Raw genomic sequence first — 72,089 nt, 5'->3', positions numbered from 1 at the left:
ACTTTTTACAATTTCTTTATTTTAAGTGCTACGACAGTGCAACCTACATTCAATTTAAAGCTTGTGACTTGGACTTTCACTTTTTACACATACAATTTCTTTATTTTAAGTCCTCAACAAATAAGGGCTATAAGTTTGGGTACACCGATAACATGCGGGTATAGCCGTATTTGTGTACAAATATATAGCCTTCTAGTTCTCCTTCTCCTCCTTCTTCTATCAAACACATCATTCTGTCAAGGCTAGCGCTAAAACTACAAGGGCCCCAGGGCCCATATGTAATACACTTATGGGTACTACCCCGCAGATGTGCCTTTTGCCCATCTCGGCCCCAGAGGTCAAGGTCACGGGCCCCAGGGGCCCAAATGTAAAAAACACAAACCATACCGTTTCTCATCAGATGAAGCAGCCTCAGGGCCCTGAGTTGGTACACTGATAGCCCCAGGGGTACTCTATATATACAAGTTTACATGAGCCCCATATGTCATATATTATGGGCCCCAGGGCCCCAAATGTTAAAATAAGGGCAACAGATTGACAAGGCTAGCTCTAAAACTATAAGGGCACTAGGGCTCATATGTGGTACATGTACGAGCTCTAAGTTTTCAATGTGCCTTTTGCCCATTTTGGGCCCAGATGTTAAAGGCTAGGGGCCCCAGAGGCCCAAATGTTAAAACAAAGGGCCGGCCATTTCTCAGCAAATAAAATAGTTACAGTGTTCAGATTTGGTACACTAATAGGTCTTAAGCAGTATACTACTATATGTATATATGAGCCCCATGTGTCACATAATATGGGCCCCAGGGCCCCAAACGCTAAAACATAGGGCCGGCCGTTACTCTGTAAATAAAGCAGCTACAATGCCCAGCTTGAGTCTACTGATAGAACTAGAGAATCATTATACTTCAACATATGTACATGAGTCTCATAAGTCAAATATTATGGGCCCCAGGGCCCCAAATGTTAAAACAAAGGGCCGACCGTTTCTCATCAAATAAAGCAGCGTTAGGGCTCAGAGTTTGTACACAGATTGCACCTGAAAATTATATTGTTATATGTACATGTGAGCCCCATATATCACATTATATGGGCCCCAGGGCCCCAAACGCTAAATCATAGGGCCGGCCGTTACTCAGTAAATAAAGCAGCTACAGGGTTCAGATTTGGTACACTAAACGGTCTTTAGCATTATATTGTTATATGTGTATCTGAGCCCCATGTGTCACACAATATGGGCCTCAGGGCCCCAAACCCTAAAACATAGGGCCGGCCGTTACTCAGTAAATAAAGGAGCTACAATACCCAGCTTTAGTCTACTGATAGAACTAGAGAATTATACTTCAACATATGTACATGAGCCTCATAAGTCAAATACAATGGGCCCCAGGGCCCCAAATGTTAAAACAAAGGGCCAGCCGTTTGTCATCATATAAAGCAGCTTTAGGGCTCATAGTTTGTACACAGATTGCACCTGAGAATTACATTGTTATATATTCATATGAGCCCCATATATCACACAATATGGGCCCCAGGGCCCAAACGTTAAAACATAGGGCCAGCCATTACTCGGTAAATAAAGCAGCTACAGTACCCAGCTTGAGTCGCCTGATAGCACTAGAGAATTATACTTCAACATATGTACATGGACCTCATAAGTCCAATATAATGGGCCCCAGGGCCCCAAATGTTAAAACAAAGGGCCAACCGTTTCTCATCAAATAAAGCAGCTTCCGTATTATAATATAATAATTGGAAATACCAGCGTGAAGCGTTAAGGCTGTTCCAGTTCAATTACATACCCATTGGCTGTTCCATTTAATTTACATACTCCCTCTGAAATGGCCCCCAAAAAGGCTGTTCCGTTTAATTTACATACTCCCTCTGAAATGGCTGTTCCATTTAATTTACATACTACCTGAGTAAGAGAGACTGACAACAAGATGGACAGTAAGAGAGACGACTCCTCTGGGAGGGGACTTTTTACAATTTCTTTATTTTAAATGCTACGACAGTGCAACCTACATTCAATTAAAGCTTGTGACTTGGACTTTCACTTTTTACACATACAATTTCTTTATTTTAAGTCCTCAGCAAAAAAGGACTATAAGTTTGGGTACACCGATAACATGCGGGTATAGCCGTATTTGTGTACAAATATATAGCCTTCTAGATATACCCGCATGCAATAGCATGCAGGGTATCTTCCCATCCTGTGGTTTCTTCTCCTCCTCCTCCTTTTCCTCCTCCATCAAACACATCATTCTGTCAAGGCTAGCGCTAAAACTACAAAGGCCCTGGGGCCCATATGTGGTACACTTATGGGCCTTACACCGTCAGAAGTGCCTTTTGCCCATCTTGGCCCCAGAGGTCAAAGGTCACGGGCCCCAGGGGCCCAAATGTGAAAAATACAAAGCACGCCATTTCTCATCAAATGAAGCAGCCTCAGGGCCCTGAGTTGGTACACTGATAGCCCTAGGGGTACTCTATATTTACAAATATACAAGAGCCCCATATGTTAAATATTATGGGCCCCAGGGGCCCAAATGTTAAAATATGGTGCAACAGATTGACAAGCCTAGCTCTAAAAGTACAAGATCACTAGGGCTCATATGTGGCATATGTATGGGCCCTAAGTTGTAGAAGTGCCTTTTGCCCATTTTGGCCCCAGATGTACAAGGCTGGGGGCCCCAGGGGCCCAAATTTTAAAACAAAGGCCCGGCCGTTTCTCAACAAATAAAGTAGCTACAGGGTTCAGATTTGGTACACAGATAGGTCTTTAGTATTATATTGTCATATGTATATATAATCCCCATATGTCACATAATATGGGCCCCAGGGCCCCAAACGCTAAAACATAGGGCCGGTCGTTACTCAGTAATTAAAGCAGCTACAATGCCCAGCTTGAGTCTACTGACAGCACTTGAGCGCTCAGAGTTTGTACACAGATTACACCTGGGAATTACACTGTTATATGTACATATGAGCCCCATATATCACATAATATTGGCCCCAGGCCCCAAACGCTAAAACATAGGGCCGGCCGTTACTCAGTAAATAAAGTAGCTACAGTGGCCAGGTTGAGTCTACTGATAGCACTAGAGAATTATACTTCAGCATAATTATGTACATGGGCCTCATAAGTCAAATATGATGGGCCACAGGGCCCCAAATGTTAAAACAAAGGGCGGGCCGTTTCTCATCAAAGAAAGCAGCTTCCGGGCTCAGAATTTGTACACAGATAGCACCTGAGAATTATATTGTTACTAACACCCACACACCCATCCACCCCACACACGTAGGACTAAAGAGGCAGATCGTATTATATCATAATATACAAATACAACATGTTTTGAGGGGAAGTAGTCAAAACTACTGGTCCCTCGGTGTTGGATGATTTGACTACTTCCCGACGCGTCAGCGGAGGGAAGTAGTCAAATCATCCAACACCGAGGGACCAGTAGTTTTGAATACTTTCCCGAAATGGAACATGTTGTATTTGTTTTACTATACCTCATAAATATTTTCACTATCACGCCCGGTAAAATCGTCCAAACAAAAGTCAACACACACCAGTCAACGTGCCGGCCAGCATGGTAAATAAGCTTAAGATTTTGCTTACCTGATTTTATTGGAGGATTTCTGTTCAATCAATTTACATTTTGACGTATATTATTCTAATTTTCTTATTAACATTCTATAAATAGCATTTTGTTTTATAAAAATATCAAATTCGCGTGTTATTATCCATCGGTAATCTCGGCAAAATCTCGGCAGCAGACGCCATTTTCACGATAAACGCGTCTGCAGAATCGCCGTTGTGTAGCATATGCTATGTCTGAAGGAACGGTGACGCGCGGGGTCGAGACACCGTGTGGTAGTAGGGTGCGGAAGTTTTTACTACTTCCCCGCGTGCGCGTAATTGCACAGGCGCGGGAAGTAGTCAAAATACCGTACTCGGACGCTGGCGTTATTAACCAATAAGATGTCTGGATTACCTAATAAATATTTATGAGGTATAGTAATTGGAAATACCAGCGTGAATCGTTAAGGCTGTTCCAGTTAAATTACATACCCATTGGCTGTTCCATTTAATTTACATACTCCCTCTGAAATGTCCCCCCAAAAGGCTGTTCCGTTTAATTTACATACTCCCTCTGAAATGGCTGTTCCATTTAATGTACATACTCCCTCTGGAATAGTTTCCCCCTAATCATATTGCATAGCCTCACTGTGAGTATGAGAGACTGACAACAGCAACCTATGGAGAGTAAGAGAGACGACTCCCCTGTGAGTGGACTTTTTACAATTTCTTTATTTTATTAGTGCTACGACAGTGCAACCTACATTCAATTAAAGCTTGTGACTTGGACTTTTACACATTTTCTGCACAATTGGGCGACTTTTTACAATTTCTTTATTTTAAGTCCTCATCAAATAAGGACTATAAGTTTGGGTACACCGATAACATGCGGGTATTGCCGTATTTGTGTACAAATATATAGCCTTCTAGTTATACCCGCATGCGAAGCATGGACGGGTATATTGTTATCCTTTGGTTTCTTCTCCTTCTTCTTCTCCTTCTCCTTCTCCTCCATCAAACACATCATTCTGTCAAGGCTAGCGCTAAAACTACAAAGGCCCTGGGGCCCATATGTGGTACACTTATGGGCCCTACCCCGTAGAAGTGCCTTTTGCCCATCTTGGCCCCAGAGGTCAAAGGTCACGGGCCCCAGGGGCCCAAATGTGAAAATACAAAGCACGCCGTTTCTCATCAAATGAAGCAGCCTCAGGGCTCTCAGTTGGTACACTGATAGCCCTAGGGGCACTCTATATTTACAAATATACAAGAGCCCCATATGTTATATATTATGGGCGCCAGGGGCCCAAATGTTACAATATGGTGCAACAGATTGACAAGCCTAGCTCTAAAAGTACAAGATCACTAGGGCTCATACATGGCATATGTATGGGCCCTAAGTTGTAGATGTGCCTTTTGCCCGTTTTGGCCCCAGATTTACAAGGCTAGGGGCCCCAGGGGCCAAAATGTTAAAACAAAGGGCCGGCCGTTTCTCAGCAAATAAAGTAGCTACAGGGTTCAGATTTGGTACACAGGTAGGTCTTTAGTATTGTATTGTCAAATGTATGTATAACCCCCATATGTCACATAATATGGGCCCCAAGGCCCCAAACGCTAAAACATAGGGCCGGTCGTTACTCAGTAAATAAAGCAGCTACAATGCCCAGCTTGAGTTTACTGATAGCACTTGAGAATTATACTTCAACATATGTACATGAGCCTCATAAGTAAAAAAATATGGGCCCCAGGGCCCCACATGTTAAAACAAAGGGCCGGCCGTTTCTCATCAGTTAAAAGCAGCTTTAGGGCTCAGAGTTTGTACACAGATTGCACCTGAGAATTTCATTGTTATATGTACATATGAGCCCCATATACCACATAATATGGGCCCCAGGGCCCCAAATGCTAAAACATAGGGCCAGCCATTACTCAGTAAATAAAGCAGCTACAGGGTTCAGATTTGGTACACAGATAGGTCTTTAGTATTATATTGTCATATGTATATATAATCCCCATATGTCACATAATATGGGCCCCAGGGCCCCAAACGCTAAAACATAGGGCCGGCCGTTACTCAGTATATAAAGCAGCTACAATGCCCAGCTTGAGTCTACTGATAGCACTTGAGAATCATACTTTAACATATGTACATGAGCCCCATAAGTCATATATATTGGGCCCCAGGGCCCCAAATGTTAAAACAAAGGGCCGGCCGTTTCTCATCAAAGAAAGCAGCTTCCGGGCTCAGAATATGTACACAGATAGCACCTGAGAAGTATATTGTTACTAACACCCACACGCCCATCCACCCCACACACGTAGGACTAAACAGACAGATCGTATTATCATAATTGGAAATACCAGCGTGAAGCGTTAAGGCTGTTCCAGTTAAATTACATACCCATTGGCTGTTCCATTTAATTTACATACTCCCTCTGAAATGGCCCCCAAAAGGCTGTTCCGTATAATTTACATACTCCCTCTGAAATGGCTGTTCCATTTAATTTACATACTCCCTCTGGAATAGTTTCCCCTGAATCATATTACATAGCCTCACTGTGAGTAAGAGAGACTGACAACAGCACCCTATGGAGAATAAGAGAGACGACTCCCCTGTGAGGGGACTTTTTACAATTTCTTTATTTTAAGTGCTACGACAGTGCAACCTACATTCAATTAAAGCTTGTGACTTGGACTTTCACTTTTTACACGTTTTCTGCCCAATTGGGCGACTTTTTACAATTTCTTTATTTTAAGTCCTCAGCAAATAAGGACTGTAAGTTTGGGTACATGCGGGTATAGCCGTATTTGTGTACAAATATATAGCCTTCTAGTTCTCCTTCTCCTCCTTCTCCTATCAAACACATCATTCTGTCAAGGCTAGCGCTAAAACTACAAAGGCCCCAGGGCCCATATGTGGTACACTTATGGGCCCTACCCCCTGTAGAAGTGCCTTTTGCCCATCTTGGCCCCAGAGGTCAAAGGTCACGGGCCCCAGGGGCCCAAATGTAAAAACACAAACTATGCCGTTTCTCATCAAATGAAGCAGCCTCAGGGCTGTGTGTTGGTACACTGATAGCCCCAGGGGTACTCTATATTTACAAGTATACATGAGCCCCATATGTTATATATTATGGGCCCCAGGGCCCCAAATGTTAAAAATAAGGGGCAACAAATTGACAAGGCTAGCTCTAAAAGTACAAGATCACTAGGGCTCATATGTGGCATATGTATGGGCCCTAAGTTGTAGATGTGCCTTTTGCCCATTTTGGCCCCAGATGTGCAAGGCTGGGGGCCCCAGGGGCCCTAATGTTAAAACAAAGGGCCGGCCGTTTCTCAGCAAATAAAGTAACTACAGGGTTCAGATTTGGTACACAGATAGGTCTTTTAGTATTATATTGTCATATGTATACATGAGTCCCATATGTCACATAATATGGGCCCCAGGGCCCCAAACGCTAAAACATAGGGCCGGCCGTTACTCAGTAAATAAAGCAGCTACAATGCCCAGCTTGAGTCTACTGATAGCACTTGAGAATCATACTTTAACATATGTACATGAGCCCCATAAGTCATATATATTGGGCCCCAGGGCCCCAAATGTTAAAACAAAGGGCCGGCCGTTTCTCATCATATAAAGCAGCTTTATGGCCCAGTGTTTGTACACAGATTGCACCTGAGAATTGCATTGTTATATGTACATATGAGCCCCATATATCACATAATATTGGCCCCAGGGCCCCAAACGCTAAAATATAGGGCCGGCCGTTACTCAGTAAATAAAGTAGCTACAGTGGCCAGCTTGAGTCTACTGATAGCACTAGAGAATTATATTTCAACATAATTATGTACATGGGCCTCATAAGTCAAATATTATGGGCCCCAGGGCCCCAAATGTTAAAACAAAGGGCGGGCCGTTTCTCATCAAAGAAAGCAGCTTCGGGCTCAAAATATGTACACAGATAGCACCTGTGAATTATATTGTTACTAACACCCACACACCCATCCACCCCCACACACACGTAGGACTAAACAGACAGATCGTATTATATCACAATTGGAAATACCAGCGTGAAGCGTTAAGGCTGTTCCAGTTAAATTACATACCCATTAGCTGTTCCATTTAATTTACATACTCCCTCTGAAATGGTCCCAAAAAAGGCTGTTCCATTTAATTTACATACTCCCTCTGAAATGGCTGTTCCATTTAATTTACATAAGTTTTCCCCTAATCATATTGCATAGCCTCACTGTGAGTAAGAGATACTGACAACAGCAACCTATGGAGAGTAAGAGAGACGACTCCCCTGGGAGGGGACTTTTTACAATTTCTTTATTTTAAGTGCTACGACAGTGCAACCTACATTCAACTAAAGCTTGTGACTTGGACTTTCACTTTTTACACATTTTCTGCCCAATTGGGCGACTTTTTACAATTTCTTTACAAGTCCTCAGCAAATAAGGACTGTAAGTTTGGGTACACCGATAACATGCGGGTATAGCCGTATTTGTGTACAAATATATAGCCTTCTAGTTCTCCTCCTTCTCCTTCTCCTATCAAACACATCATTCTGTCAAGGCTAGCGCTAAAACTACAATGGCCCCAGGGCCCATATGTAGTACACTTATGGGCCCTACCCCGTAGATGTGCCTTTTGCCCATCTCGGCCCCAGAGGTCAAAGGTCACGGGCCCCAGGGGCCCAAATGTAAAAACACAAACCATGTCGTTTCTCATCAGATGAAGCCGCCTCAGGGCCCTGAGTTAGTACACTGATAGCCCCATGTGTACTCTATAAATACAAGTATATATGAGCCCCATATGTTATATATTATGGGCCCCAGGGCCCCAAATGTTAAAAATAAGGAGCAACATATTGACAAGGCTAGCTCTAAAGCTACAAAGGCACTAGGGCTCATATGTGGCACATGTATGAGCCCTAAATTGTAGATGTGACTTTTGCCCATTTTGGCCCCAGATGTACAAGCCCCAGGGGCCCATAGGTTAAAACAAAGGGCCGGCCGTTTCTCAGCAAATAAAGTAGCTACAGGGCTCAGATTTGGTACACAGATAGGTCTTCAATATTATATTGTCATATGTATATATGAACCCCATATGTCACATAATATGGGCCCCTGGGCCCCAAACGCTAAAACATAGGGCCGGCCGTTACTCTGTAAATAAAGCAGCTTTAGGGCTCAGAGTTAGTACAAATATTGCATCTTAAAATCACATTGTTATATGTATATGTGAGCCCCATATATTACATTATATGGGCCCCAGGGCCCCAAACGCTAAAACATAGGGCCGGCCGTTACTCAGTAAATAAAGCAGCTGCAGTGCCCAGCTTGAGTCTACTGATAGCACTAGAGAATTAAACTTCAACATAAAATTATGTCCATGGACCTCATAAGTCAAATATTATGGGCCCCAGGGCCCCAAATGTTAAAACAAAGGGCCGGCCGTTTCTCATCAAATAAAAGCAGCTTCCGGGCTCAGAATTTGTACACAGTAGCACCTGAGAATTATATTGTTACTAACACCCCAATACCCCCCCCTCCCCACACACGTAGGACTAAACGGACATATCCGTATTATAATTATTAATATAATAATTGGAAATACCAGCGTGAAGCCTTAAGGCTGTTCCAGTTAAATTACATACCCATTGGCTGTTCCATTTAATTTACATACTCCCTCTGAAATGGTCCCAAAATAGGCTGTTCCGTTTAATTTACATACTCCCTCTGAAATGGCTGTCCATTTAATTTACATACTCCCTCTGGAATAGTTTAGGATTTCTTTTAGAATACCCTACCACTATAGATTTTCAATTAGGGTCTTTTATGAACGACCCATACACATACACTGTGAATGTAAAAAATGGTAGGGTATTCTAAAAGATAGCCATAGTTTATAGCCTCACTGTGAATAAGAGAGACTGACAACGGCAATCTATGGAGAGACAACTCCGCTGGGAGGGGACTTTTCACAAGTTCTTTATTTGCACGAGAGTGCAGCAAATAAGGACTGTAAGTTTGGGTACACCGATAACATGCGGGTATAGCCGTATTTGTGTACAAATATATAGCCTTCTAGTTCAATGTCTGTGTTTGTTGTTGTGATGTTATATTTTATATTTGAATGAAATTAAGATGAAAGAATAATTTTTATCATACACTGCAACAACAGTGTGTAGAGATTGAACACTTATTGGCCTCAATTTTTAAACATGTTTAAAACTTAAACACCACTGTCAAATTTCAAAACATCATTTGTTTAATATCTAAAATCAAGCATTTGATCTTGTGTCATATACTGGGGTACCCAAAAAGGCGGTTTTGTTACATTTTGATGTGCAACTGTCTCTTGAGTATTCCTTCACTTAGAAGATTCAATTAGGTCTCCAATTGAGGCTAATTTATTCTATATTACCTATGTTTTTAACCTGTTTTAAAAATAATTTTTAATTATTTTCTTATGACGTTTGGCGTGAAATGTGCCAAGGGTGGTTGAGGATTAGGAGGAGGAGGATTAGGAGGAAGGATTCGCATCGTAAATTTGATCTAAAACCCCAATTAAAATTTGAATCTAGTAAAAAAATTTGTAAATGAACTCCCAGACATCTGAACCAAGTAAAATACAGAAGGTCATTTAAAAGACTAATACTTGCTCAGAATGATTGTAAATGTGGAAAAAAGAGGTGGGGTTAAATCCCACCTATTTTGTGATTGTTTTTGCCCGCAATCTCTCATTTTTAACCGATTTCCATTTAAAAAAAAAGGTGTCAAAATGCTCAGGAGGATGAACCACTTCAAATGAGACGTGTAGGTAAAATGTTTGAAACATTTTTTTTACTATGTAACGCAAAGGTACCCCAGGTTGTGACACAGGACCATTTAACATTTAAATATGTTTACAAATCGAACGTGGTTTAGAATAGTGTTTAGTCAATTATAGTGTTTAATCTATTAGACACTGTTTTCGCAATATGCGTCTTCAATTGCCTTGTGAATTCGGAAGGTAAATGAAAATAATTTACTGGGTGGGCAATTGCCGCAATTTGATTTACTTTTCCCCTCAAATCGGGAAATTATTTTCTGGGTGGGCAGCTTGCATGTAATTAATGGCATCAAGGTGTTTTCTGAAATGTTAGACATGTTTTATGGGAAGATTGGACTTTAATACATTCCTCCTAAATAGACCTTCGATGGTTCAAGGGAGTGGAACTTTTTGTGATTTTCCCAAATTTGGATTTTTGCAGGTAGTTTTTCTTCTTATTAACAATTACAAGACTAGTTCGGGCTAGTAAAAAGCAAAAATCGTACACTAAAAGACATTTCATGATTAATTTTATCACCAGCATTTTTTCTTCAAATTAGTAGCGATAATATGGTTTTATTTAACATTACTAAAAAAAGTACAAATATTGTTTTTATTCGACCAATAAAATGAATTTAAAGCAAAAAGGTATGTGTCTCAGAATCACTACTCACCGTGCCCGTGACTTCTCTCTAGTCCGAAGGGTCGCTAGTCCAAAGATTCTTTATGTCCGAAGGGTCACTATAGTCCGAAAACTAAATCAAGTTCGCTAATCAGAAGGTTCTCTAGTCCGAATATAGAATAAGGGTAATAGTGTTAGGGTTTGGGTTAGGTTTGGGTTAGGGTTAGCGAGCCTTATTCTATATTCGGACTAGAGAACCTTATTTATTATTCGGACTAGCGAACCTTCGGACTAGAGAACCCGATATTCGCGAACCTTTTTCATAATTCGGACTAGGGAATTGTAAATTACGTGTTCGGACTAGCGAACCTTTGGACTAAGGAGCCTTCGGACTAGGGAACCTTCGGACTTTAGAGTAGTCCAAACTAAATTTCCTTTTTTTAAAAATATATTGGGGAAAGGGGCTGGGCGAATTTATGCGTGGCGTAAGGAGGAGAATTGTGTTGATTTTAAAATGTACCCAGCAAACACAAAACGTTTTCAACATCATTCGCAAAAGGTTATAAAAGGTTGTCAGAAAACGTTTAAATGTCGGGATATATAAAGGGTATATTAAGAGTATAAAACGTTTTCATAACCTTAAAAAACATTTTTTGATAATCTACTGCTCAGCAAACAAAAATGTTTGATAGAAAACGTTTAAATGTCGGGTTATATAAAGGGTATAAAAACGTTTTAATAACATTCCAAGAACATTCTTGAAAACTTGGTACAAAACATTCTAAACAGAATGTTATTTTGGGGTTGAAAAATATTTTGCGAAAAATGTTTGCCCAAAATATTTTCAATAACGTTTTAAAAACGTTTTCATGACCTTTATATAACCCGACATATAAATGTTATTAAAAGGTTTTGAAACAAACATTTTAAGAACATTTCTGTGTTTCCTGGGTTCAAATATTTTAACATAATGTTATTTTTTAAGTATTGACACAATATTTGGCAAAAATGTTTGCAAAAATAGTTTACAATAACATTTTTTGAAAACATTTAAAAATATTGTTGTAGTGTGTTTTCATACAAAACGTTTTAAAACGTTATCATGACCTTTATATAACCCGACATTTTAATGTTATTAAAACGTTTTTACCTAAACCAAAAGCCAAAATATAACTTATTTAAAACGTTTTAAAAGGTTTTGTGTTTGCTGGGTATTTACACCAGCAGAATCGTGCTGCAAGGCGATCTTTTGAGGGTACGTATTTAAAGGTTATGAAATAGCTTCACTTAAATTCAATATACCAGTAAAACGGAAACATTTATAGTTATTCAGTAAGCAATTAATTTTAATCCCGAAAAAAGGGAATTAAATTTGGTCATGAGCTACATACAGCAATACCGCAAACAAAAATAAATATTTGAAAGCAATATGTTTGCATATTCCACAATGCCATGAAAAGCAATGAACCTTATCGGCTGGTACAGAAAAGTAATCTATTAAATATATATATACCTTTTTGATACGAATCATTATTGTGCATGTTGTACATTGCACTATTGCAAATAAAGGTGTTAAGGAAGGTATTTGCTTTGCAAACTTAGTTCCTTTTCAGGGCAGTGCGTTTAACTACAAGGTGCCCCCCCAAAAAACACAGAAATTATATTTTAGCAAAGTTGATCAAATATGTTTTGGTATGTAAAGAAACCTTGAATCGTTAGCTTTAATAAATCGGAAAAAAATTTCAATTGGCTCACAACTATTGAAGATATGCTCCCTTTAAGAAATGTACTCATTTTTCACTCTGTCCTTGGAGGAGGTTTGGCTACTTCCAAGATTGAAAAGGAGTACAAATACCATGCATGAATATATAATATTCCTCAATGATAACTTTATAAAATAACTTCATTTAGTGAATGGGGTTTACCGGTGGACTTATGGGCTATGGATTTTGTAAAGTGTCATTACTTTGTAGATGTGGAATGGGACTTCTTTTGCCATACTTGCAATTACCCATTTTTCTTGGTTATTTATTCCTTTTTGTCTTATTATATTTCTTACTTTCTTACTTGGTTGTTTCTTACTTTCTTATTATTTACAACATTCTTTTTGGGATAAATGGTAGAACTGAAATGGGCTGTTTGGTTTGTCTTTGGTTCTTTTGAAGTGAGTTTACTCTGTTGCTCTGCCCTCTACCTTGGCGAATACAAGTTTCAGCCTTGGTCTTCATTGCATCAACGCGCACTGTGCAATATATTCTTTTATAGGAAATACGCCAAAATTAATAATAATAAAATAATAATAAAACGGCATTTATCCATGCTTTCTGGATTATCATCCCTAAACCAAAAGCCAAAATATAACTTATTTAAAACGTTTTTAAAACGTTTTTGTGTTTGCTGGGTAACCCCCCTTAAATAATAGCCATTATTCAAAATGGGGTTATTGTATTACAAATCTGTCAAATGCGTTGGAAGTAGAATTTATTTCTGGTCATTTTGAATAATGGTCATTATTTAAGGGGGTTAGTTACATTTTTGGACATGCTTACATGCTGTGACACTAAGACGAATTTGCTCTATTACTTTTATGAAAAATCCATTTCTGCCGGCATTTGAAATGATGAAACTCACACACCGCAATAATTGTCTTCAAAACTGCCGCCAAAGAAAGAATAGTGTAATGTCACCCAAGCGTAGCAAATCCTTTATTCCATACAAGGATTGCTTCGTAACATCATAAATAATCGATAGATATCGACTATTTAGTAGAAGTAAGAACAGGACACAACACATATAATGCATAACATTTTCCAAATAACTTTGTGCTGAACGGTTAGTATATTTTTTTAATGTTTTTTTTCTAAAATCTAAAATTCCTAACAAAGGCAAATATATGTAAATTTTAGAATTTAAAACAATACTACCAATAGTAATGCCCTTCATATCTAAATATATATAAATCATTCTGGGACACCCTGTATGTGCAATTTTGCCCAAATTCTATTTGTGTGTGCCAATTTGAAGAAAATGTCCCAACACACCTTCTGGTGCTTCATTTTTAACTGTAAAGTGCATAAGTGTCTGTAAATAACCAAAAGAGCAACACCGTGTTCTATGTAAATCCTGTTAATTTTTAACCGTTTTTGCGTCTCACACAAAATGACAAAATCGTTACATATAAGGTTTTGTAATTGGGGCCAACTTTTTACATTTGACCTTTGGAATTACATAATAGAGGTTTTTCCCGCCCAGCGACGATATGGGGAAAATTAACATTAATAGGTGCTTGAGAAAGAACCGGGGCATACAAAGTAGACATAATAACATGTTCACGAGGTCAATGGATTTTAGTATTAAATACCATCATCACCTTTATAACACGTAAAAGGTCATCACAATATCTTGGAAGTATAGTATTGGAGTATGTAATAGTTTAAGTGACTATAAATTGAGTTTAGTAGTTTAGATATTTAGCCTTAGCTGCGTAGACTCCCTTAAAATGCTATCAAATTTGAATAATTAAATTAAAGACAAATTTAAGAAAGTTTAACATTTTATTGTATTTTATGTTTTCTCGGTTTGTAAACTCTATTCTACACTTTTTTATTATCATGCATTTTACAATTTGCAGAAGATTAGGGACCGTTTACAAACACTTGTTTGGGGGCCTGATGCAAAAAGGGGGGCATGAAAAATGTTGACCCTCCTAAGGGGGGGCTGAAATTTTCATGTCAAAAAGGGGGGCCCTGAAATTATTGAGGTCTGTAAAGGGGGGCCCCCGAAACAATTTTGCAATGTGTACATTGTCACAATATTTTCTTAGTATACAACTAGGTTATAATTTTAACCTAAACCGTTATGTGTTTTAAGTCTAGGCCAATATACCAACAATCTTCAAAAAATATACACGGAGGAGACATTGACATAATTACATAACAATATTGGTTATTCTCTTGAATCTACAATATCATTGACTTTAATTTGTTTAATATTTTTGTGATTTGCTTTCATATATCCGGTTAATGAATATTAAAAGCGTTGGAATGAAAATTACCACGTTGTTGTCTTTGTAAAATTCTTTAAATGTTTACGAGTATAAATGATCGAAAACTTTAAAAATCCAAAATGTAATATTTGGAAACACCACCCACTGTCAACCATTAGCTGTAGGCACATGTCAAGTCTATACAATTTAACTTATTTACTGGTACTTCTTCAGCGCACATGAAAGGTATTTTACCTAAAGGTTCGGCCTTATACCTTCAAACTTTGACTACTACTTCTTAAGCCCACATTAAAGTTACATTACCCAAGGTTCAGCATAAAAACTCTGACTTTTAAGCGCATATTATTAAAGGCGTTTTACTTAAGGTTCTGCTTTTCAAATTAAAACTTTGCTGGTTCTTCTTAAGCTCAGATTAAAGGCATTTTACCTAAGGTTCTGCCTTACGAATTAAAACTTTGACTAGTACTTCTTAAGCGCATATTAAAGCCATTTCCCCTAAGGTTCTGCCATACAACTTAAAATATGTACTTCTTAATCGCATATAAAAGGTATTTTAAAGGTTTTGCCTAACAACCTTTTCAAGTTTTAAAAACTTCTGACTGCTACTTCTCAAGCGCATATTTAAGGCATTTTAAACAAGGTTTTGTTCAACAACATGAAACTCTGACTTCTTAAGCGTATATTATTAAAGGTATTTTACTTAAGGTTTTACTTATAATCTTGACTGGTACTTCTAAGCGCATAATTAAAAGCTAAGGCAACCATACCTTTGCGTTCATAGAATTGATCCAATACGCATGATATGCATATTTGAACAACTCATTGGCAATGAATCTATCAAGTGCGTGTACTTCTTGTGTAATAAATAAAGGTCAAAACTCGATTATGTTGAAAACTAATAAAGAAGTAAAGTCACGGTTATAAAATACAAATAGCCAGGTCTTCGCAAATACAAGCTAGCATACAATAATTTAATTACGCTACTATACTTTGTATTTAAGGTTAGCAGCTATTTTAAACTGTTGCGATTTGGTAGTTCACAGCATCTTGCGAATGCTAGTGAGCTTTGGCAAAAATTGCATTGATCATTTCGTAGCGAGTGTGTAGAAGAATTCAAATATCACAGATATACCCTTGTAGGTCCTGTGGTTCTAGAGTTATGTTGTAAAGAGGACTGAAACAACAACACTTTTGTAAAACGTACATAACTTATTCCCAACAATAAATTAAGCAAGTTTTCAAAGTATATGATTTGTAGAATGAACTTTTGCAAAACATCAAAGTGTTATTTGTCAATAATATATTGATTTTGATAATTAAAATTGATTTTTCGGCTGCTTCGACCAAAAATAGATTGTGTAGCCTTGAAGTGCATTGTCTTGACAACTATTTTAAATACTGTAACCATGTGCAGGAAGAAATAATATTTTGTACTTTATACAATGTTATACAAAATAGCATGGAACTTAATACAAACACATCACATAAATTGCGTTGCACCCCCTTATTACGAGATAATATCTCAAAATCTATGCATCGAATTTTTAAAATAAGTTGACAAAAAGAAACCAAGTTTTGTTCTAAAAAGTGCTGCTACCTCATTTGTAACAATAGCCAACATTAATATTTTATCGCCATGGTGACTCTTTAAAGTAAAAGTTGCAATTCCAAAGTTGCACCTAACCCCACCGGTTAATGATGACTGCGGCGTCTAGTGACGACATTATTATTTGCGGAAAATTACCACGAAAAAATTTAAGACAAAAATGTAATATACTTTAAAGGTAATAAAATACAACTAAACTAAATCGGATTCCCAATACTTTAAGTGGCAGAAGTTTTTTCTGCTCAGTTTATGCAACCAAGCATGCCATCCAAGCCTAATATATTGTGTCTGAAAATGATTCGTTCTGTGTTGTTACATTATCAAACTATACTGTAACATCCCAATGTAACTCTTAATCTCCTCAATGTTAAACTCCTTGTGCGCCAATATCAGGATTTCTTGTTCAATTGCTTGATTTAGATGTCTGAAACATAAAATATTGATCATTAATGTTGTGTAACAAAATGAAAGATATAAACATGCAACTATAAGGACATAATAAGTCCTCCATTTAGTGATTCAATCATGTTTCACCGTTGTTCATCATCGATTAACAACAATGCATTTTTATTTTATTTTATTTTCAAATGGGATGCCTTTTGTCAACTCAAATCATGATTAATTAAATCTGGTCAACCAGAAAAACTCACTTTTGGTTAGATGGAATCACCAACGTTGCGGCCAAAACCTTTTGGCCTTCAGCTGGATTATTTAGGGTCATCCGAGGTCAATTAACCCAGCTGAAGGCCAAAGGTTTTGGTGATTCCATATGACCAAAGGTGAGTTTTTCTGGATGACCAGATTTAATTAATCATGATTTGAACAAATCCCAGATGACTGAAAGTATACATAGTGTCACCTCAAATGTTTTGTTAAATTTCAAAAATATATAATATTTTAAATATGGTTATTCGAACACTAGTTCATTTTTATATGATTTTTTTGTTTTCAATATTACCTTCTGATTCAAGCTGTCCATTATCATTTTGTCTGCCTCGGTGATATTCCTTTCATACATTGCTTTGTATATCGTTGCCACGTTATTGTGTAGCTCTGGGAAATAATAAAACAGAATTCATCAAAAGAATTGTGATTATGAAAAGAGGGACAATGTGAAAAGTGGTCGTATTTGGAGATATCAGCTTCAAGTGCACGGTAAATATAGACTTATAGTCGTTATTATCACAATATACATTCTTTGTTTAGTTCTGTTTCATTGTTTATAAAGCAGAGTAAAAATATTTCAATTCGATCACCTTTATATTCCTTCGGTTTACATTCATTGTAGCCGAAGTGTAGCCGAATGGTAATAATATTCGGGTACTATTATACGGGGTACTATACTAATTTCTGTACCCATTTAGTGTCCAGTAACGGTAAGTACCAAACAATAGACTGTTCAATCTGTGTAGTGTCACGAGCGGATCCAGCAAAGGGGTGGGGGTCTGTAAGTATTCTAGCCTTTGGGGATGTTTTCGAATCGAAGTGGATGCTCCTCCTGAATAGAGTCGGATTTCCCGTACCATTTGGACGCGCGAAGCACGGTAGAAAATGTTTCACGGGTGCCTCCTCCTTTTCACAAACCTGAATATGTCCTTGGGAGTATAATATTCATATTCAATTCATTTCCATCAAAATCACACAACAAATAAAAGGCACAGGGCCCCAGAAGCCACAACCGACAAAGAGCCCTAATTAGAAGTGGGGAAAACTTTCAAATATTGAAGTGCCAAAATAATAAAACAACAATTAAATAATATTTTGATATAAATTACATTTAAACTGGTATTGTTTTCCAGAGGAGTGATGAAATACTTTTTTTGAACAAATTTACACTAACAGCAGTTGTAACGAAGTCAGGGAAATTATTCCAAATCTTTTGGCCCTGTGGCGAGGACAGTTTTCATTTTGTGAATTGCAGGTCGGTAATTTGATTAGTATTGTAGCGGAAATGGATTCAGAAGAGAGATGGCGCCCTTCAGTTATTTCAGGTCACGTGATATCATGGTATATAAACCGATGCGCCGATCATTCTTGGCTCTTTCGTACCCTGCGACAGTCGAGGCAGGTTGGTTAAGACATACCTCTCTCTGCATCAATAACCACTACTACCGCTCCCAACCGATTACTTGGATCAGCCCAGAACCCTAATAAATGATGACAACAATGACATATATCCTACTCCTTCGTCTGACTCATTAGTGTGACTAGTACTATTAAGACTAGTACATAAGACTGTGCGGAATGGCCGCACGCCCACGTCATATCACAGATTGCCTAAGACGCTCGCTACCAGGTAGGTTCCGTCACATTGGTGGCAGCGGTGGGATTGATTTGTCATGATGAACTTTGCTGGATACATCATGAATCACGCCGAGAGATACAGGACATTGAAGAACTCAAAACGATCATGTGGTAACCAGTTTGAGAGAAGCGTCGTTCGCCCGCAGGGTACGGATATAAATTACATCGGATCAATAATTGATTACATCCGATAGCGCCAATAAGAGAACAAATGAAAAAATAATTCAAAAGCATAAGAAAATCACCGGAGTACATTAGTGAGAACTGTAGCAGATTGTGGGATAGGCTTTTACGACGGGAATTCATAACAATTAGTGGGTTTTTAGCGGGTTCGCCGTCGGACAAGTTTATAACTGTCAAGCTTTCGTCAGGAGTAGCTCTGACTTCTTCAGGACAAAGTGCCTAAGATTGAGACATGTAGACCGCCCCTTGTCTACTGATGACTCTGAAAAGAGTCGTTCACTGAAGACTGCCCCTTGTCAACAGAGAACAAGCAGATCTCGCCTATCTGCTAATATAAAGGTTTTGGTGGCTCTGAAAGGGCCGTTTGCTGAAGACTGCCCCTTGTCAACAGAAACAAGCAGATCTCGCCTATCTGCTGATTTTTTGTAAGTTTTGGTGGCTCTGAAAAGAGCCGTTTGCTGAAGACTGCCCCTTGTCAACAGAAACAAGCAGACCTCGCCTATCTGCTGATTTTGTAAGTTTTGGTGGCTCTGAAAAGAGCCGTTCACTGAAGACTGCCCTTGTCTACAGAAAACAAGCAGACCTCGCCTATCTGCTGAATTAAAGGTTTGTTGGCTCTGAGAAAGAGCTGTTCAATGAAGACTGCCCTTGTCAACAGAGAACTAGTAGACTGCATATACTGTAGTAGAAGTATACGGCTTACCAGGAACCATTTGGCCACTCATGGACCGATTGATTGATTGTATGCACGATGAGCGTTTATATCACTTAATTGCGGACGTAGTACAGATTAGCGGCTCTGTGATTGGTTGTTTGAAAATAGAGAGCGCCACATACGATGTGATAAAGATTAGCGGCTCTGTGATTGGTTGTTTGAAAATAGATAGCGCCACATACGATGTGATAAGGATTAGCGGCTCTGTGATTGGTTGTTTGAAAATAGAGAGCGCCACATACGACTGATGTCTTTGCCGTCATTTCTATTGATAGTAGAAGTTTCATTAACTCTGATTTCCAACGCTTCACGGGTCAACCTCATTCCCAGGTGAGAAACTTGTGCCAGTTTTGTTGTTTCGTCCCACAGAGGTTCATGACCTTCTTTGCAAGCATGTTCAGCTAATGCCGAGCCTTCTTCTTTCTTTTGTCTTGTGGCTCTTCGGTGTTCAGATATTCTGATCTTTAGTGGTCGTTTGGTTTGGCCTATGTATTGCTCACCACAACTGCAAGGTATAGAGTACACACATGGTGCACGATCCTTGGGCAGAGGATCTTTTGGGTGGCTTAGGATGTCTCTTAATTTGGCCGACCTAGAGTAGAATGTTTTGACCCCTGCACGGTTTAGAAACCGACAGATTTTGTCTGATACACCTTTGATATATGGCATGAAGGTAACAACGCGGGCGACAATTGATGCTCTCTGACGTAGGTGGCACACTTTCATGATACCTTATAATTACACCCGAGTTCTATATACGAGGCCTACATGTAGAAATCGTGTGCATATTGAGGGGTGAGGGGGGGGGTGTTTTGTTTAGTTGTCTGAAATATAAACGATGCATGATGATGTAGATGATTTGTTTATGAATTAGTTTATTCCCCAGAAAGCACAACCCATAACTCTTACCTATGCTCCCTCCGCCACCTATATATAACCCCCTCCGTCTCCCCACACTCGATATCGAGTCTTCCCTATTATTCCACTCTACTCTTGAGCTCTCCTCTCCCCCTCCTTCCCTTCCCACTTCCAATGCTCTCTCCCCTCCGTTTCTCTTTCTCCCTTGCCCTTAACCCCCCCCCCCACACACACACACACACACACCTCTTTCCCTGACGATCTCTTCTCTCTCTCTCTCTCTTCTCCATCTTTCTTTTACTCTAGGTCTAGGCCTATCACATCATGCGATACCCAAATTAATAAATAAATTAAATAAAAGTCAATATAAATAAGCTTTCTATGATATTGATCTTCCGTCATGCGACATGCACATGAATAGAGTTGTGTATAATAGTGTTTATATCACTGAAGTGTCTATTATATCACTCAAGTGTCTATTGTAATGTCTGTGGAAATATTTCGATGGTCTATATATTTTCACAGTGAAATAAGCTAAGGCTATTTCGTAGTCTCAAGTCAATGCTTTCAAACTAAATCAATGCTTTCAAATGTAGACTGCTTTGTTCGATTTCTCTGTTCGTGAATATTGCACTGCGAAATTTAAACATTTCTTTTGTATACTTAGAGTAGGTAACTTCAAATCAAATGATTTTACGATTCACACCACTTATAAGAAACTGAAACGAAAACCGAAACTGACTGACACAAATGTTCAGTTTTTAACAAAAGGTAGAAACAAAAAGTTCGATATCTTGTGACTCAAGTGGTTGGGCAGGATAATAGGAAACCAGTTGACCAAAACCAAAACCAAAACTAAAACTAAACATTTGAAATGACCGAATGTCTATTGCTCCAACAAAACTTGGCTCTTTTAAACCTCCGGAATGTCGGAGCAAGTTTAAATATATGTGATTGGTAAAGATCTTGCTGCAGAATCTCATGATCTCGTGTACAAAGTAAAATCCTACGACATTGTACAATTATTGTGTGATTTTACGCAAGTATTGGCGTTTGAAAGATCTGATTGTTTAGTTTAAACAATATAAATGTATTGATGGTGGTAAATCATTTATTCCGGATTCCGGGAATTGTTGGATCATCGGTTGTGATCCCTGGTGTGATGTATGGGCATTGGTTGAGGATTTGTCGGAGTCTTCCCATGTCGTTGCATTTCGCTGTATGGGCCCTTCCACTGCTCCGGTGATTCCTGAAAGCGTCTAGGAATGAATGGAATGCCTACCGTAAGTGAAATGTTAATGTTGCATAATAATTCACATTGGTGGATCAGTCATTCCGGAATTTTAGTTAACAGTCGGATTGATTATTGAATCAGCCGATGAGGGACACGCGGGGAAGCTAGATCCCTGGTGTTAAGGATTATTCGTCCTGTCACAGTATGTGCCCTTCTGGTGATTCTGGAAACGGGGATGATTGGTATACTTATGTTGCTTGTCGGTAGTTTACAATGCATGATTTGATGAGATCACTGCACATTCTCACCAGGCTTTGCTTTTAAACTGCGGAATTTCGGAGTCAATCAGTTATATAGCGCGATTATAATGCATGAGTACCAAAGTTGCAATGTGCAGAGATTCATGTAAAATTATTTATGGGAGCATGGCCATGCATTTTGTATTAAACAATTAATCAGGTTGATTTTGCATGATATGATTGCTTTTAATACGAGACATTGTTTGCTCCGGATGGGGATTCGTCGGATCGGATAGGGATTCTACCGGTGAGGGGTATGTTTACTAGCGAGGATCGGTTGCCTGTCATAGATGTTCGATCTATGAAGGCTCCTGTGTTCTTGCTCATCGCTGGCCGTCTCTTTCTTTGATGCGATGGCTCCATAAATGGTCACTCCTATTATTTGCTTGTGATGTGAAATATAAACCACATCATTTGATGTAAATGATGTGGAAATAAAGACTTATCACACTGCACACAGGTAATCGTGGAAGTAACAAATATTTTTTGATGAGTAATAACTAGAGATAATGCTTGTACCGGAGCTATGATACAGTTTTTTAAGGCGACTCCGGATTTCTAACTATAATGTCATACAGTTTAGCAGCATATAATATACATGCTGTGAAGTTATTTAGAACATTCAACATCACAAAGCATGAAAACAAGTAATTTTAAAGTTGATGATAATATGTTATAAAGTGTTGAAGCGTTTCGTTTAATATAAAGATGGTTGTTTTTAAGGAAACATCATTTACTCCGGATTTTGGACCCGGCGGAGCGCCGATTGAATCCGAGAGCAATGTGTATGGGCACCGGCGAGGGTACTGCACGATCATGACTGATCTCGTTCCATGTGCGTATCCTCCCGCATGCTCTTGCATGTCGTTGTCTGGCTCTTTTGGTGATCCCCGCTCCGATTAGGCGTAAGTGATCGATCCTTACTGAATCAGACAGATTCAGTTGCGTGTGATTTGATCAGTTCTGAAATACAATCACCGCACACTTTCCCGCCCGGGCCCGACTCTGTACGATCCGGGACGGATCGGTGTGGGGAGGGGGTGTGTAGCGGAAATGGATTCAGAAGAGAGATGGCGCCCTTCAGTTATTTCAAGTCACGTGATATCATGGTATATAAACCGATGCGCCGATCATTCTTGGCTCTTTCGTACCCTGCGACCGTCCAGGCAGGTTGGTCAAGACATACCTCTCTCTCTCTCTCTGCATCAATAACCACTACTACCGCTCCCAGCCGATTACTTGGATCAGCCCAGAACCCTAATAAATGATGACAACAATGACATATATCCTACTCCTTCGTCTGACTCATTAGTGTGACTAGTACTATTAATAAGACTGTGCGGATTGGCCGCACGCCCACGTCATATCACAGGTTGCCTTAGACGCTCGCTACCAGGTAGGTTCCGCCACAGTATCTTGTATCATAAGTATGGACGCCGAAGTTTCTGAAACATGTTTTGCGAATATTATTTATATGGGGATTCCATGTCAGAATTTCATCTATAGTTATATTCAAAGAATGTTACATCAGAAACTCAAAATAAGTTACAAACATCTGATTTAATAGAGCGATTAATTTGAGCATTTTTTGTTCTGTGGGGTCCCGATTAACATTATTGTGGTCTATGGTATCAAATCCTTTCGATAAATCCATGAAAATACCCAAAGTGAACAGATTATTGCATGTAGCCTCACTTGTATCTTTAACAAAATCTAGTATAGCCATGTATGTGGATTGTTTATTTCTAAATCCATATTTTTATGGTATAGACGAGTGTTTGGTGTGGCCTGTAGGTGCGTAGACTTGCAATCGCATGATTGCTCAGAGATAGTGCTTTTGTACGCTTCTTACCAACATTTCCCGTCCAATTTGCCAAAAATATTAGTGTTAATTAGCAGTAACCTTCGATTTCACATTACGTGTTGTTACCTTGAAATGTGGGCCTCTCTGTCGGTTCCATACTCCAGCATTTCTTCATGATATCTACCAGATATGTGGGTATGTCCTTTGGAATGTCATCCAAGCTTGGGCGATGTCCGTTCTTAATCCACGTACCAAGGACGACTTCCTCAGCGGCTACAAAATAAAAATCATATGTTATCATTGTTTTAAGAATACAGGGTGTAACAATAAAATTTGTACAATTTTGAAAATAGAATGACACAAGTATGCCGCTTATGTTGTGGTTTGATATTTATATGTCTATCAAGATAATTTATTTAGCCAACAGCTAAGCTTTGTTTCAATAAAATCGACGGTATAAAAGTGAAGATATGGCCAATTATGTAACCTAGTCTTAAAACCGCTTGGGCCACTTTTGTCTAAACTGTTACAAAAGTGACTGAATAGAGTTGGAACCTTAGACGATGCTCTTATGATAGGTAGTTTTAAACAATGTAGTATTCGAAGTGGTAGAAATGATTACATAATAGAATATCTCCTTGAGTTTTTGAAAGTCACAACTAATCACTGACATAACAACCTCATTTACTAGAAATCGTGGCTGCAGCTCAACTTCAACCCCAATTCACGTTGGAAGAGCGTATTTTTATGATTGTGACATTCGATAGCACATGGAGTCAAGCAGAAACCATAAGATTGTTTATAGCTCATTTTCCAAACTCATGTCTTCCATCAAGGCATTACATATAACTATGAGAAGTATGTGGAATTTGTTAACAGAAATGCTGGCAATAGTGGTCGTCCCAGAAAAGCTAGAAGTCAAGCTGAACTTAATTTCAAAATCCTATTGTTTTGTACTTATGGATGCAAAAACTGTCCTCACGATATCTCAGGGATATGAGAAATTACTTTCTTTATAAGATAATTTGAAAGAAATTTCTTGACTTCATTTATAGATTTTAAAGAAAGATCATATTATCATTAAGTTTGTGTTAATTATATGAAGAAACACGACTTATAATTCCTTTGTGTCAGTTCTTGTTTAATACACGATAAGCATATCTACGCGTTACAAACTTGATGTGCGCAAACATGGCAAAAGTGGCCCAACACGTTTTCTTGACGTTTTAATTAATCGGACATAACTTTTGAACCCAAGCTAGTAAAGAACCCAACTAAACGTCTTCTTTTAGCCAATATATTACTGATTGTATTGCATATAACATTTGTGCCATAACTCTTTTAATTTTTTCCTGAGAAGTCAAAATGCAATTGTATAAATTTTATTGTTACACATCTGCTGTTGACATTGATTTGATTTTCATAGAATTATTCAATTTCTATAAATGTTGCATGTTTGGGTAGTGCATTCTTTACTGGATATAATTAATGTTGTATAATTATCAGCATGTTTATAGTGAGTTTACTGATAAATAGTTTACGGCAATTAAGTACCTATACCAATTATATGATTATGGAACTGCTGCTGCTTATAGTGATTTAGATTTACCGCAATTGTTGTAGCCATTACTGCAAATCTCGAATTTTGCTGCACCTAGGTTATAATTCCACAACATTGTGTTATAATAATTACTACTGGGAATACCGCAATCATTTATACTCTTGCTTTTCATAATTCAATCCTCTCTATATCGGTATAAATCAGATATTCCAGTAATTTACCGAAACGGCTGATGTTTATGAGAGGTATGTCGGTTAATACAAACACGCTAATGTATTATCAATTCCTATAAAAAACATCCACCGAACTTACACGTTGATGTTTGGCCCCATGGGTCTTGGCCGTTGCTGAAAATCTCGTATAGTGTGATTCCAAACCTGAAAAATCGCAAAAATATTATGAATAAAACGAATAATAGACGAATATAAGAAAGAAATAAGATGTTTTGTATTTCTTCATTGATTCAAAGTGCGTTTTTATTATATACTACACTAGCATGTATTTGATTTGTATTTAAGGTTTTAAACTGTTTCGAGTTAACATGTTAATTAAATTTAAGGTACAAATGCGTGTTATTTATTAGGTACACAATCATATACGGCGTCATGTCTAAAACCAGGTAGGTTTAAGATATCCGTTAGGTTAATATCAGGCCCCGAAAGTAAGAAAATGTAATTTTCTTACGAGTAAACATCAAGAGACTGAACTGGTTCTGTTGCTGTCTCTGTCAAAGCTTCTGGTGGCATGTGTGTGATGGTCCCAGTAATCTTGACACACTGATTCTTGTCAGATCTGCATACAACAGCTACATCATAATCTCCAACCTGTCAAAGACATTTAAATTTGAATTTGAAATAACACCAAAAAGTTATTTTTAGAATCCTTAAAAAGGGAGAGCCTGCTTACCAAAGACACAAATGAATGTTGACTGACCTTGTGAAAAAACACAGAATACTTTGTCAGTTAACACTCCTCCAACTCACCCCCGCACAGGAGTGAACCAAACCACATGAAAACGCATTCAGCACATACAAACCCATACGCAATATCACAAATATCTATAAAGTTGTACCTAAACCAATAATTGGCTCCACAGAGCATATCCAAATGGGACCGCACAACATAAAAAGACCAACAATATTGCTTTTTCCAAAACCCATAATTGGCTCAACATGGCATTAGCAAAAAGATCACACACACTTCGCCCAACATAAACACACCCCACTCCCACACAACCATTTTGTTTTGTCTCAATCATTTACCTTGGCTTGAAACCCTTCGCAGACGAATATTATTCCGCAGTTCAAATTCTGATGAACTACAGGCGATGACATGGTATGTAGATAGTCCATCCCCTGAATTATGTCCGCTATAATCCTAACCTTTCTTGGCAAGGCCAAATGATTTGCCATGTGCTGAAGAAATGATGACATATCTCCATACTCGGCCACTTCCATTACTACTGACGGATATTCTGAGTCAATGGTACCCAGGACTCGCAAAAGGAAAGGCGAAGTTATTGTGCGTAATAATTTCTTGGCTTCAGTCAGGGTGTCTTTAGAAACGCTGTAATTGTGTTGGAAGAGTTGTCATGAAAAATCAAAAATATGTAGCTAGACGCAAGGGTTAATCAAAAACACATTCCATGGCCTATAGTTGTGAAAGTATTTTGCATTAATAGAGTACGATTAAGGCAGCTTTGTTACAGGTCGAAACATGCCGCAGGGGTCAGGTAAATTCCTAAATAATATTCTTTGTTAAAACGAAGAGTTTCAATTTTTTTCTCACCCAAGTTTTCTGACAATAACATCACCCAAGTCTTTGTGAGTAGCTAAGAAGACTTGACTGAATCCAATTTGTACGCCTCCTACAGATTTCTCTCCAGATATGTCCGATTGACTGATAGATGCAATAACTAAATAACAACAAAATTATTAATACATACATTAGCAAAACATATAGGCAGTCAACACAGCCATATAACCCTGCCAGAATTATGTATATCTTTGAATCTTGTTTCCGTTGATATCAAAAAGCATTATGGGTACATCGATAGTGTTAATCATCCAAAGGTCCAGGGTTCAAATCCCGCTCCACACGCAAAGAATTAATGTTTTTTCATTGACATTTTAAGAGAATATTGATTATAACAAAGAAGATATTGTTAAAATACCTGTGGTGTTCCACTTCTCCTCCAGCTCCTCCTTTGCTTCTAAGTTTTCACATGCTTCCAACCCGTCAAGTATTGCAAAGTGAGTAGCCTGCTGTCCACGTTCTTTTCGCCAGAACTGGAAGACACTCTTTGCTGTTAACTCGACATCGCGTGTACCCGCGCTTCTTTCGGCTTTTTCTATTTGTTGACTTGTAAGGTCAAGTTCACAGAATAGCTTCTGTAGATCGTCAGGTCCGAGGAGCTTGGTAACGTCTCCAAAATCAGAATCAGTAACAACATTCGATGACCAAGCTGAAAAAATTGGAAATACTTGCTTTTCTTTAACACGCTGCACAGTGTCATCGCCCCGATATCTTCATGACAGAAAATGCCATGGTAGGTTGAATCCACAGCCACGCATGGCCATTGTATTCCCACCTGTTTAATAGTTTTTAAATGCATAGTGGGCTGAAGGACATCCGACTAAGGCTAATGACATTAGCCTGTGACTGGCCTCTGTACGGTCAGCGAGCATACATTCGCCATTGTCATCTGCTTAAAGACTGCCTCTTCGATAGTCTCCTACACAGCCAGTTTGTGTCAGTCGGTCTGACACTCGTAGATCCTGTATGTTCGTGATAGCCACATACAGTCTGGCCCGAGACTACCTCCACGAGGGTCTACGCTGCGCTATTTAAAATCTTGAATTTTGGTCACTTTTTCAGCTCAAGACGCAAGGTACTCTCTCAAAGCGCAAACTAACGACTATCATATCTGTTCAAAATATATATTCAAGTGCAAGGAACCACATCTGGTTTCTTTATACGAAATCATTTACGGGAGATATTCATCATTTTCCACCCCGGTATCCAAAGATTTATCGTCTGAATATCAATTGTGCATAGCACATTTACGTGTATCGATCCCGTGTATTCATTTCAGTGTCTCTGGTTGTATAATGTAATTATTAACCGGGCGATGTCGGTGTGCGCTGCTTATCTTCTTTTTTTTTTTCTTTTTTTTGGTGGGGGGGGGGCGGCACTCTGATATTTTGAGGGAGATGCATATTTTCCCGTATCATCTACACAACATAGTAATTTTTACAATGTATATATCAATATTATAGTTAAAGGTTTAGGATGACATAACAATCTCAACAACTCTCAGAAGAAAGTGGGGCCAATAATTGTTATCGAATTTATTATGAAAAAAGTGCGACTTAATTACCTGTTATATTCCACAGTGTTTCTAGTTTCTCTTTAGCCTCTCTATTCTGACATTTCTCCAAAGCATCAAGAATTGCATTATGGGACGCCTGTTGGTTGCTTTCCCGCCAGAACTCCAAGACACATCGGGCTCGTAGGTCAACATCGGTTGTTTCTGTACCGCTTTCGATTTTCTGCACCTGTTGACTTGAGAGACCAAGCGCGCTGTACAACTTCTGTAGATCGTCAGGGCCAAGTTGTTTGATGATGTCTCCAATCTCTGCATCAGTTAACATGTATGGTGCTAGAGTAATGTAAATTCCAAATTATGGGTAGAACAAAAGTAACGTGATCGATTAGGATGCCATATTATGTTATTCGGCTTTATCTTAAGGTTTTGAAGAGCAAAACGTAGACTTAAATAAATCAGCTCCCCATGATCTGACGCGTTTTGTATCTTCAACTCTCGTTTTATCTTCTTGTAATATTGGACATGCTGGATGCCAGTACATACCAGGTTTAGTTGCATCCTTCTTCTCCTGTAGTATGCCTCGGTATTCGCTCATTTGGATATGATCATCGGTAAACTCGCAGTAAACGTCTTCGTCCCAGTTGTCTGTAAACTTCAGGAGATGTAGTGACTTCTCATTATCCCTGCAGCTTGCACAAGCAACGGAGAGTTCGAATCGGAGTCCTCCTACCCACTTCTCACGTAAAAGGTCCAGAGTTTCTTGCAGGAAGTGTAAAACCTTTGGATATATTCCGTATGATTATAACAGTTTAGCACAATCATGTTTAATATTATGAGTTTTGGGTACATTTTTACCTTACTTTTGCTGCAGCGGCCAATATTGATGAATAGACAACTTTAGGCCAATGAAAGTCAATTCCGAGTTTATCGTCCCTTTTTTTCCCCGGGTTGGTGAGGTGACTTTTTCATTTTTCATTATTTCATCAGATTTCATTATTGACCGAAAATGCGTGTTGATTTAAATCCACACTAATACATGTTATTTATAAACAGGTTTTTATATGGGTAGGGACTAGAAAAGTTAGAAAAGAGCATGGTTTTGCTTCCAAGTTATGAATTTATATGTTTTACAAACAAAAATATATGTTTCCAATTGCTAAACCTGGTGAAAACACCGATACTTTGAAAATAATGAATTATTTTGGCATTTTTGAAAATTTGACGCGGGTGTTTTTGGTTTCCAAAAAGTGACGCGGGCGGGGGACGATAAACTCGGAATTGACTTTCACGCGCCTTACCGACGCCATATATTTTACTGACTATTTGTTAAGGCTCAGTAGTTGGACTTTAATACACCTATCACTGATACGTAACCCTCCGATACTGGAGAGGGATGGGTGAGGTTTACTTTATCAATAATCCGTAACAAAAAATGTATCGATTGTAACACTATGATCCACAACATGCTCATCTATCAGGCACAGTTCTTTAACCCCAATACATTTGTACATTGATTGAATGACCTTTAAAAATTTGAGTACAGAAACTCATACTCTGCCACTTGAGGTCATAGTTAGCACTGTTAATTGTTTAATAGAGGTTATTGAACTATGCCATTGGGATGAGGTCATTGTGGTCCATAGTGTAATATAATTTTTAAATCCGTTCCCAGATCTCCGTCCTTGGTATGACCAAAGGCAAGAAAACCAAAATTTAGAGGACTTCTGCACTTGATCCCATGTTGTAAATACAATATCTTTGGCTCTGGTCGGTTTTTTGAAACTTTCATACCGTTTATGTCAAATAACATATTTACCTCTTCACAGATTTCAGGAGATGGGCTCACTTCGCTGTCATTTGCTCCTCTTCCTTGTTTTCGTCGGAGTAAAACCTAAACAAAAGACACACACACACAAAACAAAGATTGGCGCAGAAAAGTACATACATTTCTAGGTGTAATAATTTTTTTTAAAGCGTCGTTGGAATTTTAAATTTTCCGCTAAAAGAGGAGCCTCTTACCCTAAGACCATTACAATTGGTCCGAAAGTTGTAAAATGCGACAAAAAACACCAGTGTTAAATATGAAAACAAAAAGATTTGTTCAGACCCCTCTCTGCAGCAACGATGTGTAGGCATACCCACGAATTATATCTAAAGGTGTTCATACACGCGAGTAGTTGGTGACCGAGTCTGCACTTTTAATATCAATCGTCTGAGTTTGCGATACTTAAGGGTAGGCGAGGTATTGTTGGTCGAAGCAACCTAAAAATCGATTTTCATTATCTAGATCAATATATTATTGAAAAATAACACCTTGATGTTTTGCCAAAGTTCATTCTACAAATCATATACTTTGCAAACTTGCTTAATTTATTGTCGTTAATGAGTTATGTACGTTTTACAAAAATGTTGTTTCAGCCCTCTTTACAACGTAACTCAAGAACCGCAGCACCTATAAAAGTATATGTGATATTTTAATTCTTCTACACACTCGCTATGAATTGAGCAATGCAGTTCTTGCCAAAGCTCACTACTACCATTCGTAAGATGTTGTGAACTACCAAATCACAACAGTTTAAAATAATTAATAACCTTAATCGGCGATATAATGCAATAATTTTGTTTGGCCATATGAGTGACCCTGCAAAGGATCTCTTGATCGCTCTTTCGGTCGACCGTAGCAGCATGGATGATGGCTATTGTTTATGTAATATCAATTAACTGGTGTTACTTTTGACGTGTGGTTATGCGATTATGACTATGTTAATATTGGACCACAGGTTTGTGCCCTGAACTACGATCGAACTGATCACCACACAAAGTCTACCGCATGTTCTATCAATTCCAAAAGGCGCGTGCACTAAGCTGGCGAATTGTAAGAAAATACACATTTAAATTTGAACTGTAACAATTATTTTACCACTAATTCTTATTATTTGTCGATACACTATAAGAAGTATGTGTCGATATATGCTACCATTATTATACACCAGGCACAAAAAGAAACTCGTCAGTTATATTCATCCTTGCTGTTCAATAACTTGATAATTTTGGATTATTCTGAAATATACATTTTGTTAATTGGACTTTTTTTTCTCATTTGACACCCTGTTCGTGAACATTGAGCAAGAATTGACCAAGATATTCGCCTCCAAACTCTCAAACCCCAAAATGAAAAGTTGCAATTCTAACGATTCAATTGTGCCTGTTACACTGTGTGCTTTATTGATTGGCCCGTGGAGCTTGTGTGCAATACAACGATGCGTTCCCATTGAAAATCGTTGAAAATGCAACTTTTGATTTGGGAGTTTGAGGCTTTGGAGGCGCATATCTTGGTCAATTCTTGTTCGTTTTTCACGAACAGGGTGTCAAATGAGAAAGCAAAGTCCAATTAACAAAATGTATATTTCAGAACAATCCAAAATTATCAAGTTATTAAACAGCAAGGATGAATATAACTGACGAGTTTCTTTTTGTGCTTGCTGTAGATTAAAATTTCTTGATGATGGTATGCGAATACAGTATCGGCGCTCGAACCGATTTGGCTCTGTATTTGCTTTAAGGTTGATAATATAATTTCGTAGCTCAATCGCCCAGTGTAGTGATGTGCCAAAAAGTGTTCATCACCTTTGATATTTTCATAACCAAGGTTAGCCGTTGTCCCTTAATCGACCGAAGAACTTAGTTTTCTCCACGTATTTATTAAACAAATTTGTTCATTAATTATCCATTCAAAAAAACTATGATTCTGTACCTTGATACATGCTGGTCTTGAAGCCATCATCTGTACACGAAACGCATGTCTATTGTTCCTTCCTCGTCCTTGACGATGAAACAGCTTCGGGGGAGTGCCAGACTTTTGTTGCGACCATCTTGCTACGTAAATCATTACGTAGTTGAAAACTCCATCTAATTAAAATTATCAAAATAGCATAATCTTGTAATAAAGTTACGTACGTTAGAGATTTCATGATGAGTGAACTTCATTCTTAATTAAACAGACTTTTGTTGTTCGAGGCTTTTACATACATGACGCGGGATATGTATCGATGACAGTCCTTCTACAAAGTAGAGTACATTACGGGTTAAAAATCTGCTCATATTCTCTTTATATCCCATAGTAAAATAACGTGGAAAATGTTTTAAAGAACCCGTTGTTTTGATCTTACCAGGTAGATAATCGAAGAAATTGAAGTAGAATGTCCCATCAGAAGCATTTGCGCATGTCTTATCCTCATGACTTAGTGGTGATCGCAGGCAAGCAGGTACATAGTACGTCATTTCGTCCTTTGAGAATTTCAGTAGCAAACAAAAAATTACAAGTTGTAACAGACATTGAACATTAAATAATAAGAATTAATTATTAACTAGATTTCAATCTTGAGACAAAGACGCTTTCGTTGCGGGAGAGGGGGTAGATTCCCCAAATGCAGAACTTTTCAAGAAAAATCTTCATTCTGGTCTGATGTGCTCTCAGGTCCCACAAAAATAATGAGCAAATATTGCTATCCGGTCCCTTAACCACGTATAAAAAAAATGTTGTAAGCGTTACCTCGGTTTCGCCATCATTCTTCCCAAACCGCGGACAAAGAAGATCGAACTTCTCCATAAGAGCGAGCAAGTTGGCCTTCAGGTGCAAGTACTCCTTCCAGATGTGCTTTATGAGGGACTCTTTCAAGATACCTTTATCTCCAAGGAGACGCCAACTGCTGCAAAATGTTGACCACTGTTATGAAGGGAGAAACAAAATAATGGATAATGTTTTTTAAGCCAAACAATGTAGTTGCCAGATTATTCAAGATAAATAATCATATTATTATTGAAAAATAAATAATTAAAAGGATTTGATGATTTTCTTCTCCAGGATGAAGATAAAACGGTTGACGTTGATTTTTATATCCAACATGTTTCTTGGAAATCTTATAAGTTATATGTATGCCAGGAAGCACAAGCGTAAAAAAGCCAACAAGCGATGATAATGAACTTGAGATATTCAGAATAACGAGAACCCCCGGGATATGGGCACAGGCAAAGGTCATACATTTTTCCTCCTCAAAAAAACTGACAATTTTAATTGCATACGCCACTGGCTATTACGCTTTTCTATTGCTCGAATGTAAGTTCATTTGTGCTGGTGATAAACAATTTCTACAAGTTTAAACTGACATCAGCACAATCATCAAACTAACCTTGAATTTTTGTTGTGTGACACACATCATCATCAGAAGAAGTCCTAGGGTGTTGTGATGGACTTGCCCTTTTGTTGACAATTGGCATTTCCAGTCCTTGATCATGATTTAGTTCTGGCGATTTCTTCTTGATCTGGAGGGCCTCTCTCACTAAACGGAGGTGCTCTCTATCATCCTTGGCTAAAACCAATTCAGAGATTCAGTTTTATGCTCTGCGACATCAGAGGGTTTGTGGCTGGGGGCAGTTGACTTTATACTCCTTCAGTCGCCTACCTAGTTGCCTACCGGTCTGGCCGATATACGAACTTGAACACTCGCTGCAGGGTATCTCGTAAACCACACCTGATTTTTTTCTCTGTTGGCGTGGGATCCTTAGGTGAGACTAAGAATTTCCTCGGCGTATTGTGCGGTCTGAAGCTTGTCGCAACACGTAAGGTTTAAAAATTATGCTGAAGCTTCTGTGACAGCCCCTCTATAGGGTGGTATAAGATGACGATTTCTTGTCCTCTACCTGATTGGCAGTAGTAGGAGGGCGAGGGTCAGGAATGTTCTTGCGCTTGTCCTTGGCTATAGCCAAGTTTTCGGTTTAGCTTTCGGTTTTGGCCGTCATTTCACAAATTTTCGGCTTTTTCAAACTAAAATTTTACACAATAATAGTGCCAAAATGGTCCACCAAATGGCTTCAATTAGGTCTTCATTTTGCAAACGTCTCTCACTTATGAGGGGGCACATCCCCCTCAGACACCTGCGTCGCGCAAGCAAGTCTCCGGGACAATCCGCTCCGCGGCCATATTGTATTTTACTAAGATCTAATTACCGCCCCCGGTCTACAAATTCCTGGATACGCGCCTGATTTCTGTGCTGAAAGTCAGTTTAAACTTTTAGAAATCGGGTTTTTTTTATTGTTCGTTTTCTAGGAAGAACTATGAGGTTCGTATAGCTACTACTATTCGGGGAGCCCTGGCCTTATTATCCATGGAGTTCAAATATTCCTGGAAATTCTAAAGCTCGTTAATACGTTCAAGGCTTTCACATCAAGCAGAAGCAATTGCCGTCAATTCAGTTTGGAAGTATTACGTATTAATACAGTCTAATACACTTTTCCTTACACTGTATCATGCTACGTACATAGCAAATGATCCCCGTTGGCATTGAACTTCAGGCATTAGATCTCAGTGACGATCTCAAGGATCGTAACACACAGGATAGCATTTCAAAATGAGAGTGGACCAGTACTACAGGGAGCTACGCCCGGGAGCTACGTAATCCCCTCTAGCTAAATGTATGAGTTTGAAATCATCAATTTGACGTGAGGAATTTATAATTGAACTTAATCATTTTAATGATTGAAATATTAAAATATTTCTATCAATCATCGCTATTATCGATATAAATGAAATTGGTTTGCTCCTACTCACCTGACTCTCATCTGGTCTCACTGTGATGATTGTTCTAAATACATCGACCAACCACTGTGTATCCAGGATAATGAAGTCCTTCAAAGGTGATTGAGAAGCTCTGGTATCCTCACCAGCACCAAAGTAGATGACGGCTCCCAAATCGTGCAGGAATTGTAGAACAGCAGTGACATCAGTGATACCATTCTTTGACGCTATCTCCTTTGCCTTTACAGAAATTTTACAGAATATGGATTATTTACATGTTGTGATCACTATCCTGCTATCCTCGTTTATCGAAAATCTAAATAACTTGAATATGATACATCTGGATGAGTCCACTGTGCAGCATGGCCATAGATCACGGACGAATGGCGGTATATCCCCGTCCCCTACTTTTTGACCCGAGGGGTACAAATATATTCATCCCCCACTTCTTTATCATTAATGCCTACTGACTTTTCCCGGGTCTCAAACATGGGTCTCCTTTGAAACGAATTTTTGGCCTAAATCCCATTTCTACGCGCTAAGTGCAAAATTTAGATACTACATTGTAGAATCGATAGAGCTGTACTAACCAAAATCATTAGATATATGTCTCTATATTAAAGGTGAAGTTACCCTGAGAAATAGCTAAGGGTTCAGCAGCTTTAGTCGCACACCCCGGCCGAAAACAAATATAAGTATCCTCCCCGGCATAGTATTTTCAACCAAAAACCAATCACAGCATGGGTCCAATGTTGGCACCATTTCTGCATCTTTGCAGAATGAGCATTTCTGTATCTCGGCAGAATAAGCATTTCTGCATCTCAGCAGAATGCAAATGCCAAGAGCTTACGGGGGGCTTCGTCCCCTTGCACCCCACCATGGGCCATTAAGCAGTCCTCTGGACCACACACACCTCTTGAACTTTAATGCTAACGGACCTACAACGCACACCGTCATCATCCCTATATCTTCGTGTCAAAAATTGCCTTGATAGTACGATGAATCCTCACGTTTTTCAACAGCTACGCATGGTTATTTTTTTTCGAGATAGGCCGAGCGACTCAGGCTAAGCATACAATTTGATATTTTGAGAGCCTGCCACACTGTTTCTATTCTATGTTTTACGATTTTCGCATGATCAGTATATGGCTGGCCGTAACCGCCACAACGTGGAGCTGCTACGCGTAGCTTACTTTTCGCTTCGCGGAGCTAAATTGACCAATCATGTTAGATCTTTTCATTACGCGGAGCCAGTGGATGCATCCTCGTTCCAGAGAGAGAAAACTCTTGCCAAAATTAATGTTTACTATGGGAATTTTAAATGAATCGATTGTAAATAAACCACGACCAGTTGTACAGGATCAATACCATTGTTTGATTAGTGTATAGTCAATGTTACCTTGCATATCGCATGCATGTGTCATGTGTGTGGCGTGTTTGTTTGTTTGTTTGTTTGTCTATGGTGTCAGGCCAGGATCACTGACACCCACGGTACTGATACTGTCATACTATCACGGTGATCATATTGTTGAATGTTGTTGACTTTAAAATAATCATGATGCAGTCATGTCTACAGTAGAATTCACCACGACCTTTGAAGGACTTAAACCCCATTAAAAGCTATTAAACCAAGATAACACTCAATGAAAACAGCTCAACTATGTTACATCAGATCTTCTCTGGTTAAATACACACTGCACTTGTGTCTGTTTTACCTGTGCAATGAGCAATGAGCTGGTATCATAGTTTCAGTTGGGTGAACGATTATAAAGCGAACGCAAGGTAACAATACTGTGGGCTTTTGTTTACGAAATGAGACAATAGTCTGCTTATTGTTAACCAGCGTTCTTGAAAATGAGAAGCTTAATGACTTAACACGGTTTAGAAATAATTCCTTCATATTTTTGGTGTTATCTGTCGTTTACATATCCTTCCTAAAACACAAAAGTACCAATATTTCCAAACACCTAAATTAGCTAAAAATTTAGGACATGCAAAACTATATTTTCTAGAATTTCAGAGAATACTTTAAATATTGGCCGGTTATTTTTTACACAGTGACGTCAACTAGGCAATGGCCTATACTTCTAACATACACTATTTGTAGAGGTCACGCGTCAATGGTGAGCGCACTGAGTATTGTGTATAGGAAAACGGACAGTAAACTACAGTATGTATGGCCTACTACCAGGGAATAAATAAAGATTGGGAAGCGTCACTCGAGGATAAATGTAATAAAACTATGGATGCCGCCATTACCCTGCCATCGCGTAGGCCTGGAACACTACCGCGATTTCTACCGGCTGCATCGCGCCCGTGCTCCGCGTTCAAGAAATAAAATTACCCGTGAAAATCACGGCTTGCTGCAACCAAGGTTAGACCTTTTCAAGCCTGCAACAGCGTATTTTTGTCAAATGTTGAATAGCTGTTTTTAATACTTTTAATAAAATTTTTAGCGCATCCATTAACTTAATTTATTAAATACATCAAATCGACCAACAATCCCACTCTCCAGACCAAGATTTATACAAGAAAAATACTGTTTCAATCACAAAAATTAACCTTAATTTCGCGCCTACACGTAAGACTTGGCAATAGTCTATTCAGATATCGTTGTCAAGCTCGAGGTGATTGACCCTTGATGATTGACAGTCGGGAACGCGTACTGTTACGCGTAGTCATGGTGCTGGGCGCGTTCGGGGGTGCTGGCGACCGTCGAGTCGACGGTCGCCAGCACCCCCTTTTCCCAAGATGGCGGCGTCCATGCTGGTACCAAATTTGTGATTCCCGGCAACTTCTGTATTGCATACCGTAGCGTGCAAATTTTGGCCAAATTTGGAGAATCGGCGAATCACTGTCAACCCCTTGCTACTACTAGTATATAAAGTAAATCCGAACTGGTTTGCTGAAGGTCGAATTCCGCAGGCCACACCGCGCAAGTTATACAAATTAGCTCCCGGCGATACACTGCAGATCGCAGAACTGTGTGCATGGTTTACCACCACTCTGAATATATATATATATATAGAATATATGTATATAGAGTATATAGAATACTGTATGAGTTTCTTATGAGTGCATGTCCATCTTAATAATAAGTCGGTTCGTACTTTTCATAAACTACTTTTTGAATCACAACTTTCGTGACCGAGTATATCTTGCAACTACGTGGCGCTCGTCTGGCAAATTCTTAATGAATAAATTCGCTTCACGTAATGAGTAAGTCGTACTTGATTGGTCAGTTTTACCTCCGAGTAATGAAAAACTCTAACATGATCATGATTGGTCAATTTGGCTCCACGGAGCAAAAAGTCAGCTACGCGTAGCAGCTCCACGTTGTGGCGGTTGCGGCCTACCATATCAGTATCCCATATGATATTTCTATTGCAAGAAAATTTTATCATAAATCACATGTTTTATCTTAAATACACTAACTGGAAAATAAATACACTAATTAGTGAGGACCGGTTTTTTGCTGTGGATATGTTTAACTGCAATTTCGCGGTAAAAAATTTGAAATCCTGGGTAAAAATTGTGATCATATTCAACTCTTTGAGAAAATATTTATATAAAGGAATGCATGTAAAATCCAGCTGCAATACAATGTACATTATTGACACACTATCACTCTCTTTATCTACGTCAATAATAGAATATCGATTTCAATCGAATTGAATACATTGCTCAGTTTTGAGTTTGTAGTTGACTACTAAGCGACCTAAGCGATCGATTGCTAGCCAATCAGATAGAACTCCTTTTCTTGCGTTCGGTGAAATACCACTCGCCCGTCGCTAACCAACGGAGTATTAAATTTATATTTATCGTATAGGGCATCGACACTGTGCAACGTACGTCATATTTCTTCTGTTAAAGATTGTTTATTGCTACAAAACATATCAGAATCATATTTGTAAACGACAGGCATTCTTAATGATATTCCTGCCCATTATGAAGTATGTATGTTGTGAGCTAATGAAATCCATTTTTGAAAGAAAAAAGAAGCTTAAAGCCATATTATAACATTTCTGTAAAAATAGATTAGTATTTATTTTCCATAAAATGTTAGCTTTTACTGTCAGATATGTCCCCTTTTAATTTTGTGCCGAACAAGTGAGGTAAAGCATGGGTAAAGCAAAGAAACTTGAAATTTACTAATGCAAGTTACTCCAGCGGTTGTAATACGGTACGATCCTCTGGGGTGTGATATGTGTTATGAACATCATCGCATACGTGTTCGACTAATTTTTCAATCGTAATAATAAAACGACGGTTCCTGCGTTTTATTCAAAATTTGACAAAACTACAGCATCTAAAGTCTTGATTTTTGGCGAGTATCTTTGCTTACTAAAAGTACATTACAATCATGTAAAAACCAGTATTTTTGAGGGCGTTCTTCTCAGCAAATGTTATAATAAATTATGGCTTTAAATCAAGCGTACTCTGTTCAAATATTCACCTGTGTCAATGAAATATAGTGCGTCTTCTCCGCGGCCATTTCCGCTAATTCTCCTTCGAACTGCAACCATCTGATCGGAATCTCCTCTCCCATGTACGGTTCTTTTAGTGCAATTTCTGCCATGTGTTTCCGCAGTGCATCTATAGACTACAAGAAACTTAGCAGGTTAGCTAATCGAGTCGTTTCACCATTTAGTAGTTAGAATGTATCGCAACTTATCCAGAATTTCGCTCATTATGAAAGAGCAATGCTGTCCGTAATTTTTATTGTGTGTTAGTTACCAATGGCGCTTCTTTTGTTACCTTATAGTACAATAATCTGGATATGCAACACGTTGTTAGTACTAAGCAATGTTTCACCTGTAACTGATTCAAAGTTTAATTTTGAACAAACATTACGAATTTCCAGACAACGGCTCCTATGCTCACGATGATTAAACTTTTGATATCAAATTTGATATCAACCTTCGAAGGAAAGTGTATAGAAAATTATTCTATAAATTATTTTGCCATAAACTCATCAGACTCTGATTAAATGTGGATGGAACTATTGGCGACTTTTTAATTTGGCTATGTTAGCTATTTTATTAACATTTTGTAAATCAATACCTTTTCGCCGCCTTTGCCACGTAGTTTCGGATTATTCTCAACGAAATGGATACGACGAACAATGTGTTCTTCGTATGGCTTTCCTTTGATCACTGAGAATATCTGCGCTCTGATGCTTTCTTCTTCGTCCTTAGCCTGGAAGTTGAAATATATATATACTTGTAAAAACGTTTGTGTTTGTATCATGGTCATTCAATGTGTTATTTGTCAATGTTGCAAAAGGCCAGCCGGTAAACGCAATGACTGGAAATACGTAAATATTGAGAATAACTTCGCTTTTAGCTACAATACCTTTTTCGATGATTTCCCTCGATGAGTACCAACAATAAGAATAGGAGGAGACTTGTAAGACTGCATATTTGTATCAGCATGTTTCGGAACTGCTCCCGAATCTTCATCAGCTGCTAACATATTCTGCATGTGGACGTCATTTACTGTATCTGCAGCATATGTGTAAACAGACTGAAGCCAAAAATCGATGAATTCAAGCCCGGTGAAATCATGAAAACGTGATACCATTTGCACCGTCTATAACAATAAACGAAGAGAGAAAACGGGAGAAGGAAGATGTTGGAAGATAAGCTTATAATATACATAGATTAAAACAAAGTGAATCGGATGTCGATATTACTGATTTCAAGATGTTGATTAGTCTCCTCCGCAGCCAGTTTGGTTACGCTCCCTCCACACGAACAGTCTGCCAATGAGTTGGCTAAGAGGGCAACATTGCAAAGTCTATTAGAATGTAACATAGACACGGTACATCTGGGAACTTGATTGCCAGTGAGTTGAACTCCTGGCTGCATAATAAGATAGCGAACAGCATGTGGTGGATGACGTCATGGGAAAAACAACTCCTTCGTTATCATTGGCAGACTGTTTGTGTGGAGGGAGCGGAACCAAACTGGCTGCTTTAGAGACTAGATGTTGATAAACAAAGAAACTGATTTTCTTGTTTTTGAGAAACACTACTTCTGCTTATCTCAGTAACTGAAATTCAATAATATGATGTTGAATATTTGCATGTTGGTAGTTTGGCCCATACACATGATGCATGAAAAAGTCGCTTGCTTTATGATGAAGAAAATGGCAAATCCCCAGCTTTGTCATTTATTGTCATACCTGGTCAAAGTTGACTTGGGCGACTTCAGCTAGCTCCTTTAAATCTTTGCTTGCATCAAACACGAGAACAAAAATTGCACGTTTGTTGAGGAAAACCTGCAGGAAAATATTTAAATACATATTACAACACTGATTATATTCCCCTTCTTTGTTGCCTGCTCTCTATGCCTCTCTATCCATCTCTCTCAATCTCTTTCCCTTCCTCTGTTGTAGTGATACTGTGTTGAGCACAGTCCTGCCACTTCTTTATGTCCAACAATCTGAAAACCTGGTAAATGTGTGATAAAACCATGTGGAATACACCCTATTGTTATTAAAGAGTGTTCTGCATTGTTACAGTTTAAATTTAAAAAATCTACTATGCTTAGTTATGGAGATAAAAATTCTTGAAGTTATTTAGCTTAAAACCGGAAATGTCTAAATGACCTTTGACCAAAAGAATAAAAAATACCGTGCATACATCGGGTAACACTAATGCATATATGAAGTTTATGTCATTCTGGTCTGGTTACGTTTTGAGATTAAAAAACATGACCATATTTGATGATTTTTGGTTTTTGACCGGAAGCGACCCCTTAATGACCTTTGACCCCGAAAGTGTAGACACCCAAAAGACCCTGGTTGGTAGCAATGCATGTGTGCTAATGACAACACTCTGCTATGTAATTTGTAAAAACAGTGATTTTTTGAATATTTTTATCTTTCAGACAGGAAATGACCCCCTTAATGACCTTTGACCCAAATTCTGTGAATAATTTATAGGCAATGGATATAGCCGATGCATATGTGTAAGTGACATCATCGTACTATGTAATTTGTGGCAGAAGAAGCATTTTGAAGATATTTGGTTTTATACCGGAAATGACCCCTTAATGACCTTTGACCCCAAATTTGTGAACATCTTATAGACACTGGATCACACCACTCCACGCCAAACATAAATTCTGTCAGTCACATTTCCCCAATATGAATTTTTTTTTAAATTTTACTTCATTAAAGTTTGGCGGAGGCGGGGTTCGAACTCACGGCGCACTGTTTTGGACACACTATGAACCCAGCGCCTTAGACCACTCGGCCACTTGTCTTTTTGGAATCCATTTGAAACTTATTTGAAGATATAATCGCAACTTCAACATAGGCCTACCACGTGACAAACAAAGGCAGAAAACGTACCATATTTTGGAATTTTATTTGTCTAAAACATTAATGTGTATTATTAGCGCTCAATTGTTGTTAACTGCGTGTTTTATAGGCCTATACAAAAAAATCCAACAATAAACATGATAAATGGGCGTCTATATGGACAATACATTATATCGATTTTGACACGTGCTCGTGTCTCAGTACATTTCCATGGTCAGTAAAATACTATAGAGGAACCTACCATTTTTCTTGTATACACGTTCGATGTTTTGGATCAAGTATGTGACTAATCGACATTAGACCCCAAATGTTTTTTCAGGAAATAAAAGATTAGATTACCATAAAAACGAAACAGTAATCTTTGGTTGGGTCTAATGTAATATTCACATAGAATTTTCAACGTTTTTTCTATCCTTATTCTTGCTCAATTAAAAAATATTTTGGCGTATATATAATTGAAATAAAATTCGCTGCCTCTTAAACGACATCAAATGTTCCACAATTGGGTATCACGAATCGTTATATATGATGTGCAGTTAATATTCATATTTTCTTTTATACAGAGGATGCTTCAGTTTTGACAAGAAAAATATTTTCTTGAAAACCCTCTCACTCGGTTATTTTAAAAGGTAACCACGCTTCCCTAGAATGTGCAATAAATTAGCATTAAATTTTTTCTTATTCTAACAGCAAGCGTTTCTAAAATGCAGTATGGCGAAATATGGTGTAACACTGGATATAGCCGATGCATATGTGCAAGTGACGTCATTGTAGGATGTAACATTTAGGAGAAGAAGCATTTTGAAATTTGTTGCCAGAAGAAAGAAGAAATAAGAAGAAAGATCCGATAGCATCACAAGACCTAGCCGGTGTTCCGGCTAGGTAAATATGGTTCAAGCATGCATTTAAACATATTCACCAATCTTTGCAGGAGAACAAATGATAATGATAGAAATGAAAGGTAATAATCCGACATTATTAGGGTGATTACGTAACCGATGCATGCTTGAGCCACATTTTGTTCTTTGTTCTCAAAATTACAAAAAAAATGACGTAGGCAATTAGCGTAGCAGGCTGACGGTATACGACATTGACTATAAGAATATTATGTCGCTGCTGATACATAACTTACATCCTTAAATTGACAAAAGTTGTGATAATAAAATTAATATGAAGGCTTGGAAACGGTACTAAACCTTTTCTTTTAGTCTCTATTCATCAACACTTTATTCGAAATCAAAATGAATCAAATCGAACAAGTAATCATTACATAATTGAAAAAGCTGTTTTCATCAAAAAGTCAAAAAAAAAATGTAAGCCTTTTTGCAAAACAGCTCTTCATAATGTATAATAGGTCAATATGGAACATGCAAGGGGTTTTTGAATCTTGAGTTACGGGGAAATCGGTGTAGTAGAATTAACGCCAATATTTTGATCTATGAAAATTAATAACAGAACATGTACATTCAGATCTGCTTCAAAATGTTTTCTTTCACATAGGCTACATGAACTCCTTTCACATCAATATTGCAATGTTTTTGGAAATAAAAAAAGAATATGAGTTATAACCAAACATGCAAAACTTGACATGGTTATATTATGTACCTGGTGGGTGTTGTAGTATACGTGCTGGCCCGCAAAATCCCAAAATTGGAATTCTAGAGCTGGATCATCGTCGTGTTTCTTTTTAGGGGATCGTTGTCTGGTCAGTTCTTTTTTCAGTCCTTTCATCATCTGTTCTGGTATTTCTTTTACATCTTATTATAAAACAAACATTACAGAAATTGCAAACCGTAGAATCAGTATTTGGTATAACCAAACCATTGTGTTTTCCGCAACACACAAGCGGGTGAAATATTATATTCTTTAACAGTTTGTATTAATTGAGCAATTGTTGCCATTTAAATACCATTTTCAAATACTGAAGACTGCCACACCTGATTCGTAATCAAACCCGGTTCGTCACTTTGTAGAAATCAGGCAGAATAATTAACAAGGGCACGCACACGAAAATACATGATGGCATAAAACTGAGGTAGCTTTTGGCGGGAAAGGGTCATCAAAATCGATCAGATAACATACCGGAGTATCAGTCGTGTTTAACAAACTAAGGTAAGTTTCAAAATCTATATATTTAACTTTAAAAACAAGCATGTCATTAATTAATTAAATAATTATTATCACTAATTAGGCTTAGCGTATCTCACTTAATAGAATTATTGTGTCGGATTTGAATTGCGACATCATATGACGTATGTCAATTGAATAGAGAATCATTTTAACATCAAACTTAACATATTTAACATATAAAATACATTGCAATCATTACCAATTACTTGTAATTAGCCTTTAAATTTATACGCCAGTATGTCATTTGTTTTTTAAATTGGAAATTGCTCTATATACTGGGAACCGGAACGAGACAAAAAACATGGAATAGCGTTTTTCTGCCCTTGTAATTCCATTTGAAAACATAGTTAATATTAAGAGAGCTACATACCTTGTGAGGTTTTGTCGCTATTATTTTTAGCCTGGAGGTCTTTCGAAATCGGTGCCTTTACCTTCGAATCATAAATCAGTAAACAATAAAGTGTTTCATCAAAATGATGTTAGGGAGAGATAAAAGTAGAAGGTGCGAAAAAAAACCACTTTTAGGTTATATTTAGTCCACGTCCCACTTTGCCATCATGCGTCCCCGGCATGTGTCCCACTGGGGCCATGCCCCACTTAGGCCATGTCCCACTTCGGCTATGTCCCACTAGGGCCATGTCACACTTGGGCCATGTCCCACATTAGTCCTACAAGTCATAAAAATAGGGTTCAATCACACCTCTCTTTTAGATCCAGAATCAGGTGTTTCCGTGCTTCCGTTTGTCGTGTTGCTTTTGCTGATCTCGTGTTTGGAATTGTTTGACATCTGAGGAGAATCAAGATCCTTCTGACCTGTGTTCAACAGTTTCTGGGCCATTGTTGATTGCATTGCCTGTAGGTATTTATTTTTCATCAGCTTTGATCGTTCTGCAATTTGCCGCAATATCATTCGGTATAGGAAAAAAAACAAAAACAAAAAAACATTAAAACTGAAGATACTCAAACCTTCTTATAAACTTCGCACCAAAATGTTAGGTTATTTTGCCGTCGATGTAAAGTTATTATCAGGTTTCTATTCTCATAACTGAGAGTACCAACAGCCCACGTGACGTCAAAGTAAGATCATCTCACGTGATATCATAGTAAAATTATCAAACCAAAAGTTAAAATCGGGGTTGCAGCACTCGGTGTGATCATGACATAATTGTGACACATTATGGGGGATTTCGGTACTCAATATGTTATGGCTAGAAAGTGGAAACAAGTGTTTTTCTTACATCAACTTAATGAATTTCATAACTTAAAAGCCTCTATATGCATAGCTGCATTAGTTACCTTCTTTGTCTATGCGTTGTTTATGCCAAATGGCAGCAGGCCTGTTGATAGGAACCTGACAAGTTTTAGTGGTATCAACACCATCGGTTATGGATGTAGACCTGTTGAATCTAAACAAATAACAGCATGCGATGCATTAGTCTCCAGCATATGTTAAAGCCATAATGTACAATCTTATAATATGAAATTAGGTGTGTTTTTTTAATCTGATTTTTTGCCATGTTAATGTTTACATATGTCCCAACGTACACCTGAATGGAATCAGCCATATGTTGGTTTTGTACGTCAACAGAGCATTTTTGACATAAAGTCATATGTCATATCTGCCATAGAAATCCATATCAAAATACCAAATTAGCCCGTGGGGTTACTTTTTCTCTCCCTTGGTATTTAAGCTTAAAATGGACAGAAAGCCTTCACGTCAGTAATATCTAATATTAGTTTAGCATTTTTGGTAAAGAATAACAAAATTAAAATTTGACGGAAATCGTACATTATGGCTTTAAGTGCGACATAGGTTCGGTTAGTTGTCTATGAGTCGATCAATTTTTGGATAAGGGTAAACATGGTAAATATTGCAGTATTTGTATTAAAAAAAAAGTGCCCTTTTTGCAACAACGATTGATACGTGAGTTAAAATAAAGCTATTCTATTTGAACATAATTGCACTTTTCGACACAGAAGATGCAGAAGAAAAACCACCATATTTCCAAAACAATTTATGCTAAACCACAGAATTCTAATATACACAAGAACTGGTCATCCGTATACCGATGCGTGGCCCCAAACGTAACCGTCCCGGCTGAAAAATGAGTCAAAAAAGGTATGGCAAGAACTTTTCGCATCACGTACGTCAAAGTTCACTTTTCAATGTGCAAACTGTAGTTAGGATAATGAAAACGACAGGTAAGCAAGTCTATTAAATGACCTCAAAATTTGAAGAAAAAATGGCGCACATATCACCGGACCCTTTCCAGAACTAATACAGCATATTTGGCCATTGTCAACATGGGGTCATCGCCAAGAATATTTTCCTTGAATAAAAAGCTAACATCTCCGCTATATGGTATTTCACGATATAACATTAATGGAAAGAAAAGTGCAAATGATTTTCGTGTTTCGAATCGGACGAGTGACAAGCTTTAATGACGTCATGATGTAAACAACGTAATCGTCATTAATAATTAATTAGGTAAACCAAATATGGAGGTATGCAAAAGTATGCTAATTCGAAGTTCAACGAATCAGAATACGATCCTGGTACCCAATTCCATGCAAATGAGTTGAAGGAGGTTACGTGAACATGTACACTAATGGTTAACCTACTTCTGGCCTAGTAGATAGTTCATCAAGCTGGTTTTTCCTACACGCTCCTGGCCTACAAGCATAATCCTTGTACGATACACAGGTCTTGTCCCATATCGCGACGCATCCATGTACGCATTGAAAGCATCTGCCCCTCTCGCTAAAATGTCTTTCGGTGTGTCCTCTGATGGGATAGATGAAGAAATAATTTAACCCGTATTCAACAGAACTCTATACCATACATAACAAAATCAGGCATTTACATGAATTTGTAATATACTGACAGTATATAAATTAGCTACTTAAATTAGCTACTTACATATATTTGAATAGGGCTTCAACTTCGTCAATGCTGCTATATTCTTCGTTTTTTTGCCATTTCAAAAAGTGACATGACTTATCCTTCACTTTTAAGCAATTTATAAACAACTGTAATTATTTTATACTTTTACTGGGATCACTGAATGGGACTTTAAGAATATATCATTAGATTACAAAATTTACTTCGAGGACTGTTATATATCAAAAATGTGAAAACTATCAAATTTTAATAATTTGTCATAAACGTCGAAACGCTCAAAACGCTCATTCAAGATCCCTTAAAGCTAACGATTTATTCCGTTTGGATTTTTTAAAGGATTGAGGAATGTAATATGGTTTAGAGTTGGGCTCACAGTTATAGGGTGCACAACTTATAAGTTCCCCCCTACATATTTTTTAAAATAAATCGAAAACTATTTGACGAAACGCAAACCTGTAAAATGATATGGGTAGCCTTATTTGTTTTACACATGTGGACCAAATTTTAGCGTCACACGTCATTGCGTTCAGTCACATTGGTTCATTATGTAAAAAAAGGAGACCGTTTTAAACAGTGTTAAAAGTTGCATCTGAGTCCATAGGACTCAATTCTCAAACAATACAGTAGGCTAGGGATATTCATGTGTTTGTAAAAGAAAACTTAATCTTTGGTATTCTTCTTCTTCAAAAGCAAAGCAGGTGTTTTATTCTTTTCTTTTTAATGATAAATGTCTGAGATGGAAGGGATATGTACTGCAGTGAGAATAGACCACATCGCCAGTAGTTCATCACATGTGAAAAGTCACATTTTAATAATGCCGCGTTTGCCCGAATTTCTTCGCGGTAGAGCAATAGGTTTGTTGGATGAAAATGTACCGGTGAAAGAAATTGCTCGTATGGGAGTTGCAATGCACTTGTCAACAGTGCAGGAGGACACATCCCCTACTAAACATCTAGACTTTAAGTTTTATTTCCATTACAAACACATGGACAGGCCTAACATACTGTATTGTTTGACAATTGACTCCTATGGACTCAAGTGCAACTTTTAAAACTCCCTCTTTTTTTACATAATGATCCATTGTGGCCAAACGCAATGATGTGTGACACTACAAATTGGCCCAGATTTGTAAAACAAATAAGGTTACTCATAACTTTTTACAATTTTACATTTTGTTAAATAATTTTCGATTTATTTCAAAAAGTATTAGGGGGAACTTATAAGTTGTGCACTGTATAGGTAAGGTCAAACTATATGGTTCAAATTATATAACGTAACCTGTTCCTACCTTCCACATTTGCTGCGTTTGTGAACGCAAATCGTGCTTCTTTAAAGATGCTGGAAAAAAACCCTCTCGAAGGCGGTGGTTGTGATGATGCCACTGCCACACGAACAGCCTCTTCGAATAGCGCGTCTATACCCTCCTGTAATAAACAGTTAACAAGTCGCATAAGGAAATACAATGACCTTGCAAACGGGACTGAGCGTATGATTGTTTATGATCATTCAGATAGACAATCTTTCATTTTTTCTGTTTTAAAGCTTTGGTTGCTACCACTTTTTCCAGCAAACACAAAAAACGTTTAAAGGTCGGGATAAAGGGTACAACGTTTTAATAGCATGTAAAACATTCAAACATAATGTTATTAAGTGTTCGCATAATATTTTCCAGAAAATTTCCACAAAAGTTGTAAGGGTTTTTTGTTGTTGTTGTTGTTGTTTTGTTTGTTTGTTTGTTTGTTTTGTTGTTGTTGTTTTCATTATAAAACATTGCATTACCTTTCTATAGCCCGACATTAAAATGCTATTAAAACATTTTTACCAAACCAAAAAATATTTTTGTTTCTGCGGGGTAGACTCTATTTTCAAACAGTTTCATTTTGTGTGAATATTCTTTGGATGCATGCATGGGTTTGTTAAGAGTTGGGCTCGATTAAATTTCACCGGTGCTTAAATTTTCTTTATTTGCTTTTGGTTTTCTATCATTCGTTCTTTCTTTTCTCTCTGTTTGGCTGTGTACTTTTTACGGACTCGTCTTGTTATCTAAACTATTGTGCAGAGATTACGAGCGAGAAACTGCGAGATTTACAGAACAACATAATTTGCTGATCAAGCTCATTAGCGACCAGCCTCACGACTGACTGTCACCGTCTAATACTTGAAAGACGATATAGGATGCGACTAGTTATATATTTTCATTACTTGGATTATCCCAACAATATAATCAGGATAAAGCCCCAAAATGTGATCCACTGACCCTCCAGAATTTGAACCTGGGTTCATCGGATTTCGATACAGTCGCTCTAGCCGCGATGTATACTATAATTAATATCTGACATATTTAGTTAGACGAGGAAAACCAGTTAGATCCTTTCTTAGGCCCTGTTCTGAAAAAATGCCGATACCTTGGTGAGAGAAGAACATTCCACATATTTAGCTGCTCCTACTTTTGCAGCTAGTAGCTCCCCATCAGTTTTTGATATTGGGTCTAATTTGCGTCTCTGCATTTCTCTTATTGCCTCTGCGTTGTCTCTAAGGTCTATCTTAGTACCAACCAGCAAAAAAGGTGTGTTCGGGCAATGATGTTTAATTTCCGGTATCCACTGTAAAACAATATTAAACTTTATAGTCCAGTAAAAGAACGACTTGACCCAAAACAAATTGCAACATAAACCATTTTAACTGCAAGTTAATTTGGAATATCTGACAAAAAAGATATCAAAAGTTAATAAAAAAATCGGAGTTATGGAACAGTGCCTAACTTGCATAAATTCAAAATGGCCGCCATTCAACGTAATTTTGACTATATCTCGGGATCTTACATTGGTATATAATTCTGGTGTCTTGGGGTCAAATAATTCAATTATGACAGTATCGATATAATTGGGTTATTTCTTAATGCCCCAATTTGCATAAATTCAAATTGACTGCCATTTTGAAACCTTTTTTACTATATCTCGGGATCGGAGACAGACAGAGAATTAATTTTGGTGTTTACTCATGTTTTGGGGTTTTGGTTTCCTCAGTTATAACAGTATTTATATCATTGGGTCTTTTCCTCATGGCTAATTTGCATAAATTTAAAATGGCGGCCATTTTCGAAACCACTTTACTATAATATTTTGGCATCTGACTCTGGCAGAGGCTTATTTCTGGTGTTCCACCTTATTTACAGGGTAAAGGAACACATTAATGATAGTATTTATAACAGTGAATCATTTTGTCACACCGAATTAAAAATTTAAAACCTACATCTCAAGGTCTGAGCCTTAAAAAAGAACCCTTTTCGGTCGATGATCGTCAGCAGAGCCAAGCCCCATGGCCATAGACAATCACTGTGTCCGATCAACAAGGTCGTGTACAGTTACTCAACACGCTTCCCCCACCAGTGAGTACAGTCCAGTCGTGTTCACCACAAGCTCAGGTGCCTCACCTCCCTCGGAGGTTAGCGTCTCAAGTCTCCGAGTCTCAACGTTCGCCTCGGAAGTACAAGGCTTCATGAAATTCATGGATTCCCTACATGCAAAACCTCTAAAAACAAGGTATTACATATAATCCTGTGATTAGAGGCGGAAAGAAATTTGAAATTTTCAATATTGCCGCCGGTGGCCATCTTGGAGTTCAATTTTTGCAAGGTCTTTGAAAAATCCACCTGTGTGATTCTTAAGGTAAGTGGTCCACCAACACAAATCACCTTTTAAGATCTCTGGCGGATGACATTTGCCAGGGCTTGGCAGGTGGTGACATATTAGACCGTTGGGTCCTAAACACTGTGACCCGGGGCTATCAGGTCGCGTTCACCTCCTGTCGTCCTCGGTTATGCACCGTTCCACTACTCTGATGTTGGTAAACTCTTGATATGTTGTGTCGTGAGCTTAAAGTTAAAGGCAGGTAAAATGGTTTCTGTTGCAGTTTGTTTGGGGTTGACCCGTCTTCCTATAATCATTAATATTCGTCAAGAAATACACTCTTGAGAAACTGTAATTATTGTCGTTTAATGGCCATTCTCGCCATGCGTCGTGGGTGTGGCCATTATTAGCGCCCTCGAACAAGGTCAGGACATCATTTTAATAACAATACGCTATTTACATAAGTATCGGATACGCGCCGATGAGCAATTGTCACATCTTGATTTTTATTATCCTTGATAGAGAGTTTGTGAAATGAATTCTGAACATTTACTTCAACTTCTACGGCAACTGCAAATATATTGATTGAAATGGTCGTTTCAAATATTGAGTTACAGTTTTGGTTTTGGTTTTGGTCACGTGGTTCTCTATTATCCTGCCTAAGCTCTTGATTGACGTCATTATCGATATCTTGGTTTGTACCCTTTGTTAGCAATTTAACACCAAGCAAATAGTTTTGGTTTTCATTTCAGTTTGTTACATAATTGTCTGAACGCATAATCGCTTGGTTTAAAGTTACCTGATCTAAGTATGCTAAAGAAATGTTTAAATTTCGCAGTGCAATATTAACGAGCAGAGAAATCGAACATGTCGATCTGCATTTAAAAGTGTAGTTTAGAAAATCCAATAAGCCTAGTCTAATCATAATTATCCTGCCTAAGCTCTTGACTGACGTCATTATGGAAACCTTTGTTTGTATCCTTTGTTAGAAACTTAACAGGCAGAACTCTGGTCAACCGATTTATATTGTTGTACACGGCTCACTCAGTCATTTCATGAGATAACACAAACGATCGAATTTGGTGTTTACATGAGAAAAAATTTTGAGTTACACATTTTCATTGTAAGGTTAATTTTCTAGGACAAATAAAAAGCAACAATTTTAATTTTTTCAGTAAAGGTCATGAAAAACTATAATGCTTTTTTTTTTTTCAAATCCTGGTGTTAATCTTAGGCGTGAAATTCAGTCATTTAGTGTAAGATTTTCGATTTTGATAGGCTTCAACTTGGCCTGCGAGTTATAGTTCGATAATGAAGGATTTTCGCAACTTTTTAACGGACATCATCGTGAGCTATATATCACAGTTTTGTCCGAATTTTGGTTTTGATTACACCATTTTTCAATTCCGACTACCAATCTTGTCAAAATCATCTCGCGAATGTGCTCATGCATGGATGATTTTGCAAGCCCCAATAGAAATATTGATTAGTTCTGCTGGTTATATTAGAAATGAAGTACTATTCTGACAAAACTATAATATAGCCTATAGACCCACACGATGTGCCTTACAGAGGTGGGAAATATCTTTCTTTAACAAACTTTATTAGTTTGAAACGTTAAAAGATGAATTCCGTAAAAAGCTCGCGGGTGAAGTAAAGGCCTATAAAAATCAAAAATCTTACAATAAAAGACACAATTTCATGATTAATTTTATCATCAGGATTTTTTTAATGTTCATCAAACACTATGCCTTTAACTGCCATTTCTGAAGGAAAAAATATTGCTTTATATTTGACCGAGAAAAATAATTTCATAGCAAAAAGGTGTACCTCTAAATTGTGCTGATTTCAACATGTATCGATCGACTTTTAGTGCGACTATGCATAACAAAAGAAGCTGGCGACTAAAGTTCTGAGTGTTAAAACTTGTATCAAGTACTTTTGTTTTCATTTCAGTTTGTTACATAATCGTCTGAACGCATAATCGCTTCGTTTGAAGTTACCTGATCTAAGGATGCAAAAGAAATGTTTAAATTTCGCAGTGCAATATTGACGAGCAGAGAAATCTACATTTAAAAGCTAATTTCTCTGTAAAAAAAAATTATAGACCATCGAAATATTTGCTCTCGAGATTACAAAAGAAGTGAGTCGAGTGATATAAACAACATCTATTCATGTGCTTAGCGCATGCAGGAGGATCGATAGAAAACTATATAACTTCCAATATAGGTTATTTGACTTTTATTCAAGTTATCTATCACTCAGCAACCTGGACAACCGATTCTTTTGTTATGCAAGGCTCACTCAGTCATTTAATGAGGCAATACAAACGATCGAATTTGGTGTTGAAATGAGCTAAATTTTGAGTTACACCTTTTCAATGTAAAATTAATTTTCTCGGCCAAATAAAAAGCAATCATTTTCATTTTTTCAGTAAATGTCAGGTCAAATTGTAGTGCTTGATACTATATTTTTTTTCAAATCCTAGTGTTAAACTTAGGCGTGAAATTCAGTCATTTCGTGTAAGATTTTCGGTTTTGATAGGCTTAAACTCTGCCCTCGAGCCTTTTTTTTGGATCAACCTTTTAGCTTTTCAAAGTAATATAGTTCGCTAATGAAGGATTTTTCCCAACTTTCTAACGCACATCACCGTGAGCGATATATCATAGTTTTGTCAGAATTTCCGTTTTGATTTCACCATTTTTTACTCCCGCCTGAAAAAATTTCAAAATCAACGCGTGAAATCTAAGGCTAATACTAGCAGTGTGGATCGATATCCCTGGGTTTAATAGGAATACCGGCATGGCTACAGTGTTGCCAGAACTTCAATATAGCAACGAAATTCCCAGGCCTAATAGCGATCCTACTGATCACAGCGGCGTAGCTGGGATTTTTTCCAAGGGGGGGGGGGGCCCAAACCACCAAATTTCCCTGCACTTGGGGGAGAGGGCGGGGGCCAAATAGACAATTTTTGCCAGGCTTATTGAATATAATCGTATGGTATTGCATACCGTATGGATTCTCCATCTCTCTGCCCCTCTCCCTCTCTGCCCCTCTCTCTCCTCTCTTTTTTCTTCTTTCTCCCTCCTTTTTCCTCTTTTTTCCTTGCACTAGGGGGCGGGGGCCCAAATAGGCAAATTTTGCCAGGGGCAATTGCCCCCCTGCCCCCGGCAGCTACGCCACTGACTGATCATGTTTATAGCACGATGAGGATCTTTCATCACGTGAGTGATTATTTGATTTCATCATCACCGTGATCATCGGACCAATGTGTTGAAATTTGCTTCTCTTCAAAACAACTTTGCCCGACAATCTTACATGCAATTGGGCAATATTTTTAACAAAACTTTCTTTTACAAAACATTAATATTACGCTGTATGTTTTATGATCAAGCAAACTGTTTGGAACACTTCCAAATAACCTTCGTAACGCCCCCAGACTTTCGTTATTTAAACGCCAGCTTAAAACCAATCTTTATAAATTGATTGTTTTTATGTTTTTTTGTAAATTTCGTGCTTTACGCGCTTTGAGTTCCTCATCAGAGATTGTGCCTTATAAGAACCATTCATTATCATTGTTAACTTAAACAGGTTTTTGTTTTTAAACAAAAACCTGTTCAAGCAATTCTCGCTATTCACAATAAGGGCGCCGCCAGCGGTTTGCGATGTAATCGTGATGTATCATGGGAAAAGGTCGACATCCAAGTCCGCGCAATACGAATATTACCATGCTATTACATAGGAACACGTGACAATATTTTTTTAGTTTGTCAAAATAAAGGTGTTACACGCGAATCGATACTCAATAATACCTAATAATGTGATTTGAAATGTGCACAATTAATTTTTTCTCTATCGATTTGCGTGTAATACCGTTATATTGACAAACTAAAAAATATTGTCACTTGTTCCTATGTAATAGCATGGTAATATTCGTATTGCGCGGACTTGGATGTCGACCTTTTCCCATGATACATCACGATTACATCGCAAACCGCTGGCGGCGCCCTTATTGTGAATAGCGAGAATTATTTAAAATTGCTTGCCTAGAATAACTTGGATGTTAATATTTGACGTAGTGTTTCAATTGTCACGAAGGTGACTGGGTATGGTGCCTTTTGTTTGTGTTTGTTTGAAACTGCTTTTGGAAACCCACCGAAAGTCATAGGCCCTAATGAAGCAGCCAAAACAATACCAGGTTAAACATGGAAGTTTATAAAAACCTATTAAATAACCTTAAGGAAAAAAAACCATTTGTGGCAACAATAATCCTTGCATTGGAAGTCATGGTTAAAGTGTGTTGAGTACCACCCCAAAGTTTCTCTACATACACCCCCACTACCCACCTCACACACCTCTGCACCCACCCCACCCCATAGGCCTACATGTACATGATATTACATAATAATATATAGCATAGCTATACATTTAGGTATACGCCTACATGTCAAATTAAAAACAAACCCGAACATAAGTCTGAAGGGTGTAATGAAAATGGCAACCCGCTATGGGGGGGGGGGTTGGCAGGGGGGTAGGTCATACAAAATTCACATGGAGATAGGAGGGACAGAAGATTAAAATCCCGTATAATAACACGCTAATGTTTCTAGGTTTGGACCGTGGATTTTCCCATGGACCTCAAGCGTGCGTCTCTTAACTTAATACGGACTAACATTGGTAAACAAACAAACAGACAGACAAAATGGTTTTCATAATCATGGAATCCATATAAATTGAAATTGCAGGCTATAACGGGAGCAAATTTTTAAAATTTACCAGAAAACCCAATTGGGGATTTGGGCTACTAAATCGCTGGTCGGGCAATATTTGCTTTTCAATGGAAAATTGCCCTGGATGACAACAATGAAAATATCGAATATTTCTGCTGGTTGCACACGAGATAAAAGTACTGAGTTTGACATTTTCGGAGCATGAAGGGAAAAAGGGTAAAATAAAAACGGAAATTCTGACAAAACTATAATATATAGACCCACACGATGTGCCTTACAGAGGTGGGAAATATCTTTCTTTAGCAAACTATATTAGTTTGAGACGCTAAAAAAACAATTCCGTAAAAAGCTCGCGGGCGAACTCAAGGCCTATAAAAATCAAAAATATCACACTAAAAGACACAATTTGATGCTTAATTTTAACACCAGGATTTAAAAAAAAATGTATACCAAGCACCAACTTTTTAACTGACATTACTGAAGGAAAAAAAATATTGCTTTATATTTGACCGAGAAAATTAATTTCATAGCAAAAAGGTGTATCTCAGAATTGTGCTGATTTTAACATGTATCGATCGACTTTTGGCGCGACTAAGCATTTCTAAAGAATCGGTTGTCCAGGTGGCTGACTGCTATTACTCTAAAGAAATGAGAAGATAGAGAAGCGAGAGGGGGAAAGTGGGGGTAAGGGGAGGGAGAAAGAGACGCAGATGGGAGAGAGCATTGGAAGTGGAAATGGAAGGAGGGGAGAGAAGACCTCGAGCATGTCGAGAGTGGAGTGGAATAGTGTGCAGGGGAGAGGGAGAGGAGATATCGAGTGTAGGGGGAGGTGAGAGGGGAGAAGGAGGAGACACCGGGAAGAAGGAAGGTGGATTATATATATAGGTGGGGGAAAGGGGATCCTAGGTAAGAGGTATGGGTTGCGCTTACCGGGGACAATAAACTAATTTATAATCAGATCATCTGCATCATCGTGTATCGTTTATGTTTCATACAAACAAACAAGCAAAGGTTTTTATGACGCTTATACTTCCAGCACCCATGCTACGCCAGTATGTTACCGTCCACGTGTGATTGATATCCGATCCATATATAATAGGCCAATCAAATTAGAAAATCACCCACCTGTAATTGCAACAGAAACCATTTAATCACCATTGATTTCATAAAAGTACGACGTATATTAAAGAACATCCCAAAAGTCCAAGTATTGGAACAGTGCCTAATTTGCATTAATCCAAAATGGCCGCTTATACAGGTGTGAAACTTCAAATTTGGTCAATAATTGTTTTTAAAAACCATACCAGTGTATTCCTCTCGTCATAAGGATTCCGAAAAAGTATAGTTTGACTACAAACAGAGGAAGAGGCTTACGCATCATACACTGGAACATGGAAACATTCAAACATTACAACTAGTGCACGAGATCAAATTAATGATGCTTAATCGTTATTCTTAATATATCAATATACAGGGAAAGAAGAATTACGTATTGCACACTAGCACATTTAAACATGAATTTACAAATGGAAACATAACATGCATAGGCAGATATACCAGAGAAAAAACTCTGAACATACCTGCCTGTGCGGGGACTTGAACCCCAGACCTCTCGCTTGTCGGGCGAGCGCTCTACCACTGAGCTATACAGACTGTCCCTGATAAACAGGACTCAAGTCTGGTACTTATGGATATGAGCAGTCAAGGGTGAACAGTACAAACAACACATTACATACCAGTGTACGAGATCAATTAATGATGCTTACCCGCCAGCCTAATATAATCATACAAACAGAGGAAGAGGCTTACGCATCATACACTGGAACATGGAAACATTCAAACATTACACTAGTGCACGAGATCAAATTAATGATGCTTAATCGTTATTCTTAATATATCAATAAACAGGGGAAAGAAGAATTACGCATCGCACACTAGCACATTTAAACATGAATTTACAAATGGAAACATAACAAGCATAGGCAGATATACCAGAGAAAAACCTCCGGACATACCTGCCTGTGCGGGGACTTGAACCCCAGACCTCTCGCTTGTCGGGCGAGCGCTCTACCACTCTATAAAGTATATAAATAAAAACAGAGGAAGAGGCTTACGCATCATACACTGGAACATGGAAACATTTAAACATTACCACTAGTGCACGAGATCAAATTAATGATGCTTAATCTTTATTCTTAATATATCAATATACAGGGAAAGAAGAATTACGCATCGCACACTAGCACATTTAAACATGAATTTACAAATGGAAACATAACATGCATATAGTTTGACTCATTTCTTGAGTTATGGTGGGAAAAGGTCAATGTCAAAATTTGGATTCACAGAGGAACAAAAATTGAAAAATGCTCTGATTTTGATTTAAAAATGATTTCATATTGCTCATAATAATCGAATGTTTGGATATTTCACAATACCCTCAAAATAATTGATGCGCAGTCATTAACCTCTAAAGAAGTCCAGCAAAAAAGGACAACAAAAAATTGACTCATTTCGGACAAATCAGTGACCTTTTATACATTTTATTGCATTCCAAGCCTGTTGCAGTAACATAGCGAACTCGAATTCCAGTCATTTTCAGGAAGCAAACTTGGAAACTTCTTTTATTGAAAGTTTACTTCTCTATAGGGATGTGCACTTATTTTTTGGAATAGCCCATTACGACAGGCGTTAGTGACCTTGAAGGAGAACGCTAATCATTGTACTGTTATTGCAACAGAGTATGAAACGGCTTTGTTTCAGATTAATGACACATTTTCGTACCTTTACCGTTGTATTACTCCAACTCGAGTGCGTGCTCGGGTGCGAATAATCACTAACCGTGAAGCACACCAAGAATACATCTGTCTGGGGATAACTCAGTGGGCGAAGACGATCATAGTCTTCCTGACCTAATAATCAAATTGAAAAAGAAAATAATTACTACTACGCTTCAAATGCAGTTGATAATTTTTCATAGCCAGAGTTAATGATAATAATAATATTATCAACAACTTGATGGTAATTACCACAGCTTACAAAAATATTTACACATTGCGTAAGTTCTAATTATAGATACATTGATTGATCATTAAATGCACACAGGAATGAGTATTTTAAAATCAAATCAAATCAAATCAATAAAACAGTAGGCTATAGATCACTGCCTACAGGCTGAGTCAAAAAGAAGTAAACTCATGTTTGAGGGGCTGTAACTCAAGATCTGCAAGGAATCTGCTAAAAATGAAAATACCACTGGAAATTCTACACGTCTAACTAAAAAGGAATTGTTGCAATTGCAGACAGCAAACTCGAGTTATACTAATTTGAATACAATCACCCAATTTTTGTAGCTGCACACGGTTTCACTTCCCAAGTAGGGGCATACCTGTTATATTGATTGGTAATGCGCGATATTCAAATGCAAATAAAGTTCTGTGGCAGGTGTGGTTTCGATCAATAATTCCTACATGTTAAAGGGCTCTTTTCAATATGAATTTTACCTCATTGCACTACATCATAATAAAAACGGGAGCGCACGTTTCTGTCGACGAAGTATCATGAAACTAAGAGTCCCACTGAAGTTCAGCGTCTTTTTCGTCTCCAATATCCTAAAGCTAACCGGGTTTCACGTAAGGTAGCAGTATATAAAAATGTGAACAAGCTCAATGTGCATGGGACACTAAGGAACAGATAGCCGGAAGCTTCAGGCAGACCACGAACTGCTAGATCACAAGTGACCATTGCTAGAGTTAGACATGCGTTACAGCAAGTCCAAAGATCAGCTCAATCCTTTACCCAACATTCACCAATCAAGCTTCTGCCGGATCGTTCGTAAAGACTTGAATTGGTATCCCTACTATAGTACCGTAATGGACTTTGTGGAATATTAATTAAAAGCAAAAGTTGTCTTTTCAACAATAAATTCTGTAGCACTTTGCTGATTCGTCGAGATTGAAATGGATGAAAATCAATCAGCCGTATGCAGCTACAAAAATGGGTGGTTGTATTCAAATGAGTATAATTTAAGTTTGCTGTGAGCAATTTCAACAATCTATTTTATTTAGACGTATAGAATTTGCTCTTTCCAGTGGTATTTTTATTTTTAGCAGATTCTTTGCAGATCGCGAGTTGCAGCCCCTCAAACATGAGTTTACTTCTTTTTGACTCAGCCTGTATAATATAATCAGGTTGGTGTACTTTCCCATTCCAGATTTTGGCACCTTAACTTAAGCTACGTGTTTGGACTCTTTGTTTGGTTTTATCTATGTGAAGAACATACATTACGGTATAACATACCCGTTTTATTTTAAACTGTGTGAAACTGTTTCGTGAGATGAATGTGAGGGTTGTTTTAGAATTCACAGATATACCTTTACCATAGCAACCATATGAAAAGGTTTTTATACAAAAACGATTCTCTTATAAACCATCATGCGCACAGTTTCCACCTCGATACACCTGAACACACATTTTCGTCCCAAGAGCTTCCAAGCAGAGTACAACAAGCAGCGAATGTCTCCACCACAGTCTTTGATTACACTACACGGTTGAGTGCATAGCAATGTAGGAGCTGTGAATCTTCTAGCTAAAAAATGGGCCTCTTTAATTGGTTTTTGTCGAAACCTCAAGTGTTCCCTTCATCCAATCAGAATTTTTTCTAAAGCTAACACTTCCCCCTAAAAACACTTTTAGTCACTAGGTCAACATATAACACAATTCAATGTTATAGCAAGCCGAATGTGGCAAATCTGTTGAAAACTACCTATCCAAGCACAATTTTTGACCAAAATGTAGGTTTCAAAAGTCAAAACCTCAAGCGTTCCTTACAATATTTTTCAAATTTTATGTCATTTAATGAAAAAGCACACTTATAATATCCATATACTATAGTCACTAGAATGAGCAATGGTTAATTCTCGTGTGCAGAAAGTTACTACTTTCGCCTGTTTTGTCATACGGCTGTAAATTCAATGAAATAGGCCCTCTGACTTTTAAAAAAGAGCGCTTACAAATTGATATGAGCGATATATACCAATTTTTGTAGTTGCACCAGGTCCGTAGAGCACTGTTGGCATTTTGGCTTCTGTACCAATAGTTGTACTGTTGATAACCTTTTTTGTTTGTTTCCATTTATATTTCTCACAGTAAAAAACATTATAGAACTACTACAAAACATTATAAACATGATAATGAATTTCCTAAAAACTTAATATCGTAAAATGAAAGGGATAACTCATATTATTAACCAAATTAAATTATTAATAGATATAAATAAGTAGCGCCCTCAATTCTCAACAGAATACAGTTTATACATCATAAAATGAAAGCCATAACTCATATTATTAAGGCTATTAAACAGAGACGGGGGCCGGGATCTTCCGAGAATTTCGACTGTCTTCTAGAAACACCAAAATCATCCAAGTGTGAAGAAGACAGTCAGCCAGTCATTACTGCCTGAGGATGGTAACAGTTAGTTACCGAAAATATTAGCAGGTAAATATTTATTTATTTGCCTTCAGTTTCCGTTGAAAGTTTTAAAATTTTCTTGGTCATATTATTAACTAAATTAAATTATTAATAAATATAAATAAGTAGCGCCCTCAATTGTCAAAATAATATACAGTTTATACATGTAGAGATGTACGAATACGACCACACCACGACCCCAATCCTAAGAAAATTAGGTCTACCTTGATTATGGCTACTCAGTGTAAAGTTTTCTTTTAAGAAGGGCAAAATTTTAAAAGGTCTTGTATCTTAGTAGGTTATTCTTCTTTCTGATACAGACCTCTATCTCCTATAATAAGTCCCAAATCCCTTTATCCAAACTTGTTCCATGCCCGAATTCCTACATAACACGTGACCATTGAGGTTGTATTACTCACCTGCCGTTACACATAGTCCTATATCGTAGTCATAACCGTCAACTCTAGTAAAACGAGAATAATAATCAAATACCTGTGAAATATAATTCAAACCGGTAAGAAATAATTACCAAGAACTATAACCAGTGACTTGGAAAATAATAATAATAATAATAATAATAATAATAATAATAATAATAATAATAATAATAATAATAATAATAATAATAATAATAATAATAATAATAATAATAATAATAATAATAACACTAATACTACTACTACTACTACTACTACTACTGATAATAATAATAACTAAGCCCTAGCCTTAAGCAGAAATGATCCTTAAATGAAATTTGACCCCTATTCGGAATTTAACTTTTGTGCATTAGCTAAGGTCAATGTATACGCAAGTCGTCACTCTGTGCTTCTTAATTTGTGCGAGAAATAGCTTTTTAAGGTATTTTGTAAATAACCGGGAGTGATCCCTAAATAACCCTGGATCCCATATCACATGATAACCGAGTTATAAAGATTTTAACATGTTTAGAATGTCGTAAGGATCATTCTTGGTTTAATTTTAGTTCGATTGGACCAATTTTAAAATTTGACTTTTGACCTGTGAACTTTGACATTTGAGGTCACAAATATTTTTAAATATTTAGAATGTCTTTAGGATTTACAAATTTGACCTTTGACCAATACACTTTGAACTTTGGGGTCAGAAATAATTGTATATGTTAATATGTTCAGGATGTCATATGGATCTCTGCAAGTGGCATCAACATACTATATTACGTGTAGCAGATATGAATTTGGAAGATTTTTAGATTTTAACCGGAAATGACCCCTTAATTATTTTTGACCCTAAATCAGAGCTTAACTTTTGTGCTCCCGTTGAGGTCAATGCATATGTGTAAGTCCCACCTCTGCACAACGAAATTTGTGCGAGAAGTAGCATTTTGAAGGTATTTTGTAAATGACCGGAAGTTACCCCTAAATGACCTTTGATCCCAAATCGGAGATTAACTGTTGTGCACCAACAAAGGTAAATGCATATGTGAAAGTCCCATTTTTGAGCCATGAAATTTGTGAAAAGAGTAGCATTTTAAGCTGAAATCACGTTTTTGATCCATGTGACCCTTGTGTGACCTTTGACCCGGAACTATTCACGTAACAAGTTACATCTTGAACAGTGATGCTTGTGACCAAGTGGGGGGCCTGAGCATGAAGGAGCAGTGGACTTGTTGCTAAAGGAGAAAGAACTAGATCTAGCTATAGATCTGAACCTAGCCGTAGCCGTTAATCAGAAATGACCCCTAGATGACCTTTGACCCCTAATAAGAATGCAACTTTTGTGCAGCAGCTAAGGTCAATGTATGCGCAAGTCGCAACTCTGTCCTACTTAATTTGTGCGAGAAATAGCATTTTAAGGTATTTTGTAAATGACCGGAAGTGACCCTTAAATGACCCTTGACACCAAATTATACGATAACTGGATCATTAATATTTTAACATGTGCTCAACATTTTTAGAATGTCGTAAGAATCATTCCTGTTGAATTTGAGATCGATTGGATTCATTCCTTTGACCCCTAAACTTGGATTTTTGGGTCATTGATATTTTTATATGTTCAAGATGTCATAAGGATCATTTTTGTGCAAGTGGCATCAACATACTATGTTATATGTAGCAGATCTAATGAGTTTTCGAAGATTTTTAGATTTTAACCAGAAATAACCCCTTAATGACCTTTGACTCTAAATCGGAGATTAAGTTCAGTGCACCCGTTAAGGTCATTGTATGTGTGTAAGTCCCAACTCTGAGAGAAGTATAGCATTTTGAAGGTATTTTGTAAATGACCGAAAGTGACCCCTAAATGACCTTTGATCCCAATTCGGAGATTAAGATTTTTTGTACCAGCAAAGCTCAATATATGTGTCCAAGTCTCAACTCTGAGCCATGAAATTTGTGGAAGGAGTAGTGTGATGTGCCCTGAGTATTAATTTAATTTAAATATTTACCTTTGTTTACAAGCTGAAAGTATTTCATGAGATGGGAAACCACCTTGTACTTGCAAGAGTTGGTGTGGAAAGTCATTTTGGAATTCCCCAAAAAACTATTGTAAACAAAGTCAGATCTATGTTTGGAACTTGGAAATCCCCAGTTCATTATTGCACCATCAGGAAAACCCCCCAGGAAGTAATGTAATGTGAAAGGTTAATGTGTATAATTAATCTTGGGAAATCCCAAGATTGCAGCAATCGGTTGTGAAAATGTGATTGAAGTAATGGTTTATTAATAGATGATACGTTTTGCATGAGTACTAGTATAAAAGCTGGAGGCTTTTGTTTGGACTTTACAGAATGTCATGGGAGATTGTGAAACTCCACATGTGTGTGATGGTCTTCGTGCTTCAAAAAAGAAGTACATTTTAACCAGTTTACATAGCCAATAACTGAGCTATTTTAATACAGCAACGAAGGAGATTTATGAGTACGTGAATGTGCTCTTCCTCATCAAAGGATTAAAGTTCTGTCGAATTGCTGGAGTTTGCTGGGTTTATGAAAACCACACATCTGTCATATACAGCGGAGCAGTATTAAAGAAGCATGTTCCCTAGAGAAAGAGTGATTGGTGAAAGAAACACCATTTTTGGAGAAAGCAACGCAAGGAGATATATTTTGAAAAAAAGCAGCGCAAGAAGATAAGTGATTGGAGAGAGCAGCATCATTTTCGTGTGAGGATTTCATACGCAATGATATTTATAAACGCAAGTGTACACTGGACTTCGCTGATTTTCGTAGGACAAGTGAATAAGGATATATTACACCAGTCGTCCAGAACATTGCAAGAACTCTAGAATCACCAACAAGAAGACCGCTGGTTAAGTACTGATAGAATAAAATTGTGATTGTATGATTTTATTGTACATGTATATGCAAATTATTGTTGTTATATGTACCAATCATGTTTTGTTTTCAATTAAAGACTCAGATTTTGTTAGCTTAATCAAACAGTGTAGTTGTGTTGTGCATTCGTGTGAGTTCGGGTAAAAGGTGATTTTGGCCTTGAGTCAGTACGACTCGTAACAGTAGCATTTTAAGCAAAAATCACGTTTTTGACCTCTGTGACCCTTGTGTGACCTTTGACCCGGAATTATTCACGTAACAAGTTACATCTTGAACAGTGATGCTTGTGACCAAGTGTGGGCTTCAAATCAGCCTGAGCATTAAGGAGCAGTGGACCTGTTGGACCTGATCTTTGACTCGGAACTGGTCACATTATCATGTTACATCTTGGACAGTGATGCTTGTGACCAAGTTTGGCCAAATCGGCTTCAGCATGAAGGAGCAGTGGACCTGTTGCCAGAAAGAAGAACCAAATAATGAAGGAGCTAGAGCCAATAATGCCAAATGTTGAGAGAAGAAAGAAACAGAAACCGCTGAAATACAAGAATCTAGCCTCGGATAGTCTAAAGAAAGAAAAAGACTAAGGAACGAAACAGTTAGATTTCAAAACCCAGCGTCTAGATAATAAAGAAGAATTATACAGTTGGATTCGGGACCTTCCGGTAATTATAAACAACTATAAAATATAAACAAATGAGGAAATCCTAGCCAAAACGTGTGGGATTAGCAAATTAATTTGTTACAGAATGAAATCGCAACTACGTCATTAATGGATTTAAATTGATAGAGTTTTGACAATTGAAAATTGGGAGTTCTTACCACCGGTTGTACCGGCGATTCTACTGCGGGATAACGCTGAAGGGAAACTTGTCATGAAGTACCTAGATGACCAGTAATGGAGTGCGGTAATCTTTGGAGTGCGTTTTAATCAGTGCCGCCGGCAAGGGAGGGTAACCGGGCGCGTTACCCCGGGGCAGTAAAAGCAAAGAAAATAGACCTCGGGGGCCCGTAAAAGGTAACATAGGCGTACCTTGTACATGTTGTAAGGCATATTTTCTTTGCTTTAATATATACGGGCCAACAAAGGTCTCTTTTCTTGTCCATTAAGCCTAATGTATCTGTTCTTTACTTTTTACAGGCCCTCTGTGTGAGTCCAGGTATCTTTTCTTTGCTTATTAAGCTTTTTTAGATACTCACTAGGGTCTCTTTTCTTTGCTTTTTCGGGCCCACTATACGGTCATGGTCACTTTCCTTTGGCTTAATACGGGTCCATTATAAGGTCTGCTTTCTTTGCTCTTTTAGGCCCATAAAAAGCAAACAAAAGTAGCGGGACCGTAAAAACAAAGAAAAGAGACGTGCATTTTAAAAAAGAAAATAGGGGCCTACAAGATAACCTTTAAATCACACATTCTAATACATATTTCATTTGAATGTATTGTTTGCTTTTGCCAAAATGATTATTACTTATAATCTTTATTCAGGGTAGGCCCAAATCAGCTAACCGCTGGTCTTACCCCAGGCCCTGCAATAATATATATATCTACACAAATCTAAAACAACATATGATAAAATATTTAACTTCAACCACTATATCAACATAACATAATAACTCAAATCTTACTATAAACTAGATTTCGCAGTTCTCGGGTTGGGTGGTTCTCATAATAGGCCTATCATCATCCTCGATATAATGAAATCTTCAAGAAATCAGGGGAGTGCAACTTAATCGTGGGAACACAAATTGCAAATTTCCGCGCGCATCGCGCGCACTGTGCCCTTCAGTTTATTATTTGATCATTTACCTTAAAATTGGCAATTTTATCCGCGCTTCACAAGGAGTGTGTTTCAATAAGTCAAATCTGGGAACAATGGCATAAGTCGCTATTTCGAACTGCAAATTTTGTCCAATGCTACGGTTCATACTAGGATCATTTTTGCTTAAAATTGGCTTAAAATTGGCAAATATTAGAATTCGCGTGGAAGTTGTTAAGAGTATATTAATCTGGGAGCAAAATGCCACTTTCAAATTGCACATTTGTGCGCGCTTCGCTCGCATCTGTCTCCTTCAATGTTCTTATTTGATTATTGGCATGCTAAACATTAAACATACTACTTTCGCTCCGCTGCAACATCTATGTTCAAGGATTTTACACCAAATTCCCAGAACTTTATGCCACTACTGCCCCCCCCCCCCACACACACACACACATACTTATGAAGTCCTGCAACGTCAACACTGATCAAAGGGACCCGTGCGTTGACATTGCCCCCGGGATTAAGATTCTTCTGTCGACTTGCTAGAGTCTGTTTTATAAAACAACACATCTGTTAATAAAGAGGATCAGTGCAAGAAAAGGCCTGTTTCCTGAACAAAGTGACCGATTGGTGAAAACAGCCCCCCATTTGGAAAGTGTGATCAGTGCGAGGATATTATACGCAAAGGATGTATAAATGCGCCATGCACGTGTACAGGGGACTTCACAGAATAGTGGTTTTTGCAGGGCAATCATATTTTACTTTTCATAAAAGATTCAGATAATTAATGTTAACTTAATCAAACAGTGGGTTATTGTTGTGCATTCGTATGAGAACTGGGAAAAGGTGAAATTGGGCTTGAGTTAGGGACCGATCGTTATTTACGGCAGGGGGGAATGGGCGTTTTGGAAAAAAACATCTACAAAAAAAATCGCGTTCCCCCCTCGTTTTCCCGAATTTCTCCATTTAAAACTTAACAATCCCCTCCTGGTTCAACAACAAAATCCCCCCCCCCCCGTCGTAAAAAACAATCGCTCCCTTATTACGGCTCGTAGAGCAAACGTATCTTGGCATGATAATGAGGACTCACTTACATATCTGAAATTGAGATCTACATGTACCTGGGTTGTGAATGTTGTCCAGGAAGCTGTTCCATGTCAGTGCATTTTGTTGTTGTGTCAGTTGCACAACTGCTTGGTTACTGACATGTGTTTAGAGTACTAGTTTTTGAAATATTCCTTTGTGTAATTTTGATTCATTTTTAAGATATGACCTTGTGAAGAAATATAAGTTTCTTTCTTGGCTTAGTGTATTTTCAATAACCTACCACTGGTACGTATTCTGTCAGGAAGTGATCACGAACATATCTAACTACAGTGGAATGTTTACCAACTGCTCCATCCCCAACCAGACCTATTTTGATGGGTCTTAAGTTCTGTGTCGACATCGTTTATTCTGGTCTACATTCGTTGTATTTAGCTACAAAGTCACCAGCGTAATCCAACTTCAACCACTGATATGAGGTACCGCCGATATAGTGCATTCCGGTCGTAGCTGCTGGCTACGTGTTCGTACGATTATGAAATTGTATGGAAATAGAAAAGGGTCTTGCTGTTCAGTGTGCCGCCATATTTCTTCACATATTTAGTTCAGGTTAAATCAGTACCCTACAACCATGACAACTGATAACACAGTAGCTTTAGACATGTGAAACCGTTCAAGGTTCAGTTAGCATTCAGTGATCCCAGAAAGTGTGAATTAAACAATTCCTTTAAAAAAGGAATGGGCGCCCAATGTGAGCTTTGATGTGATGAGCTGAATGTAAGCGTGTGGATAAAAGTTATTTAAAAAAAATTATATTTATATAGTAAACAAAGAAAGGTTGTGATATGCAAGGCATATTGCTTGTAATTATTGTAATTTTCCTTTTGCCCATTGATTGAAGACATGTTGGCCTTATAGGAACCAACGGTGTCATTACTAATATTGAAAAATAAATCCAGGATGTGTGATAGTTACTATGACATCATAACCCAATGTTACCTACAAATACCACTAGGATACTTTCACTATCGCAATACTAATCAATCTGAAACAAATTTCCATTGATGCTTTTTTCGTGTATGGTCAAAGCTTGTAGATCACAGTGTGTCAGGAAAATGCTAGCTCAACCAGAATTTTTTTTTTTTTTCATTTTTAAAACGCGAACAAAGATCTTATTCAATTTATGCTAGTGTATTTTTGAAAATGAAGTTTAGATTCTGGATTTTGTTTATCAAATGAGTATGAATCAATTTACATATTGCATAAGAAAGAGTGGGATATCTGTCTTCTCGAATATTAGGAACTATAAGGATACACCTAACGCTTTATATATTAAGGTGAAGGAACCCGTGTATTCGTAGGTAATATGATCGATTTAACAATATCTATATTGAGTTTAGAGGTTCAAAATATGTTATGTTAATGAATGGATAATATGGTAATTTTTAGATCTGTTTTAGATGGTACGTCCAAATGAATAAACCTTAGATCAAATTTTTTTGATGCATTTAGCAAGATTTTGAACACTTCATTTTGATACAAAAAAGTTAGACACAAATATGAATACGTAATAAATAATTGTTGAATGAATCCGTATATGGGGAATAATATTGTCAATGGGTACCACTGAAAGCTTTTGACAATTAATTTCCATTCGTAGGGATACTTCATTACGCAATGTCATGTATTCTACTGTATTCGTAAGTAACATTTCAGTATCTATAGGTAACAATTACACTATTGGTGGATATCGCGATCAAATCTTCATTTTACAAAGCACTTTGAATGTATTCTTTTCTTTATGTGCGTTTATTGATACTAGAGGCCCTATCAGATATAATGTTAGAGATAATTATGTCGGTTCACAGAAGTTAAATGAGGATTGAAGTAAGAAACAAATGCATTAATGTGACTTTAATTTGATTGATTGCACACAAATCGCTTAAGATCTCTATTACAGACTTGTGAAGTCCATCTTGGAGTCAGTTACGTCTTGTGGCCTTTCGTATGAGGGCAACCACAATTAGCCAGGATCCATCATCTATCAAGAAATCAATTTGGACACATGTTAGTCCCCTTCTAATCTTCCTCGAATCTGATTTTTCTTTCAAATGAGCGGACCGTCGTCTATTTCAGTACATATTTTTCAACAATTAAGCCGTACCGGTATTTAGTTTTGCATGGCAGGCATGTATACCTATGTGAATTCGAAACCGCCATGATGTCAAATTGTATTTGTAGGTAACATACGGCTACCGAAAGTTACCAAGAATACTTACTTTTTTGTCAATATCTCACAAATATTCAAATGCAGGCCATTGAAACTTCATGAACTTGGTAGTATTAAATAAATAGTGTATTGCCCTGCACCTTTTGCTTAAATATTGTTTACTATTCTCTCCATTTGTGGAAATGACACAGCTTTTAACATGTATTCGGATTCGGAAGTAACGCATATTTGTTACCAAACCTACCTTTGTGTCATTTGTAATTTCTGGTAGCTAAACACAATAATAATCTGAATGCAGAGCATTTCAGTATTGGACATATCAAAGCTATAGATCGCACACTAATTAGTTACTTCCATTTTGTAAGCAGATATCTAGTGCTATGAAAAATTGTTTTCGAAGTTAACGTAAAAATACCACTCAAAAAATTATCACAAGAAATCCACAAATGTGTACAAATATGTCAAAAATTAAACAGTCAATCTTTCAATACATACATTTAGGAAATCAATATAGACTCAATCCAACAACTGCTTTTTATAACTGATGTAGAAATTTTTAAATTAATACTTTAAGAATTGTTTTTAATGGGTCAAAATAGTATGTTTTTAGGTCTCTGTGTCTAAGTTTTTCACAGAATGGGATTTTATTATATATGGCGTGAAGCATATAATCAAGGCGAATAAGAACTAAACAAAAACGAAAGCCAAGTGTTTTAATACTTTTGAGTTATGGCTCTGAACAAGCCGTGTACATTTTCCATTGGATTCAACCATAAGAAAGTCGTTGAGTTGTTAGAATTCAGTTCAGTTCAGTTTTATTTCATCCATACAAATAATTACAATATAAAAAAGCTTTTACAAACATCGTATAATATGGTGAAAATGATGAGGATGCCACTGAAATGTTCAGAGCGTATTGTTTTGGCACCCTTTACAAACGTTAGTCATGTTAGTAGAAGGACAATAAATTCATTTGCAAGATATATGCCTGGTGGGTTAGGTGTTGTTGTACGCCATTGAACTTACACCTCATCTAAGAAACTCGTAAAGTTGTCCACTGCTGTTGTTAACTGTTAAAGTAGTAAAGTTGTTGCACACTGCTCCAGTACGCCATGGATTTTTTTTTAATATCGTAATACTAAATTATTATTCTGCGTCCGGTGTTACTTTTACGTTAATCCTATACAAAACGAGTTTATATTGCAGGAAGTTCCTGTCCAAGTTAAAAACATTTGGACAAGAAAGAAATGTATTTTTAAGCCTTGGTTTAAAAGCTACTTGAATAAAAGAAAACAATATGTATCTCACAATACCTGTGAATCAGGATTCAAAGATATTATCTGCGGTGTCCCACAGGGATCTATATTAGGTCCACTGTTATTTATACTTTATGTAAATGATATAACTAATACCACAAAAGTTCTAGATTTTATTTTATTTGCTGATGACACCACTACTCTTTACTCGCATGAAAACATTGAGAGTCAAATAAATTTTATAAAATAAAGAATTGAAAGAAAGCAAACAAATTATCAGTAAATGCTAGCAAAACTAATTACATGATATTAGGAACGTCCCATATGACAACAGTTAAAGTACAGTCTGATTTAAATATTATTTTAGATGATACAATTTTGGACAGAGTGAAACAAACCAAATTCTTAGGTATCATAATAGACGAATGCCTCACTTGTAAACATCATGTTCATTGTCATAACACTAGCACGAAATATTGGTGTCATGAACAAATTAAAACACTATGTTCCAGAACGTATATTTTACACACTGTACTCTAGTAATGCCTTACCTCAACTATGGAATACTTATTTGGGGAAGTACCTGTAAAACTTATCTTGATAAACTTGTTAAATTACAAAAGTGTGCAATTAGAACAGTGTCAAATAGTCATTACAGAAGTCATTCAGGACCCTTATTTGTAAAATATAACCTACTAACTGTAAAAGATATGTACTCACTCGAACTGGGCGTATTTATGTATAGATATTCTATGAATGATTTGCCTGATTTATTTAATGATTATTTTACAAAGCGCTCTGACATACACGGCTA

At 37.6% G+C, this 72,089-nt stretch overlaps 1 protein-coding gene across 1 annotated transcript; it reads right to left on the bottom strand.

Moving 5' to 3' along the window:
- Positions 1-13,531: 13,531 nt before the first annotated feature.
- LOC140170440 (uncharacterized) lies at positions 13,532-32,730 on the bottom strand. Its single transcript, XM_072193811.1, has 12 exons — positions 32,672-32,730; positions 30,734-30,808; positions 29,461-29,695; positions 28,969-29,250; positions 27,763-28,053; positions 27,378-27,504; positions 26,852-27,155; positions 26,274-26,413; positions 25,902-25,966; positions 24,155-24,301; positions 17,590-17,684; positions 13,532-17,055 (listed from the first exon to the last, which is right to left on the bottom strand). The coding sequence occupies exons 1-12, from the start codon at positions 32,699-32,701 to the stop codon at positions 17,035-17,037; spliced, it is 1,812 nt and encodes a 603-aa protein (XP_072049912.1). The 5' UTR covers positions 32,702-32,730; the 3' UTR covers positions 13,532-17,034.
- Positions 32,731-72,089: the final 39,359 nt, after the last annotated feature.

This window comes from Amphiura filiformis, chromosome 14 (genome assembly GCF_039555335.1).
Source record: "Amphiura filiformis chromosome 14, Afil_fr2py, whole genome shotgun sequence".
Classification (NCBI taxonomy): Eukaryota; Metazoa; Echinodermata; class Ophiuroidea; order Amphilepidida; family Amphiuridae; genus Amphiura; species Amphiura filiformis.
The sequence above is the reverse complement of the archived record's forward strand: the minus strand, read 5'-3'. Positions and strand labels throughout refer to the sequence as shown.

Excerpts from the sequence above, each read along its gene's own strand:
- LOC140170440 (XM_072193811.1), bottom strand. The coding sequence starts at position 32,701 with ATGATGGCTTCAAGACCAGCATGTATCAAG. Across the intron at positions 30,809-32,671 it reads CAAGACCAGCATGTATCAAG|GTTTTACTCCGACGAAAACA; the intron begins GTACAGAATCAT and ends TCTTTTGTTTAG. Across the intron at positions 29,251-29,460 it reads GAAGGATGCAACTAAACCTG|CACCATACATGTTAACTGAT; the intron begins GTATGTACTGGC and ends ACATTACTCTAG.